General features: G+C 35.8%; 1 pseudogene; it reads left to right on the top strand.

Annotated features, from left to right (window-relative positions):
• Positions 1-38,428: 38,428 nt before the first annotated feature.
• LOC149197982 (BTB/POZ domain-containing protein At5g48130-like) lies at positions 38,429-65,909 on the top strand (annotated as a pseudogene).
• The last annotated feature ends 6,180 nt before the right edge of the window (positions 65,910-72,089 follow it).

Below are 72,089 nucleotides of genomic sequence, written 5' to 3'. Positions count from 1 at the left end.
TGTGCCTCGATGCTTACAAGTCCCAGATTGATAATTTAATTTTGGAATTATAACACATATAATTTCCCCAACACCTGCATAAGACATCATTCCTCCACAAGAATGATCCCTAACAACCTTGTCACATGACAACATACATACATACATTCAAACATTAGTATAAAACAATCATGATCCCTAATGACCTTAACAAATGACGACATATCTATATATATATATATATATATATATATATATATATATATATATATATATATATATATATATATATATATATATATATATATATATATATATATATATATATATATATCAACATAATCATGATCACAACATAATTACCAGATATCATAAGGTCAAAGTTAAGAGAACTCCCTTTATCCATGCACAACATGAAACATATTGAAAACAACAGTTCCCAACATAGCCATGGAATCTTACGCCTCAAGTGCATTTAATTTACCTTTCCTGTTACCTTTTTGATGACTACCACCATTTATTTATCCCAATGGACCCAATATAATACTATGTCCTTCAATTTCCATTTACTCATGCACAAATCTTCGTTCGGGTCTTACATTGCTTGTTAGGTTCCATTAAGCTCTCCCCAAGATCCATTAACTTTCCTCTGTCCCAAACCAGTTCCCATGACCCTCAAAACATAAAATGGAAGAACAAGAAACAAATAAGAAAAAAAATCTTGAAAACCAATAGTAATATGAAATCACAAACAAAGTGGCAAGGCCTTGCACCAGAGGCAATCAAAACCCATAATCATGCTAAAACAAATCACAAAATACGAAAGGCACAAAACTAGCAACAAAAACCATGATTCCATCCCCATGGGTTCCCAAATATTCCAAGGGAAAGTTAAACCTGAGCCTTCTTCAAGATTTCATGGCAGTCTCCTTTTCCATGCAATCCTTGCATCATAATGCCATAAACACATAATTGTTAGTGCATAAATAAATATACAGTATACCAGTTACCTTACCCTATTGTGTTAAGCATGTTGCCTTGTAACTAAACGCGTACATATATCATCTCTCAAGGGACTCCAATTCCCTTGACATATCTAGCTATAACTAGACACCAACTGTTATACCTATCAAATACATGTTCAAGAATATAGCACATATGCACACAATGTTAGACGATATCAAGGTTAAGAATACTTATTGTATTCATGCAAAGCACTCATTCATTTGAAATTGTGGTTTCCAAACATAGACAAAGGGATTCTCTCCCAATTCCTTTCTTTTATCTTCTTCCTTGCTGCAATTGAGTCTTACTATGTACTATCAAATCACCCAACGACTAGTTATATAAACAAATCATTGGTTACATTATCATGCTAATACCAAGCATGTGTCCCTCAAACTATTCACACATGTCAATCATATGTTCCAAAGATCAAGACATTGTGTCTATTAATTTTAAATCAATCTTTACCAAGACTAACAACAATGTCCTATTCAACAGTCAACTCACGGTCATTAATCACAATACTACAACTAGCACCCACTTACACTCAAGTACATATCAGTTGTGTCAACACATATTGTGTTAGTGAAACCATCTTAAAGCAAGATCATTCCTTCAAGAAGTTTCATAAACACATACTCATATCATGCAATAAAGAAAACATTCAAACAAGGTGTAAACATACCATGTCAGATAAGCCAAATAGATGACATAATCAAAATCATATCTCAATGTATTGCAAGGGAGGCTATCACATTTGCACAAGTCAATCCAGATTAGTATGACACAATATCACAAATATATTGATTCGTACCTAAATACCATAACCACAACCACCTACACAAGACAATCCATATTATCACGATACATATAACATCAATATATTAAATGCAATAACCATAATCATCAGGTGTATGACTACAATGCATACAACAATAAGTTACTAACCTTCATGATTATCTGACACATATGCACATGACCACACTAATCAACTAGGATCTATCGTTCATGTAACCACAACAAAAATAGATGATAGACATGCATATAGACACAAGGAATATAACAACCATCAACCATGAAACTTTTATACCCAACATAAGAACCTGCATGACGATTTGCTCTTACCCTGAAGTCCAATGCTGCAATCTTGTTTCGATAATATGCATTTCCTGCTCTATCTTGGGAAACCTATCAACCTCATAACATACCAACAACATCATGATGACACAAACTACATACAACGACCTCATGCACGACAACCTTCACCATGATAATGCATGCATAATAACATATAGACACTCACATGCATAACAAATGCATATAAAACTGACATGCATTCATGAAAAACACATCCCAACAACAACATCATCAACTTATACATGTCAACACCATTGCAAAACCTACATACATGCATGAAAAACAGATTCTTCCCATCTAGTCCAAGTGTTGAACCATGCTCTGATAACACTCTCTAACACCCTCCTCCCACACTTAACCAAGCTAATCGGTCCACCGGGGTAAATATTTGATGAAGAGTTACTATGACATGACTCAAAATCCTAGATAACTTTAAGGAAGTGGAATCGACAAAACCAAAACCTTACTAACCTTCTTCAGAAGCTACGTGTCCCACAGGAGCTAAACCACCCCTCTAGGTGCCCAAACCCTGAGTCAGATTGTTCTTTCTCTAAGAAAACTCCTATTTGAATGCACAAGCCTGCATCCATGCAACTGTAGGCCTCCATTTTCTCTCATAATCCTATAAGGGAGAGACTATAGTCTTTTTCAGCCAGTTTTGCGCATCCTACCACAATATTTTAGCCACTTTTCCAGGTCTAGACTATAGTTCAATGCCCAAAACTTGATGAAACTTTCCAAAACAATAAATGACACAAGCACAAAGCCTCTAACACAAAACTTGATCAAATAATTGACCTAAACAAGCCCAACCATGACAGAAATTTCATCGAACACATTGTGAACATGTAATCTATAGGCTATAAATACATATATGAAGATAAGGGTCTGATACTTATCTAAAAATCACCAAGAAATTGTAGTGCCTTCTCATAATAGTCATAATAACATCTATTAGATCATGCATTCAATTGTCATTCATTTACTAATTAAAATAGGTTAAGATCCATAACTAAAATATGTCATGAAACCATGCTTCTAACCAACATATAACTAGAATAATATCAGTGATAGATCAACCATTAAAGCCACATAATAACAAGTACATTTACTCATAAAATAAAAGACGAAAAAATGTCTTATTAACATGGGCAAAATCCAACCAAGTTAGGGACTTCCACATACCACCCAACCATGGATTAGGCTAAACCAAATCTTTGTTTCATCCAATCACCCTCGTGCCATATTCCAGGCATGAATGTGGGACTTACAACAAAACTGACCATGATTCTCAGGCTTTACTGCATATTCCGCCATAACCCATCAAGGATTTCTAGGCTTGAAGCAAGTAACAATACAACCAAGATTTATTGAATATCCCACCAAGGGATTCCTAGACCCAAACAAGAAGCATACACTACCAAGATTTACCACAATCCCACCACATATGAGTCTAGGAATCACTAGGCCTATACAAGCATGGATGCCTTCAAATTTATCCACCTAAATTGTGAGGAAGTTTTCCATCTCAACCCTCTAGGTTTTATCGTATATCCTGTCATTTACCAATTGAGGATTCTTAGGCCCAACGAGGGTAGACACAACCATGCTTTACCGCAATCCCACCTTTAGCGGTCCTATGATTCCTAGGCCTTGTAATTTTTCCTAAGACCACCACACTCAGTTTCGAAACCATCCAGTAATCCAACTCAACCAAGTAAGAGAATCTCATCACACCATGGATATCTAGAAATAGAGCGGCCAGGCTGAAAGCCACTATCACACCTGGCAAAGCCCATGCCAAGGGTAGCATGAGAACCAAATACACACATGCATGTACCATGCATGCAAAAACTAGCAAGGAAATTATACATGCAACTTGATACCTACAAGTAATCCCATTGTATCTGCTTGATCCAACTATTCCTTTCTTGATCTTTTCTTCCCTTTTGATTCCTTGTCCTTCCATTGCCTTTCTTTCCTCCAATACTAGAGTGATCCAAGAATGCTCTACGTGTGCAAAATTATGAGAGAGAAAGAATAGAGAGAGAGCTCCATGCAAAAAATGATAAAAGTCTCCACTAACCAAAGCCATGAATTGATCCTCAAAAGCCTTTTTATTAATGAGGCCTGTATTTTATTCAATTTCCATTATTTTTCCTTCATTTTACTCATCACATGCAACATGTAACCTTTCACCTTCCTTTTCTCCTAATATCCATTAGTTTCATAAATAAAATGTGAATTAACGTCTCTTTCTTGTTCAAATCCTTTTCCATTGGCTTTGCCAATTTCCCCTTAGCCATAATAACCAAATGATCACCACACTAGAATGTTTTGCCCAAAATTTAGCTTGGAATACATGTCCCATGACCTTGGTATTATTTATTTTTTTACATGGAAAATGAACCAAGGTTGTTACAATAGTGTTTGTTGATGACTGCAACACAGAAAACTAAGGAAAGATACCTACAACACCTAGAAATACAATTATTAATATTAGTTTAGAAGTATAATTAATAATAAACAAATAAAACTATATTAATAAAACATGATTATTAGTATTGATATTATTATTAATATTATAGTCTAAACAAGGGTGATATAAGGGATCAAATTCAAAAAGTGAAATAAAAATCATATTAAATTATAATGCTATATTGTTAACTTAATGTAACAATGTAGATATAAGTATAAGACTAATAAGATATTAATAGTGTTGGGATCAAAGATCAATGAGTTTAAAGAGAATGTGACAACGAGTAGGGTAAGGGAAGGAGAAGGAGAAGTGATAAGTCTAAATATAAGGAGAAAGGAAAGGGAACAAGTGATAATATGGGAGGGGCTAACGCGAGGAAAATAAAAAATGAAGGAATGGGATGCACAAGAGGGAGGAAAAGGAGAAGAGTATGAAAGGTTATATGAGTCAAGCATTGATCTCATGTGTCTGTAAGTAGATTGATAAAAGGAATTCAACTTCTACTCACTTCAAGAACATCATCCCTGCTTAGATTGTGAGGGTTATTGATAATCTCAATGGCTTCCTTGAAATGACTTTTGAAATAGTGATCTTTTTTGCAATAATCTTTGTGTTCTCAAGGAAGACATGGCGCTTGATCTTGATGGATTGTTCAACAAGGGATGTTATGAATATGTGTATGTGTTTGATGTCCATTTCATGTTCTTTCATTCTTACCTGGAATGTTATTGTAGTTTCTCAAATGCAACACTTTACACATGAGCACTTAAATCCATAGATTCCTTTGAGTCGATGTGGGTCAATGTCATCTTTTAAAAACTTCATTTTATGACCAATGGTTCCATAAGTTTGAATGCAATAATAATTTATTTCTTCTTAAGCACACTTACAATTCTATCAGTAACCCCCTAGATATAAATTAGATAAGTTCTCTTGCTCGGGGGCTGAGAGTCTAGTGAGTGGGATCCTCTTATTTTTGCATTTCTGATGGATTTCTTGAAGACCTTCTCCTTGTATCCAATATTCATAGATACCTTGATCAAATTTTTATTTACTTATAAATGTTTTCATTATCTAATATCCTTAGAGCTCTCATAGCTAATCTATTCAGGATCCTGGTTTTATGAGAGGGGTGGCGATGAGGGTTAGTGTAAAGGTACCTTTCAATGTGTATTTATTTCTAAAAACTTGGTGTCCTAAGGTTCCATCTTCTCTCTTGGTGATTAAAAAATCAAAGAAAGGAATGTTGTTGTTCTATTTGAGTTCCTCATAAATTTAGTAACATTCTAGATAGAACATATGGATAATATATCTCTCACTCTACCAACCCTAACCACAAATGTATTAAAAACATAAATATTTTGAATTATGGGAGTGTTTTGTGATGATATAATCATGTGTGTGGCCATGAATAGTGTTAATGATATGTTCTTTAATATGGTTTTTTGATAGAACTACTTGTTTAGCGAATGTAGAATTTCCCGCAAGAGTAGGGAATTTAATAAACCCCTTAACTTCAAATAGGGTTAGAATTAAATCCTTAGTGGATTTAAAAATATACTTGAGACTTTTATGAGGTTTAAAACTAATTTTTATATTATTTTTAGCTAATATTTTAGAAATATCATAGATCGATCTTAACCTTAGATCTACCAAGCATGGAGAAGGATCAAATGTCTCAAGATGCAAACCTATCTCTAAGTGAAAAAATTGATGAAATGTTTGCACCTCAAGATATTTAATCCTTCTTGACACTTGGTAGATACAAAGTTAAGATGGATCTATGTTGGTTCTTTTAATTTTATTTATAATGCATATAAATTTAATATATTTATATTAGTCATTATAGAAATTTAATAGATATTGATATTTTATCAATAAATTGTCGTTGGGTTGTAATTGTTCGTAATTTGTCTTTCCTCTCTATAGTATTTATTTGTATACCTAGATCATAATCTACAGCTCAGTCCACTACAAATTCCTATACTGGGTTGTAGAGTGCCTCTCGACACAAATTATTATTGATGATGATGGTTAGAGGAAGGGATACTTTTAGGTCCAAAGTGAATGGATGAGTGAAACAATTTGTTGATTTGGGAGGTAAAGAAACCATTATATTTAAGGGAGTTATTAAGTTGGGAATCTTATTTTGCAAGTAGATGAAGGGTAGAGATTTGTATGGCTCAAGTAATTAGATCCATTAGAATGATATATTTTTTAGTTATATAGTGGTAAAAATAACCGTGAAGGTATCAATCAACATGGATCTATTTTTAGTAGACTCGATCGATAAGGGGAAAATTAGGTTGATGATTGATGAGGAAATATAGAAAGGGAATACATTATTCCTTTTGGACTTCAATAATGAATTTAATGTGGTGAGAAAGCGGAAGGGTTTCACAGTGTAAAAATTTGGAAACAAGGTCAAGGGATTTCAGAATTAGAATTTTGGTGAATAAAGATGTGACATCAAAACTAACCATGATGTATTATTTATCAAGGTGATGAGTACTAGTTGATTGAATGAATATAGAAGAATCTTTGGTAAACAAGGGAGTTTTACCAATGAAAGCTTGAATTTTATTAGTTAGCAAATGAGCTAAGGCATAAATGGTGGCTCTAATAAAAATTACTATACATATAAAGGGATGTGTTTTTTATGAAGTTTTGATTGCCCATAAATCTTCAAAGTTTGAGGGTTATCATGAATAAGTTATTTTTTTTTTGTGAATGGGTCTAAATATGAAGTGTTAATGCCTTTGGTTAATAAGTTAGTGATGGCATTAATCATATTCTTAGATATATGTTTATATGAAGAACATAAAAGAAATATGAGAAGATGAAATTCATAATTATAAGTATCCATAACCACTGTAAAATAACAACATCAAGTTTATCATTAAGATGCTTGTTAATTTGAAAGTATTTTTTTTCAAAAGTTTGATTTAGGAAGATTTGCATGACAAGGAATTCTACCATACTCTTGCTAAATCTCTTCAACCTTATGTGTGGGCATATGGTTCATAATAAATAAAATAATGAAAATCTTATATAAAGTATATTCGAATACCATGGTAAATTCAACACCTTTCTCAAAATAAATAGTAAGAAGGTATAAACTTAGAAAAATCAAGTTTATTACAATTGAACAAGAGTAAAATTGGTACTAGAAGAAGGTGAGAGTAAGAAGAGGTTTTGTGAGGAAAGAAATGAATTAATGCAAGTAGGGATAGGAATTTAGTCAATAACAACAAAATTGATATTTAACCATTAAAATAATTTGAATTATTAATGAAATAATTCAATGAGGGATTGGGGTAAGAGAAAATGGAATGCATTTTACCCTAGAAAGAGGCGTGCGTTGAAGCTTGGAGCGAGACTTCAGACCCTCATATGTTAGAATATATTGAAGAAACAAAAGTTTATCACTCTTATAGCTTGAGCACATTGAAGAAATATAACTTCCTTAGAATTTCTTATCTTTACCATATTAATGACATATAAAACTTCATCTATTTTACACATTTATGTGTTTCAAATGAGACTTTTGGGCGGGTCAGAGGGTTAAGATGTTAAATGTTGATTATACATATTTTTAAATAAAGGAAATATTGAAAAACATAAATTTATATACATATTTATAGATAAAAAAATTAACACACCCCCTTACCACCCATAGCCCACACTAAGGGTGGAAGGAGAAATTTATTATGTTGAACCGACCTCTATAGTCTAGTCATAGAAACGGGGTCACAAAATTTTGACCTTTCTCAAACTTCTTAAAACACAAAGTAAACATCGCCTCAACATTCATCTTGTCGATATGTTTCCCGTGATATAAATTTCATCCCAATATGACTTACAAATTGAGAAATATGTCCATTTTAAGCTAAACCATTTAAAAGCATTACCACATCAATAATGAACCCCATGTGTCTCCCTCATGGCTCCCTGTAAGGCACTGATGTGGTTGTTCTGCCACCATGGACAAATCCATGTGGAATGATGCATTCCACCTTGTAGTTGGCCATGTGGAATGATGCATTCCACCTTTTAGTTGGAAGTCGAATACTCGGTGGAAAATACAAACATATGATTTATAATCACAGTTCCATCCCTGACTAGCCTGACTACTTGACTCACTCGCTAGGCCCAAATGGCCCGACCCCCGACTGGCAATCCCCTCTCGACTTCCTTGGTGGTGAGTGTAGGCCTAGTTGGGTGAAATCATAATTTTGTTCTGCAGTAAAACCTTTGACTAGGACTAATGTCTGCATGATGTCACCAAACCATGTGACCACCTCTAGGAGTGTTACGTGTCACCCGGAAAAGGCCCACTTTGGATTTCATAACAATTTTTTTTGTGTTCCTCATGGCACACCAGCATGGCACCATATTGCCACTTCACACACATTATGCGCCACGTGAAAATTATCCCCCTTTAATTTTGTCCCTTAGAAATGACAATTTCTCATTATAAACAATTTTGGGACTTGGCCAACTCACCCAACCTCGACTAGCTCACCAAGTTCCATCCAATGGCGAAGAGGATGCGGGAAATCAATTGTGTAAATTGAGATGTGCAACCTCCTCACTCCTCATGATTCCACAAGGTGTTACGGGTTCATGTAATACTATTCCACCATCATGGTTCCATGGCCCTCATCTAATTACCCTCACAAATTCCTCTGATCTAACAATAGCTATTAAATTGAGTGAGCCCCCCTTCCCTCATGACATCAAGAGGGGAGGGTGGTTGTGTAGCACATTTCTGCCATATCCTTCGTTCTTATACTTATATATATTCATATATGATTATGGTTATAATTGGTTGACCTTTGCTCTTGGTGCTCGATCTTAATGCTTAATCATATGGATTTAAGGGCTTATGCCCAATCCTCCAAAATTCAAGTTTCCATCCCCACACAAAATGTATATATGTATACATATAAACACCACTAGTTGTTCCCAAGCCTTTGTTTCTTCCTCCTATGCTTAAAAAATGGAAAACCCCTTCAAATCTATGAGTATATATAGACCTATGCATATGTCTGTGTGTGGCACTGAAGCTACCCCTCATGAAATTTGTAAAGGCTCAATTCTAACCCTTATCAACTGTGTGTGTGTATGTGTTCATATACATGCCTATGCATGTATATGAATAATAAAGTATCTCTTCTAAGCCTCAACCCACACTGGCTTTGATCTGAAGGATCAGTAAATTGCTCAAAATTCAAATTGTTCAAAATTTATTAAAACCTACACCAAAGCGTATATCCCGATGACTTGAATCCAACGTAACTTGAATCGCTCAAAACTAATATCATATGCTTGCGATATCACGTTTTGATTGTTTTCGCAGACATGAAAAAAATTGTAGGTTGGTTGCAGTATTGTTGATTGGGCATAATGATTCGACATCGTTGGCCAATGATAGGCTTCCAAGTAGCCTCATGTGATTGGTTCATTTTGGGTGCATTTGATTGGTGTTTGAGATTTTATTTGGGCCAATAGTGCGATGCCATGTGGCCTTGTCATGGGCTGTCACGTGGCACCTCGGGGGTCAAAATTTTTTTGTTATGGCCAAACGGGTCTCCGGGAGATTCGAATGTGAGATCTATGGAGTGGAAACACAACTCTCTACCATAACATCGCAAATGTTACTTATTAATACGTAGTCGCAAAACTCTATTTAAAGTTTATATAGTTCGATGTTGGGGGACGAGGTCGAGGCTAATCCTTGGCCCTCGATCACCTTACCACCATGGGACTGTAGGAAACAAGAGCCAAGGGATCAAGCTTAGCCCAGACCCAAGGTTCAGGGATCCATATGAAATACCCACTAGACAACAACAATATGTTGAAGCGGCAACAATCATGGCAGGCTAACAATTTAAGCCTAGCCCACGGTCACCACGGTGCCATGGAACCACATGTCGTCACATGAAAGTTTTTGGCAGATAGGCGGGAAGTTTGGGGGAACTTCCCTGCTTTTATGGAATCACATAGAACCGAAAGCAAAGAGGTGGGGGCTATGTTGAGAGGGGCGGGTGATTAGTCCCAGTGCCTAGGCGTATGGCCCCATGTGGCCAATATTTTCCACCTACAGGCCTTATTGGACATTTAAATGGTGCAACAAAATGCACCCAAACCAGTAGGAATATTTCCAGTGCTAGGAGAAATTGGCACTCAACGTGCCTTGGAAATGTGGAATTCATAGAACCATTAGCAATACAGTCCACTTTGTAAAGCAGTTAGCATAAAAACTTGTGGAGAGCAAAACTTCTTCTGTTTTTTGCCAAATTGAGCCCAACAAGAGCCCAGATGGGGGTTTTTGACTATTATGAAGCCATTGGAGACATAATTTTTACATTTTGAGCACTGTAAATCCATGTAAACACAAATTTGAGCACTTAATGAAAGAGGCCCAACATTGGAAGCTGGACCAGGAGATGTAGCCCAGGGGAGGAGTGAACTCCTTTATCATTTTTTTTGTTATGTGTTTCTGATATGGTATATTTGTCTCTGTTTATGTTGTTAACTAAGTTTTAAAACCTTTATTTTATGTGTTTTGAAAACTGATCCATTGCCAAAAATACATAAAAGTTTACTTGCAAATTTTTCCATCACCTTCAAGTTTACATAACAGATCAGGCTTAGATGTGTAAATTAAGTAAACATGCTTGTAGCTTGGCCTTAAGATATCCTTCCTAAGCTAAATAAGATGATACCAAGGGATGTACAATGATACCAAGGCTTGGTACACAAATTAATTTCATATAATATTTAGATAACATTTATTTAAAACAAGGATTTAGTCATTTTCGTCAACTCGGGCCATTAATTCCATCTACCATCACATATCAACTCAGTAGTTCATATGTCATTATGAACTTTAAATTAGCATAAATAATCTCAGTATCATATTCCAGAATTCACCCATTCATCCACAAAAACACAAAGGAAAACATAATTCCTTGATTGTGAGGTAAATAACTCATTACCACTATAGCTAGACTATGATATTCAAGTTCAAGGAGCGGAATTGAAATTTTCACCATTTAGGACTTGAACCTTATTTAGGAATTGCACAGGATTTGGAATTATCCATTCACACAAGAATTAGCATCAACAAGGCATTGCATCAGCACCTTAACCATATGCATAACATCGATATATATAAGAGATTTAGGAAATACTTATCTTATAAAATAAGCTTGGCAATTGAGATTGGGACAATGACTCTCCACCTAACCTTAGATTGGTTTGTATTGTGGCCTTTATTGTAGTCAATCATCCCTGCACTAGATTTCATATCTTGAGGAGGATTTCACAAGGGATATAACCAATGTTGTTAGTTGAAATAGGGATTCCATAGGCCCAAACACCTCCACCCACCAACTACTCAATATAATCAAATGAGAGAGGGAATCTAAAGATAAACCCCAACCACCCAGTAGTTATTCTTTCCATGGACTGAAACAAGGTATCCAAAGACCTCCCAGTGTCCACCCACCAGCCAAATAAGGGAATCCAAAGGTAAACCACCTCCGCCCACCAACTATTCTTTCCAAAAGTTGAAATAGGGAATCTAGAGACCTCCTAGTCTCCACCCACCAACCAAAATAGGGAATCCAGAGGTAAAGCACCTCCACCCTCAATAACTATACACAATGGTTCCACCCAAGCCTTGGAATCCAGAATACACTGTAAATAAACCATGAAACAAGCAAGGAAGCTTCAAAACTCTTCCTACTAAGAATCCAAGAGATAGGCCTCCACCCCAACTGTCAAGGGAATCCATAGATTAAACCATCTCCACCTTCCAGCCAATTAGGGAATCCAGAGACTACTACTCTCAACTAAGAGATGCTCTTCTAGTCTTCCAATGCTCAACCAATGGCTTAGTTTTCTCTTCAATTCCTGTTGCAACACTCGAGCTTGTAGTTTCCCTTCTCTGTTGCACTTGGATTTTTCCTTTTTCTTCTTCTATGGCAGAGTATATTGTCCATTTGCAGAGCTCTTCGCATTGCTCCCGTTCCCACTATTCCCTTAAGATTGAATTTTCTCTTTATTTTCACTCAATTGCAGTGGTTCTCCATTCTAGTGATCGTGTGAATGTCATTGTGCCAACTTCCTCATCCATTTTCATGTCAGTTAACTTGGCTTGTCAGTGCTACCAACACAACCGATCATTTTCTTTAATTTTTTTCCTCTTCTACTTTGTAATTTCACTTGAAGAGAGTGTGGACTCTCTGTCCTCTTCTTCTCCTGAATTAATTTGATTTAACTAACCCATTTAAGAGATGCCTACGAGCCTCCCTTTAGTTTTTATAAAACAAATCAACTTCCTTCTAATCCAAAGCATTCTCCTTTCTCAAACTCTGGAATCTATGTCCCAATTTTCAAGCTTGTTTTTCATTAAAAATAACATGATTACATTGATTTTCACTCAGGAATATTAACCAAAATTATCACAAAAATATAAAATAAATATTTAATTGTTCTAAAATATGGTGAAACCATCGTTTTCATACTTTTATTATAATTGAATATTGTAATATTATTAATATTTAATACTTCATCTATTTAAAATAATTATTAACTTAAATTTAAAAAAAATTAATTTTTAGTTATTCTAAGTAGATAAAAAAAATTATAATAGATTTAAATTACAATATACATAAGTAAAAACAACATCTTAACTAATGATAGGAACAAAAATGAAAATAAACTTTAAATAATAATAAAAAATGGTTTAAGTTTAATTTTTTCTTTAAATATGCATATTTTAACAAATAAAGAGAAAAGGTGCATCGCATATCTCTCATATAGATATTAATTTGGATGTTCTTCTTACATTACAATAAATATTTTTATGCTTAAATACTATTTTTTTATATATTTATTGAGAATTGTTATATGGTGTAAATATAAATTTTATATAAATTTTTATATATTTATTGAAAATATTTGATTATATATTTCAGTGATGGGCATATATATTAATTTTTTTTAGTTGAGGGCTTAAATTGATTATCAAGGAATTATGCTCATCATATGCTTCTTCTTAATGTTTATCAAAGATTGTAGTGTATTATAGAATTTGGTAGGTTGTATTGACTTTTAATAAATTTTAAAATTATATTCATGCAAGGTGGCTCCCCACCCAACAATTTCCTAGGGAATTGAGATTATTTCAATTCTAATAAGTTCCTCCATGTTGATATTATGCCAATTCTAATAAGTTCATCATTATTATTTATATTCGTGCCAAGTGGCTCCCCACCCACCAATTTCTTAGGGACCTGAGATTATTCCAATTCTAATAAGTTCCTCCATGCTGAGATTATTCCAATTTTAATAAGTTCCTCATTATTATTTATAACATTCATTAATAAGAAAATTTTATTTAGCAAAATGGTCCATTACGTTGTATTAAATTTAAAAAATTAAATTCGTGGACCCACCAAATTCCTAGGGATTTGAGACTATTCCAATTCTAATAAATTCCTCCTTGTTGAGATTATTCCAATTCTAATAAGTTCCTCGTTATTATTTATAACATTCATTTATATATAAGAATTTTTTTTTAGCAAAATGGTCCATTAATTTTAATAAATTTAAAAAATTATATTCGTGTCAGTGGCTCCCCACTCACCAATTTCCTAGGGATTTGAGATTATTCCAATTCCAATAGATTCCTTGTTATTATTTATAACATTCATTTATATATTAGCAAGTTTATTTATCAAAATGGTCAATTACTTTTAATAAATTAAAAAAATTAGATTTGTGCCACGTGGCTCCACACCCACCAATTTCCTAGGGATTTGAGATTATTCCAATTCTAATAAGTTCCTCCATGTTGAGATTATTCCAATTCTAACAAGTTCTTCAATATTATTTATAACATTCATTTATATATAAGAAAATTTTATTTATCAAAATGGTCCATTACTTTTAATAAATTTAAAAAATTAGATTCGTACCACGTGGCTCCCCACCCACCAATTTGAGATTATTCTAGTTCTAATAAGTTCCTCATTATTATTTATAACATTCATTTAGGCTTTGTACCAGAGAAAATTTCAAAACACTGCAGGCTAATCCGGGATTTCCAAAGAATCCAAAGTCACCTCCTTGGTTGATGCAGGAGCATCCGGCTCAGGCACCATGATCGGGTGTCGGTCTCTGCCAGGTTGAAGAGTTGAGTTAACTTTTTATTTGTCTTTATGTTAGTTAACAGAATAGGAGGTAGGATTTTTATTTTTATCTTAATTTCTAAATTAGTCAAGGGTAGTTTGATTAGTTAGGGTTATTTGTTTGTCTGTTGCTAATAAGTCATGGATTAATAATTGTCCTATTATTTTAAAAAGAAAAAGACAAATGTGTCTAAAAGGAAAATCTTGTCATAAGGATAGAACAAATGACTAATAACCATGTAACTGTAAAGTCTGTAACTGAAAAGCAACTATACAGTTTCATTAACTGGAACAAGAAACATATAAATGTAACAGGACAAATCATGTAAGGGGTTCAACACCTTTCGCACTTGAATAATAAAAATAATAAAGAAACTAAGTTCTGTCCATCTGTATGTTCTACTGTACTTTATTGTGTTTTCCAATTGAAAATATCTTAACATACAACCTACTGTATACAGATTATTGAGTTCAATTCCTTTTTCTTGTTTCCTGAGAGAAAGAACCAGTTCTCATAACGAGACAAAAGAACAGATACAATACGAGGGTTTATAATTCATTTGTAGCAAACAGTGAAGATAGACCAAGAGTGATACAAACAGTTTTGATACAGGCCAAGCACACACGGCTAGATGAAAACTTCCACCATACATATAAATTGACAGTCATACAAAATTACCAGTGTTCGTGCATGTTCATATAATCACAAGAAAACTGAAGAATCATAGCTATAGTTCAGGCCAGGCATTCAGAGTAAACCAAAAGAAAATGTCATTCAGGTCAATCAAAACCAAATCCCATTATATTTTCTTGAAGGATTTCTCTTTCAAAATTGCAAATTCCAGTGTATAATAGTTACATAGCGGTACTGTAAAAACAAAGCCGTAAATGTTCAAACCATGAACGACAAACCCTAGGTGAGGGTTTCAAACACCTACTCATACACAGCTATAGACATGTAGACCCTTGAATGACAAACTCTAGGTGAGGGTTTCGAGAGAAAATTGCATCCACATACAAAAAATGGCAGTCAACGAAACAGTGGAAGTCTAGACCTCAAAACGATAGAGCATCACTCACAGTGTGAGTCAAACAACAAGCATTGAGCCATACGACCAGAAATCCTAAATTGAAACCAGACTGAGGATTGAAGAAAATACAAAGAAGCAGAACCTACTGGACCAGACCGAGGCATACAGTGCCGAGACCTCCAACTGCAAACCCTCAACACCTGTACAACAAATGACACACAGGTTTTAGAAAATGTAATGTTGCCGAAGTGAAAGTACAAAACCTGGAGAGAACAACCAATGGAAATTTCATCCACTTTACCTGAGAATTTGTATTCAGAGCCGAAGATAGACATTCCACCCAAATTTCCAACTAACTGCAATGACGAAGGAGCAAGCCAGGTCAGAAGCTATGGAAAGAGAATCACAAATTGAAACAGAGAAGGAAGACTACCTGTGTTTTAAGTCGAGGACGAAAGAATGCCATCGAATTGAGCCTGGAGACAAGCCAATCGCTAAGTTGCCAACCAGAACGAGAAATACCAGCACAAAACTTGAAATACGACAGCCTGTTGAACCAACAGCAGAAGGAAAACAAACCACAATAGAAGTATCACTTACCCAGGCGGCTACAGGGCAAACCACAACTGCCAACGAACCAAGGTTTAAGAGCAACCATGCACACAACAAGGAGCTAGTACTAGAAACAACCAGAGGCACGCCCAAGACTCATAGCAAAGCTACCCACCAAAACTTGCAGAGCACAGCGGAGCAAACCCTCGACAAGCCAATAGAAAATGACCAAAATGAATGATGAACAAAGGGTTCAGGCATAGGAATGAGTGGGAATACAAAATCCGAGGCAAGTACCCATTCATTATTGTGTAATTGAATGCCACATAATACAAACCCAAAATATCCGATGGTGCATTCCTTCCACGTGTAATCACAACCGAATTATTCAATCAAACATATAAACATCACATAATCATTTTAATTACGACAGACTGTAAAGTGTTGGGCTGGTCCCATCAAAGTGGTATTAGAGCAGGTTAAATTGATTGAAGACATGGAAAGAGGAAGGCGAGGTCATGGCAGAGGTGTTTGAAGGATAGCAAAGGAAGGACTGAGAGAGGAGATCAGAATTCTTGCTGCCCGTTTGGAGGTAGTGGAGGCAGGGAGAAGAAGAGACCCGGAGGTAGGTGATGACAGCGAAGAGGAAACTGAAGCAGCAACAGATGGACCAGAAGGTGAGACCCCAGAAGTGAGATTGTTGAGGTCTGTTTTAGTGGCAAGCAGTAAACCCAAACCAAAACTTCCAACCTATGATGGCAGCCTATCCATAGAGGTTTTATTGGATTGGATCAGCGAGATGTATAAGTATTTCGAGTGTGAGGAAGTCAGCGAAGACTGCAAAGTTAGGTTCGTTGCAACGAAATTGAAGGGACACGCAACCCTGTGGTGGGATAGTGTCCAGACAAAGAGAAAGAGATTGAACAAGATGCTTATTAAAACCTGGTCAAGGATGGTGGCCAAGTTGAAGGGTAGATTTCTGCCGAAAGATTATCAGATTGCACTACACAGGAAAGTGCAAAATCTGAGACAGAAAGGAATGACGGTAAGGGAGTACATGAAGGAGTTCTATCGAGTGAACTTGCAAGCCGGATATATAGAGGATACCGCGGAAAGAACAACCAGGTATGTAAATGGGTTAAGATTAGAAATTTTAGATGAAATCAGTATTTTATCTCCAAAGAACACTAAAGAAGCGTATCAGAGTGTGATGAAAGCTGAAGAGAAAATTACTAGAAGGCAGAATGCCTGAAGAGGATGAGGAGCATGCAGGGGAAAAGGCCAATCATATGGCAGAGGGCGGACTACTAGTAGTAATGAGGAAGGTAGCAGTTGTAGAACTTCTGGATTAGCAGACAGAGGTGATAATGCGAGAGGCAGTAGGTCATCCCAGCGAGGCAGGGGAAATGGCCGAGGAAGAGGGGCTGGTTATCAATGTTACAGGTGTCATAAATGGGGACATAGATCGTTTGAATGTCCAGAGGAAGATCAAGTTGGACAGTGGGGCACATACGTTGCACAACCAGAGGAAGCAGCGGCACCTCCCCAAGAAGCAAAAAATGCTCCAGAGACAGGGGAAGCCCTGGTGCTGCACAAGGTGTTGTTAAAACCAGTCAAGGAGGTCACTGAACAGACACAGCGGAAGGCTTTGTTTAGAACAGTTTGTAAGTCATAAGGTAAGTGTTGTAAGTTAATTATTAACAGTGGTAGTACTAATAACTTAGTGTCCACAGAGATGGTAGAAAAGTTGGAATTGAAGCACTTGAAACATCCCAACCCTTAGAGAGTCTCATGGCTGCAAAAAGGCCATCAGTTGCTGGTGGATGAACAGTGCGAGGTGGAGTTTCAAATAGGCAGATATAAGGATAAAGTCATTTGTGACATCATGTCGATGGATGTATGTCACATACTACTAGGCAGAACTTGGCAGTACGACAGGAAAGTGGTACACGATGGATTGACGAACTGTTATAAGTTTTTCAAGGATGAAATCAAGCATATGCTTGTGCCCATCAAAGAAGAAGGGACAACAGGGACAAGTGAACCAAGATCATTGTTGGTTAGTGGAAAACAGTTTCTAAAACAAGTTGAGGATAGTGTTTTTGCATACAGAGGTATCAGATTTACCTACAGAAATCCAGCAGATGTTGCAGGAATTCACGGATATAGTGGTGGATGACTTGCCAGACAAATTACCCCCCAAAAGGAGTATAAGTCATCATATTGACTTCATACCCGGAGCCAGTTTTCCAAACAAAGTGGCATACCGAATGAGCCCTAAGGAAAATGAAGAGATTAGGAAGCAGGTACAAGAATTGCTAGACAAGGGATTGATAAGGGAAAGTTTGAGCCCTTGCGCAGTCCCAACGGTTCTCGCCCCCAAGAAGGGAGGAGAGTGGCAGATGTGCATAGACTCAAGGGCCATCAACAAAATCACCATTCGGTACAGGTTCCCACTGCCACAGATGGATGACATGATGGATTGTTTAAGCAGGGCAGCATATTTCTCTAAGATAGACTTGAAGAGTGAGTACCATCAGATTTGGATACGAGAGGGGGATGAATGGAAGACAGCCTTTAAGACGAATGAGGGACTGTACGAATGGCTGGTCATGCCATTTGGACTAAGCAATGCGCCCAGTACATTTATGAGGTTGATGAATGAGATGCTGAAGGAGTACATTGGGAAATTTGTGATAGTGTACCTGGATGACATACTAATTTTCAGCAGGACAAGGGAAGAACACCTTCAACATGTACAGAAGGTGCTGGAAAAATTACAGCAGAATAAACTGCTAATAAACTTGAAGATATGTACCTTTCTGTAGAAGGAATTGATTTATTTGGGCTTTGTAATAGCATAAAATGAACTGAAGATGGATCCGAAGAAGGTTGCGGCAATAGTTAATTGGCTATCTCCAAAAAATTTATTCGAGGTACGTAGCTTTCATGGACTAGCGAGTTTTTACCGGAAATTCATAAGGAACTTTAGTGAAATTTGTCCACCTATGTTGGACACCATTAAAAAGGTGAGTCAGCCTTTTCGATGGACAAATGCAGTGGAGAGAAGTTTCCAATTATTAAAGAGAAAGATCACTGAGAGGCCGATCCTGAGATTGCTAGATTTCAAGAAGCTTTTTTAGGTTCACAGTGATGCTAGCGGTATGGCTATTGGAGCTGTACTCAGCCAGGAGCGTAAGCCCATAGCATTTTTCAGCAAGAAGCTAAATGAAAGTTGACAGAAATATTCATCGTATGATAAGGAGTTCTGTGTTGTTATACAGGCATTAAAACACTGGAGGCATTATCTGTTGGGAAACGAATTTGTGTTGTTTTCAGATAATTTTGTATTACAGTATGTAATGCAATAGCACAAGTTGAACCACAAACACGCCAAATGGGTGGAGTATTTTCAGAGTTGCAACTTCGTATTGAAGCATATTAGCGAGTAGGCCAACAAGGTGGCGGATTCACTAAGTAGGAGAGCTCTACTTTTGTAGGAAAGCACTGTACAAGTGCTGGGTTTTGAGCACTTAAAAGACTTATACCAGACTGATACAGATTTTAAGGAGGCCTATGAGGCATGTCAGAATCCCTTGGTGAGAGATAACAGTCCATGGTTGGATTACAACCTACAGGAGAAACTACTGTTTAAGGGAGAACAGCTATGCATACCTGACTGCTCGATGAGGGAGAATATTATTCGGGAGAAGCATAGTGGAGGTCTGGCTGGACATTTTGGCATGGACAAGACACGCGAGTAGCTCATTCATTTCTACTTTTAGCCAAAGATGCAAAGGGATGTGCAATGATTTGTGGCCAGATGTAGAGTGTGCCAGTTGGCGAAGCGTCATAGTTAAAACACAGGACTGTACACACCGTTACCTGTTCCAGGCAGACCATGGGACTCGTTCAACTTGGACTTTGTCTTAGGTCTACCTAAGGCACAACGAGGTTACGACTCAGTGATGGTAGTAGTGGAAAGATTCTCAAAAATGGTGCATTTCATCCCTTGCAGAAAAACCAGTGATGCCACTCACGTGGCCCACTTGTTTTTCACAAAGATTGTCAGGTTACATGGGTTGCCTAAGTCTATTCTATCGGACAGGGATGTGAAGTTCACAGGACACTTTTGGCGTACCCTGTGGAAGAAAATGGATACATAGTTGAGTTACAGTTTTGCTTATCATCCGCAAACTGATGGATAAACAGAAGTTGTAAACAAGAGTCTAGGAAACCTGCTACGAAGCCTGGTTGGATAGAATTCACGGATGTGGGATCAAGTGCTGACATAGGCAAAGTTCGCTTATAACAACTCACCTAACCACAACACAGGCTTCAGTCCATTTCAAATCATGTACGACATGCATCCTCGCAGAGTGCATGAGTTGCGGGATCTTGGACTGCAAGAAAGGCGAAGCACAGATGGAGAAGATTTTGCTAACGCAATGAGAGATTTGCATGAGCAGGTAAAAATCAAATTACAGGACAACAGCCTAAAGTATAAACAACAAGCAGATTTGAAGAGAAGGGAAGTATAGTTTAATGTGGGAGATGAAGTCCTCGTACATTTGCGCAAGGAACGCTTCCCTAGGGGTACATACAATAAGTTAAAGTATAAAAAGATAGGACCCTGCAAAGTCCTTCGGAAATTTTCGGAAAATGCCTATGAGATACAATTGCCACCCGGAATAGGCATTTCACCTATCTTTAATGTAGCAGATCTGTTTCCCTACACGGCTGACCCAGAAGAGAAGGAAGAAGACGGAACCATGTGGCCTACATGGAATACCCAGGATGGAGGAGAAGCTTGGATGAGACAGATGCCTTACGTTCAGCCTCCCGAGATTGAGCACATTCTCGACACTCAGGTGGCCAAACGAACTCAGTGGAAGGAGTATCTGCAATACCTAGTCAAGTGGAAGAACCGTCCTATTGAGGACAGTTCGTGGCTTGATGCCAGGCAGATTGAGCAGACAGGTTCTTCAGTTGAGGAGCTCATGGACCGGAGTCATGATTTTCTTTTGCCCGGGAGCCTGATGCAGGAGCATCCAGCTCAGGCACCATGACCAGGTGTCGGTCTCTACCAGGTCGAAGAGTTGAGTTAACTTTTTATTTGTCTTTATGTTAGTTGACAGAATAGGAGGTAGGATTTTTATTTTTATCTTAATTTCTAAATTAGTCAAGGGTAGTTTGATCAGTTAGGGTTATTTGTTTGTCTGTTGCTAATAAGTCATGGATTAATAATTGTCCTATTATTTTAAAAAGAAAAATACAAATGTGTCTAAAAGGAAAATCTTGTCATAAGGATAGAACAAATGACTAATAACCATGTAACTGTAAAGTATATAACTGAAAAGCAACTGTACAGTTTCATTAACTGGAACAAGAAACATATAAATGTAACAGGACAAATCATGTAAGGGGTTCAGTACCTCTCACACTTGAATAATAACAATAACAGAGAAACTAAGTTTTGTCCATCTATATGTTCTACTGTACTTAATTGTGTTTTCCAATTGAAAAACATCTTAACAAAAAACCTACTGTATACAGATTATTGAGTTTAATTCCTTTTTTTTGTTTCCTGAGAGAAAGAACCAGTTCTCATAACGAGACAGAAGAACAGATACAATACGAGGGTTTATAATTCATTTGTAGCAAACAATGAAGATAGACCAAGAGTGATACAAACAGTTTCGGTACAGGCCAAGCACACAGGGCCGAACGAAAACTTCCACCATACATATAAATTGACAGTCATACAAAATTACCAGCGTATCTACAGCGTTCATGCACGTTCATATAATCACAAGCAAAACTGAAGAATCATAACTGTAGTTCAGGCCAAGCATTCGGAGTAAACCAAAAGAAAATGTCATTCAGATAAATCAAAACCAAATCCCATTATATTGTCCTGAAGGATTTTCTCTTTCAAAATTACAAACTCTAGTGTATAATAGTTACATAGTGGTACTATAAAAACAAAGCCGTAAATGTTCAAACCATGAACGACAAACCCTAAATGAGGGCTTCAAACACCTACTCATACACACCTATAGACACGCAGACCCTTGAATGAAAAACCCTAGGTGAGGGTTTCGAGAGAAAATTGCATCCACATACAGAAGATGGCAATCAACGAAACAGTGGACGTCCAAACCTCAAAACGATAGAGCATCACTCACAACGTGAGTCAAATGACAAGCATTGAGTCATACGACTAGACAGCCTAAATTGAAACCAGACCGAGGACTGAAGAAAATACAAAGAAGCAGAGCCTACTAGACCAGACCGAGGCATACAGTGTCGAGACCTCCAACCGCAAACCCTCAACACCTGTACAACAAATGACACACAGGTGTTAGCAAATGTAATGTTGCCGAAGTGAAAGTACAGAGCCTGGAGAGAACAACCAATGGAAATTGCATCCACTTTACCTGAGAATTTGCAGTGAGAGCCGAAGACAGACATTCCACCCAAAGTTCTGACTAACTGCAACGATGAAGGAGAAAACCAAGTCAGAAGCTGTGGAAAGAGAATCACAAATTGAAACAGAGAAGGAAGACTACCTGCGTTTTAAGCCGAGGACGAAAGAATGCCATCAAATTGAGCCTGGAGACAAGCCAATCACTAAGTTGCCAACCAGAACGAGAAATACCAGCACAAAACTTGAAATACGGTGGCCTGTTGAACCAACAGTAGAAGGAAAACAAACCACAATAGAAGTATCACTTACCCAGGCGGCTACAGGGCAAACCACAACTGCCAACGAACCAAGGTTTAAGAGCAACCACGCACACAACAAGGAGCCAGTACTGGAAACAACCAGAGGCATGCCTAAGACTCACAGCAAAGTTGCCCACCAAAACTTTCAGAGCACAATGGAGCAAACCCTCGACAAGCCAACAACAAATGACCAAAATGAACGACGAACAAAGGGTTCAGGCATAGGAATTAGCAGGAATACGAAATCCGAGGTAAGTGCCCATTCATTATTGTGTAATTGAATGCCACATAATACAAACCCAAAATATCCAATGGCGCATTCCTTCCACGTGTAATCACAACCGAATTTTTCAATCAAACATATAAACATCACATAAACATTTTAATTATGACAGGCTGTAAAGTGTTGGGCTGGTCCCATCATTGGTCTTCGCACAGTTAGTTTCAACCATGTTCGAAGAAATGCCAATAAGCTAGCGGATATTCTAGCTAATCAAGGAGTGTGCTGTACAGAAGGCAAGGTTTTGAGGAAGTGGCAGGAGTTGCCTCGGAGCAGACTAAAGGCTCTCTGTAATGAGCAAGCGAAAGAGGATATGGATGTATATCGTAACAAAGCCAAGGAGGCGAGTATGAAATGACTATATCGCAGAATGTTTTACCTTTGTTCTTCAGATTGTTCTTCAGAGGTTGGCCTCAGAAAACCATGGTATCTGTTAACGGGTTTTCTCAGTTTCCCGGGTGGGTGCATCGAAGTAAGGTTCACAACATTCCAGGGTTTCATGATAGGCATAGATGAGAGAATGCGAGAGACGGGAAGCTCGGCTTTTCCGGCAACCGCAAGTTCCACAATTTTCTTTTTCGTGACGGAAAACCGCTGCCCCTAAGCGGGAAATGGTTTTCAGGTGATCGCATAGCCCCTAAGTGGGAAATGGTTTTTGTGTTTTGGGAGCGATTCCATAGGGCTTCCTACACGTGGCAGGGGGGTGGAAAGAAATACCGCCCTCCCCGGGCACTATTGTTCGGACATCTTGTTTCGTGTGATATGTTTCCCTACCATTGGATTTCGCGGGGCAGATCGACGATCGAGAACGATTGTGTTGTTTGGTGGGTTGGACCGTTAAACTTTGTTCGACTTCGTCGGGCAATTTCTCTCTCTGCCGGTGGATTGATCGGAGTGTTTTGGATGGTCAAGATCAAAATGCAAGTTAGGGGAGTCAGTGTTCGGATGACTCCGTGGTTTTCCTTTGTTTTTCTGTCCACTTGGTGCAAACTTTGTTTATATTTTCATGGGTTCGGAGGCAACCTCTGTTAGGTTGATGGTCATGCCTTAGGCGGTTAGCTTTTTGCCGGGGTCCACGGTCTTGGTTGGACTTTTGTATACTATGTAAATTTTTGGTTGGCTTAATGATATAGAAGGTACTACTCTTGCTTCAGCAAAATATATATATAAAAATATGTAACAAGGTATTTTCCTATGTCTTCACTATGGTGCAAATAAATTTCATCCATTCTCGCGTGGCTCCCCAGCCACCAATTTCCTAGTGATTTGAGTTTATTCCAATTCTAATAAGTTCCTCCATGATAAGCTCCTCATTATTATTTATAACATTCATTTATATATATGAAATATATATAACAAGGCATTTTCCTATGTTTTCACTATGGTGCAAATAAATTCCATCCATTCTAGCGTTAAGATGTCCTTCAACGAGTTTGAAGATCATATTGTCTACTTCAAACTTGTGCTCACAGTAGAAAAATGTGGGCTACAAGTTGTGAATTCTACATCTTCTTCAATTAATAACAAATTTTTCCATACCATATATAACAAGGTATTTTCCTATAATCGTGGCAACAACTTACTTCCCTTTCTGCTTTACCAACATTTGAGCATACATATATTTGTACAATGCCACAGGTGTCTGATAGTGGCAAATTTAATGTGGACAACCTCTATGAAAAGTTTGGGCATTTGATATTGGATCACAAGGATAACTTACAGGACCTTGACTCTTGAGAGGAATGTGTGTCGCTGCGCAAATGAGGAGTACAACATTTGACCAACTTATGCCACGAATCTCCATGAGATTATGTGTCTGCTATAAATTTTGTAATTGAGTGTGGTTTAGATGTTAATGATTTGTATGAGTGTTCTATGAAAGATTTCTTTGTTTTTCAAATAAAAATCTATAAAAGTAGCCCAACTATGAATTTGGCGAATCTTAGGTTTTCAGTGTAGGATTAGTGTAGAATTAGGTAAAGTAACATGAATGAATTTGTGCTCTAAAGTTAATTAGCAACCATTTAATAACAAATTTTTAAATTGGAAGCTGATGTTATTATTATTTTTCTTTAAATATCAGTATTGATTTATTTTAATCACAAATATAATAAGTGTTTAGAGTGATATAATTTCTTATTGTGTAATTATTTTTTTAAATGCAAAATAAATAAATAAATCTTTACATCTCAAATATAAAATTGGAAAACAAATATAGCCCAAATATAAAATAATAACATTACTTGAAATACTTAAAAATGTTTTAACCTGAAATTTTATTTCTTTTCATTGTACATATTAGTTGGAATTGAAATATTTTACTTAATATGACATTGAAATATTTTACTTATAAAGTACATTGTTTATATTAATAAGTTCTATGATAATTTCCTCCATGATTAATAAATTATGGTTGATGTTTTGAAATGTTTTTAAAATTTGAAATGCATTATACTGTAAATTGATTATAAGTAAAATAGATGAAGTAAAAATATAAAATTGGTTTTTTTTTTTTTTAATTTAATTATCAATTTTTGAAATATATCACACATTAAAAAATTGTAAATTTATTAATTTAAAATTCCATCAATAATGTTTCACATGATATATTTTTTTTAAATTTAATATATTCAAATGAGATTATAGTAAATGAATTTATGAATTTACAAATGCTAATTTCATTTTATTTTATTTTGTATAAAATTATTTTTGAAAAAATCATTATCTATTATTCATTTGTTTTTAAGATTTTGCACTATATTTTGAATTTTTTTCATTAAAAAGTCTATAAAATAATAATTTATAAGGTTTATTAATCTAAGGCTTCATATTCCTAGGGTATAATATTATTCATAGGGTTTATAATATTAATCTTTAGGTTTAATATAAATCCATTGGGTTTATAATCATGGTCAACCATGGTCCAACATCACATTGCGATAAATATTTTCTCAATATGAAAATCAACAAATGTCACATTGTGACAAGCATTGTCTCAATATGAAAATCAACCATGGTCAACCATGTTCCAACGTCACATTGTGACAAAGGTTGTCTCAACCATGGTCAAACATGGTCAATCATGGTCAACCATGGTCACATTGTGACAAAGACTGTCTCTTGGTCCAATGTCACATTGTCACAACCATGGTCATCCATGGTCAACCATGGTCCAACATCGCATTGTGACACATATTGTCTCAATATGGAGATCAACCATGGTCAATGATGGTCATCCATTGTTCAACATCACATTGCGGCAAACGTTTCCTCAATATGAAAATCAATCATGGTCAACCATATTACAATATCGTGTTGTGACAAATATTTATCTTAGGGTTTATAATATTTATCTTAGCGTTTATATTCCTTGGGTTTATAATATTTATCCCTTGGGTTTAATATTATTCCCTTGGTTTTATGATATTTATCTTAGGGTTTATATACATTGAGTTTATAATATTAACCCCTAGGGCTTATAATATTATTCCCTTGGGTTTATATTATCAATCAATTGGGTTTTTAATCCCCTGGGTTTTTAGTATTAATCCCTTGGGTTTATTATTCCGTTGGGTTTATAATATCGATCCCTTTAAGGTTTATATACCTTGCATTTATAATATTAATCCCTTGGGTTTAATATTATTCTCTTGGGTTTATAATACCTTTGGGTTCAATCATGGTCAACCATGGTCACATTGTGACAAAGACTATCTCTTGGTCCAACATCACATTGTCACAACCATGGTCAACCATGGTCCAACATTGCATTATGACAAAAATTGTCTCAATATGGAGATCAACCATGGTCAACGATGGTCAGCCATTATCCAATGTTGCATTGCGACAAACATTGTCTCAATATTAAAATGAATCATGGTCAACCATATTCCAGCATCACATTGTGACAAATATTTATCTTAGGGTTTATATTCCTTGGGGTTGTAATATTTATCCCTTGGGTTTAATATTATTCCCTTGGGTTTATAATCCCTTGGGTTTATTATTACCTTTGGTGTATAATATCAGTCCCTTTAGGGTTTATATACATTGCATTTATAATATTAATTCCTTCGGTTTAATATTATTCCCCTAGGTTTATAATACCTTTCGGTTTGAGAATTAATTCCTTGGGTTTATTATTCCCTTCGGTTTATAATTTCAATCTCTTGGGCTTATTTGGTTCATACTCTTAGGGTGTAATATTATTCATAAGGTTTACAATACTAATCCTAGGGTTTAATATGCATCTCTTGGGTTTACAATCATGGTCATCCATGGTCAATGAAGTTCCAATGTCACAATGTGCCAAAGATTGTCTCAATATGAAAATCAACCATGGTCAACCATTAGGGGAATTTTGAGGTCTAAAATGGGCCTCCTAAAAAAATGTAAAACCAAAATAAAATTTATAAGAACCAATAGGATTGAAGATGATGATGTCAACCATGAGGGATGATTCACCTTTTTTGGAATAAAAAAGTAAAAAGATTAAAAAATAATAAAATAATAAAACTAATTTTTCAACTTATATCCCTAAGGTTTTACTCAAATTTTGAGAGGGAGTACTCCTTTGATATATAATTTAATTCCTCATCCAAGGAGTACCCATGTTGCATACTTTTGATGGATCCTGCTACACAAAAGATGACAAATAAAAGAAAACACATGATTGCAATCAATTTTTTCATGTATTTCTCATTTTTCATGTAGTAGGGTCCATCAAAAGTATGCAACATGGGTACTCCTTGGATGATGAGTCAAATTCTGCATCCAATGCGTATTTGTGCTAAAAAATTGAGTAAACCCATAAGGAGATAAATTGAAAATACGAGTTAAAAAATAGTTTTTTTTCTTTTTTCCCCTTTAAAATTTGATGATCTAATCTAATCTTATCTTATTATTTCCACTATTATTCTATAATTTCCTTAGGAGGCCAATTTTAACCTCAAAATTATCCTAATGCATGGTCCAATGTCAGATTGTGACAAACATTGTCTCAGTATGAAAATCAATGATGGTAAATCATGGTCAACCATGTTTATTTTAGGGTTTATTTGTCTTAATATGAAAATGAATCATGGTCAATCATATTCAAACACTGCATTGTGACAAATACTTATGTTAGGGTTTATAATATTTATCTTAGCGTTTATATTTCTTGGGTTTATAATATTTATCCCTTGGGTTTGATATTATTCCCTTGGGTTTATAATATGTATCTTAGGGTTTATATACCTTGTGTTTATTATATTATTCCCTTGGGTTTAATACTATTCTCTTGTTTTTATATTACCAATCCGTTGGGTTTTTAATCCTTTGGGTTTTTAGTATTAATCCCTTGGGTTTATTATTTGCTTGGTTTTATAATAGCAATCCCTTTAGGGTTTATATACCTTGCATTTATAAGATTAATCCATTGTGTTTAATATTATTCCCTTGGGTTTATAATACCTTTGGATTCAATAATGGTTAACCATGGTCACATTGTGACAAAGACTATCTCTTGGTCCAACGTCACATTATCACAACAATGGTCATCCATGGTCAACCATGGTCCAACATTGCATTATGACAAAGATTGTCTCAATATGGAGATCAACCATGGTCAACGATGGTCAACCATTGTCCAACGTCACATTGTGACAAACGTTGTCTCAATATGAAATTGAATCATGGTCAACCATATTCCAACGTCGCATTGTGACAAATTATAATCTTAGGGTTTCTAATATTTATCTCAGGGTTTGCATTCCTTAGGTTTATAATATTTATCCTTTGGTTTTAATATTATTCCATTGGCTTTATAATATTTATCTTAGGGTTTATATAACTTGGGTTTATAATATTAATGTCTTGGGTTTAATATTATTCCCTTGGGTTTATAATACCTTTGGGTTTTAGAATTAATCCCTTGAGTTTATTATTCCCTTCGGTTTATAATATTAATCCATTAGGTTTAGTTGGTTCATATTCATAGGGTATAATATTATTCATACCTTTATCATATTAATCTTAGGGTTTAATATAAATCGTTTGGGTTTACAATCATGGTCATCCATGGTCAACGATGTTCCAATGTCAAAATGTGCCCCAAAGATTGGCTCAATATTAAAATAAACCGTGGCCAACTATTGTCCAACGTCACATTGTGACAAACATCATCTCAGTATGCAAATCAATGACGGTAAATCATGGTCAAGCATGTTTATTTTAGAGTTTATAATATTTAGCTTAGGATTTTTATACCTTGGGTTTATAATATATATCCTTTGTGTTTAATATTATTCCTCTGACATTTACAACTATATCAAGAGTGAAATAAATACATAGTTGGAGATTTCACTGCCTTTTTCTTTTCAACATTATGCGAAAATGCAAGGCAATACGAGAAGGGATTGGTTGGAAAGTGTGAATGGTCTTGATCATTATCTTGATGATTTGAATTGGTGCAACTTTTGTCATCAGTCTCAGTGTGTTTTGGAAGAGGCTAGCATTTAATATTTGTGTTTTAGTGGAGTGTTTAAAGTTGGATTTCCTATCAACCACATTTAAATTGTTGTTTGATTTTTATTAAATGTTTATTTCATAATTACTTTATTATAAGTAATTATTATTTTTTAAGTGGTTATTAATATAATTTATTAAATGATTATTAATATAATAGTAATAATATAATATTAATTATTATTAATATGGTTCTTATATTTATATTAACATTATTAATAATAACATTAATTCTTAATATTATTAATAATTGATATATGTGCTTGATATGGGCCTATCGATGTTTATCAACCACCTTTATTAATGTGGTTGTGCTAGTAAATATATTGAAAAAAAATTATGTTGCAAAGATAAAAAAATTTACAGTATAAATGTTTTATGATATTATATTGGATCCAAGGATGGTATATTGCAAACTCGGGGGAAAAACGCGGGAACGGGAGGGTGTGGAGGAAAAACCAGGGTATCAGTCAATCATAGAGGCAGTCCGCCATGAAAGGATGCACAGGAGGGTGATCCACTCCCTCCTTCAAACAAGTGGTGGTTAGCAGGGAGAAAAAACCCATGGAAAATGATAGAACGTCTTCAGAAGGAAAAGAGAGAAGCAAAGAAGAAGAGTAAGAGGGAAACAAGGCAAGGGAGCATAATGAAGTATTGGAAACTGTGGAAGATATCAGGGAGCAAAGCACTAAAGACAAAGCACACATGGGACCATGCAAACCCAAAACAGCGGTAATTCCCAGAATCATTTTAAATGACCCAGTGTTGTAGGCGCATAGGGATCACATGCAAACATATGCAATCATTTGTAAATTCATGGGGTTATGGCCCACTGAAAAAGCTTTACAAACGTGGATTAAATACCACTGGAAACCAAAAGGCAGCATTGACCTACATCTTGGATCCAAGGGTTTTTTCACTGTAGTTTTTGCTAATATTGAAGACAAAGACAGAGTGTTTGAAGGAGGGCCTTACTTCTTTGCTGCTGCAGGCCTATATATGAGGTCATGGATCATGAACTTTGTTCCGGAACGCGAAACTTTCACCTCAGTCCCAGTCTAGGTAAGACTCTACTCTCTACCCCTTGATTACTGGCAACTGAATCTTTATCAGCCATAGGAAACAAGCTAGGGTGGCTTGTCAAAGTTTCTGAGGCCACTAGAAGGGGAAAGTATACTTCCTTCGCTAGAATATGTGTGGAGATGGATCTCTCTAGAGCGTTACCGGATGAGGTTATTCTAGAAGTGTTTGATGAGGAATGGACACAAACAGTAGATTATGAACACATTCCTTTCAGATGTCGCAAATGTCACAAGCATGGACATCTAGTCAGAGACTGCCCTCTCAATAAGATAGAGGATAAAAGTAAAGCTGATATAATGAAGGATCCAAAAAGGTTCTTCAAGGTATTACACAAAGGAAAAGGGAGCAAAAGAGGACTAAGGACAAGCAAAGCCAAAGAGTAGCATGTTAACCAGAACAGGTTCCAAACCCTCGAAGCAGACGCAAATCCTACAGATACTGATAAAGGAGAAGGAGGAAACACAGGCGAGGAGGAGAAAGAAGAAGAAAAGGAGAAAAGACAAGAGAATGACAATATGAAAGAATTTATGATGAGTAATGTTGAACAGGCAATGGATCTTGACATGACCCAAAGTGAGACAGACATGGAGGACCATGAACTCCAGGAAATTCTTGAGAAAGAAAACCTAGATTTAGAAGGTTTTTTGAATCAAGGAACCAAAGAAGGGCTAGACTCATTACCTGCAGAGGAATTCAATAGGGTTTAGCAACTGTTCTTATGGAGGACCCAAACGAAAGGATTGGGAAGATTCAATCACAAAGAAAGACAAGGCAACGAAGGAGTGAAGACAATGAAAAATATGGTAGGATTAGCACCCAGAATCCCAGGAAAGAAGAGGGGTAGAAGAAAGCAGAATGAGTTGTTGATGGAGTGTGGAAAGCTAATGATAGATTCATGTAAGATGAAAGACCTATCCAGTTACTCCTTTACTAATCTTTAATTATGAATCTCACTTCTTGGAATATCACAGGTCTAGGCAGTAAAAGAAAACAAAGATTACTGAGTAATAGAATGAAACAAGCATCTCTGGATGTGATTTTCATACAGGAGACCAAGTGCTCCATTAAAAAGATAAGAGATATTCATAGTAATTGGCTCAATAGATTTGAGTTTCTAGAAGTCAAAGCAGAGAACATAGTAGGAGGTATTCTCACTCTGTGGAATCCGCAAAAGATTGACTTAATAGATGCGGAGGTGTCTAGAGATTATTTATCTACAGTTTTTCAACCAGTAGGAGATAAGGAAACCTATCTGGTTACAAATGTCTATGGCCCAAAAATAATAGAGGCTAAACTTAGGCTTCTAAATTCGCTGGAGACACTCAGAAACAGATATGCAGGAATATCGTGGATCTTAGGAGGTGATTTCAACATGATTAAGTCACTAACGGAAAAAAAAGGGGGAACCAGAGTTCTAGGCAAAGACTTTGTGGCTTTTCAAACCTTTATTGAGGAAATGAAGCTGGTGGACATTGAAATGCACAACGGCAACTTCACATGGAACAATAAAAGAGGAGGAGAGTCTCAAGTAGCTTCCAAATTAGACAGGTTCATAATCTCATAGGATCTTATGCTCAATTACAAGGAAATGGTAGTAGGAGTACTACCCTTTGGGGGTTCTGATCACTGGCCGATACAACTGGAGGTGCAGGGCATTGGTAAACCCAGGAACAAACCTTTTAGATTTGAAAATATCTGGCTATCCCACCCAGATTTCATCAGCAATGTAACCAAGTGGTGGGCAGAGGATTTAAATATTCAAGGTTCCAAAATGTTTATCCTTTAGAAAAGATTAAAACATATCAAGCTACGGCTCAAGGACTGGAACAAGACTGAATTTGGCAATATCTTTGAAGAGAAAAAGATGATTGAAAGAAAACTGTAGGAACTTAACCAAGGCCTCATTAAAGAACGCCATGACAAATATCGTCATGATCAAGCCACCAGATATCAACAGCAATGGGAGAATTTATGCAGTTAAGAGGAAATTTTTTGGAAACAAAAATCTAGAATCCAATGGCTAAAAGAAGGTGAACGCAATACCAGATTTTTTCACAAATCCACCATGGCAAATAGAACACATAATAGAATTGCTCTGATTAAGGATGAAAGAGGAAATAATCTCAATTCTCATGAAGAAATAGAGACAGTGCTAGTCAAGCACTTTAGAAACATAGCTCAGGAAACTTGTTATGACAGAGATTATTACATCCAAGAAATCACCAAGAACATCCCCATGATAGTCTCTAGAGAGGACAATGTTAACCTTTACAGGCCTGTGACGGAAGAGGAGGTTAGTGGGGTTCTCAAAGAAATGCAGAATGGTAAGGCGCCAAGCCCAGATGGTTTCAATGTGGATTTCTTTAAAGCGTGCTGGAATATAGTCAAACATAACATTCTGTAGGTAGTGGAAGATTCCAAGAAACACATAACCATTTTGAAAGCTCTTAATTTGTCCTTCATAGCCCTGATCCCTAAACAGGAGTAGGCTCAAGCCCCAGATAGATTCAGACCTATAGCTCTATGCAATGTGGTTTTCAAGATAATATCAAAGGTGGTTGCAAATAGGCTCAAACCCCTCTTACCTTCTTTAGTTTCGGGGGAACAGTCAGGATATGTGGAAGGAAGGCAAATTCTTAATAATATCATCCAGGCACATGAAGTGGTGCATTCTCTGACTAGTACGAAAAAAGCTGGTATGATCATGCAACTTGATATAGCCAAAGCTTATGATAAACTGAATTGGAACTATATCAGGAAGGTTCTTATTGCTTTTGGGTTTGATCACAATTGGGTTAGATGGATCCTGGCTTTGATCACTTCTTCTAGTTTTTCAATTCTTGTCAATGGCTCTCCCTCGGAGACCTTTACCTCGACCAGGGGCCTCAGGCAGGGTGATCCTCTTTCTCCCTTTCTTTTCATTCTCATGATGGAAGGTCTAGGCAGAGCTATTAAGTATGCAAATGCTGCTGGTAAGGTTAGGGGCTTACAACTCACTGACAATGGTCACACCTTAACCCATCAACAATTTGTTGATGATACCATGTTGCAAGGAACACCCATAGTCAAAGAAGCTCTTGCCTACAAACAAATCCTTAAGGACTTTGCCAAGGCCTCTGGCTTGGAAGCTAATCCTTCCAAATCTAAGATCTTTTTCTTTAATACTCATATTGCTATTCAGAGGAAAATATCCAGAATTATGGGATTCCAAAGAGACTCTCTCCCCTCGAAATACCTGGGGGTGCCTTTAACTGAAAAACCACTTCACAAAATTATTTGGGAGCTGATTATCAGTAAGCTGCAAGACAAAACTAGGAAATGGACTATAAGATCTTTAAATTTGGCTGGTAGGTTGGTTGTTAGGCCCCTATACTACTAGTGTAACCCCTTATTGTTATTAGTATAACCCACTTATTATATTGATGTACCCATGTAGTGCCCATATTGTTACTATTGTGCCCCATAGAAGCCCACTGTTGTTATTTTTGTGGCTTTATATTATTATTGTTAGGTCGGCTGGATTATATTGTGACTCCTTAGACTCCTATATATAGAAAGGAGGTTTTGTCATTTGTATCATCGAAGAATTGTTCATTTATGTAATGTAAAGGAGGTTGCCCCCTCGAAGAGGCTAAATTCTAAGGTGTTGATCTATCTTTTCTATCTTTTCTTGAGCTGGTTTCATAACATTTGGTATCAGAGCTTTGGATTCTAGGGTTTCGCTTCTCCAAACAGGTCATTGTGGCATTTTCGCTATAACTTTTTTTCTGTGACGTTTCCAAAGTCGCAAAAAAAACCCATTTGAGAAGCAATCGTGCTAAACCTTGGGTCAGAATTTCAGAGCTTTTCGCACGATATTTGCGGAGATATGATCTGAGGAATTTGGTCTTTTGCAGACTCCTGAATTACATTCAAAACAGGTGACCTGGGGAAAATCGTCATAACTTTCTCTCTGGGGATCAGATTGAAATTTCGTAAGAAGTTACAGAAAGAGGACGAACTGTAGTTTTTTTTATATCGTTTTCAGATCCAAAGGTTAAAACAGTGACACGTGGCACTTCATACAAGTTCGCTCTTCTAGAAAGGTCTATAATCAGGTCATCTTGGGAGATTGTGCATAACTCTTTCTTAGAGAATCCAATTTGGATCAGACTGGTGGAATTGGAAAGAGGACACAGAGGGCTGCTACAAGTCTCATTTCCAGAACTTGAAGATCTGAAAGCACATAGTTACAGTCTTTTCAAGGTCGAGCTCCTAAAATCAAGAAAAAGCAAGATGAGGAAGTTTGATGGCAAGGATCCGGTAAATTGGATACTTCAGATGGAGCAATATTTTGATCTACATGGTGTACAACTGTTACAAAAGGTATGTATTGCATCTTCATATTTAGAACCAGATCAATTTTTATGGTACGAAGGGCTTTGTTCTCGTAAACAACTTGTTACGTGGTCAATTTTCACGGAGGAAATGATAGCACATTATGAAGATACAAAGAGCAACACCTTCTTTAGAGAAACACCACAACAATTGGAAAGAGTAAAAGGGCTTTGTGACATAGTGGAAAGAAAAATTATGGAAACCAGGAAGTGTACCCCTCACAACTATAAAGATGGAAGTGTTGTTTCTCCTAGCCTTCCACAACCTACAAGGGTTACACCACAACAATTGGAAGAAAAAAGAGAAAAAGGGCTTTGTTACAATTGTGATAGCAAATGCACTAAAGGTCATAAGTGTGCTGAGAAGAAATTTTTTTACATAGAATATGAAGAGGAGGAAGAAAAAGATCAAGAAACATCAAAAGAAGAAGATATATGCCAGGACCCCACCCCAGAGAAAGAAGAAATGAATCAAACCATATCTTGTAAAGCATTGGCAAGAATTACCACTCCTCAAACTCTCAAGATAGAAGGACATATCAAGAAGAAAAATGTGCAAGAAGTGAAAGATCACATTGAGAAAGAAGAAATGAATCCAACCATATCTTGTAATTCATTGTTCGAAATTACCACTCCTCAAACTATCAAGATAGAAGGACATATCAAGAAGAAAAATGTTCAAAAAGTGAAAGATCACATCGAGCATCAAGAAATGAATCCGACCATATCTTGTAAAGGATTGGAAGAAATTGCCACTCCTCAAACTCTAGAGATAGAAGGACATATCAAGAAGAAAAAGGTTCAAGCAGTGAAAGATCACATCGAGCATCAACAACAAGTTCTCCAACTTTTAAAGGATAACGCCACTTCGGTGCAAAATCAAACGAAACAACAGGTAGATAAACGTCATAGTGAAAAATGTTTTGATGTAGGTGATTGGGTATTTTTACTGCTACATCTCAAGCAATCTATTTATGAGAAGGAAATGTTGGCAATTCTACATGCACTTAAAAAATGGTGACCTTACCGAATGGGAAGACTCTTCAAGGATGAGGATGTGGAAGCATTGTTTTGTGCTATTTATATTATCCAACCAGATTGGATAAACGAAGCAAGGGATGAATGGAAGAAGGATGAAGAAGTATGGCCACTTATTCAAAAGTTGCAAAAGATCCCAATTCAAACAATATTGCCAGAAATTGAAGAGGAAGGAAAAATCATATTGGAACCTAGAGCAGTCACAGAAACAAGAACCCGACAGCTATGAAATCAATCAATTGAGTATCTCATCAAGTGGAAGAACTTACCCGCTGAAGATTCCACATGGGAGGACAAGAATTTTGTACAGAAGCATCAAGAACTACTCAAGTGTTGAGGACAACGCTTTTTGAAGGAGAGGGGCATGTTAGGCCCCTATACTACTAGTGTAACCCCTTATTGTTATTAGTATAACCCACTTATTATATTGATGTACCCATGTAGTGCCCATATTGTTACTATTGTGCCCCATAGAAGCTCACTATTGTTATTTTTGTGGCTTTATATTATTATTGTTAGCTGGATTATATTGTGACTCCTTAGACTCCTATATATAGAAAGGAGGTTTTGTCATTTGTATCATCGAAGAATTGTTCATTTATGTAATGTAAAGGAGGTTGCCCCCTCGAAGAGGCTAAATTCTAAGGCGTTGATCTATCTTTTCTAGCTTTTCTTGAACTGGTTTCATAACATTGGTCCTCACAAAGGTTGTGCTTCAATCAATCCCAATCTTTATGCTTTCTACCATCCCTGCTCCCAAAGGTATTCTGCATCAAATGAGAAACATACAAAGAGACTTCCTTTGGGGCAAGGGGGAAGAAAAGAAGAAATGGGCCTTAGTTGCCTAGGATAAAATTTGCAAACCCAAAAACCATGGGGGTCTTGGACTAGATGATCCTGAGATTCTTTGTAAGGTTCTAGGGGCTAAACTTTGGTGGCTTTGGATAAAGGAACCAGAAGTACAATGGGCCATTACTTGGAAAGAAAAATATGCAAGTACTTGGACTGTTAATGAACGCATACGGATGGATGGAAACATAAGAGGATCTCATATCTGGAACAAAGCCTGGGATAACAGAATATTGGTTCAAGACCATAGCTTCTGGGAAATTAGAGAGGGAGGCTTGGCCTTATTTTGGGAGGATAGATGTCAATAAGAACCGATTCTCTTACATGAGGACTTGAAGGACCTCAAAGGAGACACTGATACTAAGGAGCTCACCCATGTAAGGGATTTTTGGGATCAAACCAATAGTGCAGGGAAGTGGAGAAACTCGTGAAAATTAGACCTCTGAGAGGACAGTCATCTTGTAGCCAAAGTTGAAAGAATGATGAAAATGTTGGAACAAAGGAAAATTCTGGTCCCTAGGGGGCATGACCAACTGAGATGGGGTAGCAACAATTAAGGGAACTTCAATCTTAAAGAGGCTAAACTTATTCTCCCTCATCTCGATCCCCAAACTCCTAATAGGCTCTGGCAAAACCTTTGGGAGCATCTAGGTTGGATGAAAATTAAACTCTTTATGTGGTTGTTTCTTCAAAGGAAAATCCTGACCTGGGATAATATAAGGAAAAGGGGATTCCTAGGGCCTTCTAGATGCCAACTCTGTGAAGCCTAAGAGGAGACCATTGAGCATCTGCTCAACAACTGCTCTTTTACCTCCAGATTATGGGATTCTTTTGCAGTTATCTTTCAACAATCTGACAGAGATAGGGGAAGCCTTTTCAACACTATCATCAAATGGAGAAAGTAATTTTTGGATAATGAAGTTCTTGGCTTCGCTTGGGCTCTCACACCAAGTTTCATAATTTGGAATGCTTGGAAAGAAAGAAACAACAAGATTTTCAAGAAAGTTAAGAACTCTTCCCATAATATCTTTGATAGAATCCTAAAACAGATTAAGGAAATGGTTAGTACCACCATCAAAAATCCTCCCTCGAACCCACCTTCGGCCACAGACTAGAGGATTCTCTGTAGGCTAGATTTGCAGGGACTAGTTCCTCAGGGCTCTGTCAAGAATGGGACAATGGGGCAACCGGAAATTGACTTCTGGCATCCTCCCCCCAAGGGATTTCTCAAATTCAACATCGATGGGGCTTCTAAAGGTAATCCGGGCAAGGTAGGCCATGGAGGGGTGTTAAGAGACGACAGGGGAGATATTCTTTTCATATTTTATGGCAATTTAGGAAAAACCACCAACAACATGGCAGAGTTAGTGGCCATGGAGCAAAGTCTTGAGTTCCTGGTTCAAGAAAATCGGCAAAATACAATCATTGAAGTAGACTCTGAGATCATCATCAACTCTGTCAGAAGATTAAGCTGGGGAATAAGGCCGGAAAAAGCCTCTTCAAATTGGAGGCTTATTCAAGTCCTCCAATGGATTCATAATCACCTACAGAGCCTGAGAACAGTCAGGTTTGCACATGTAAGAAGAAAGGCTAACAAGCTAGCAGATTTGCTAACCAATCAAGGAGTTGTCTGCTCAGATAATAGGGCAGTAATGAATTGGTGGGATTCCCCTAACAAAAGACTAAAAATGAACTGCCAAAACCAAGCTATTGAAGACAACACAACGTTCCTTAAGAGAGCAATGGAGATGGGTATGGTTAACCAACCGAGGTCGGCTCAAAGGCATACTCACAATGGGGTTTTATGATAATGGTTCAGAAATGATAGCTAATGTTTCCCAGATCAAGGGGGGCACGAAGATGTACAGTGGTCTTGACAAGGATCCAGAAGCTCTAGGGGTAGCAGAAAGGAAGGAGCTGAAAGCTCAGCGCTTTGGGTCAAGAAGGGTCATCGTTGTGAATGTAGGGGAGCAGATGAAACTTGAAGACCATGAAACCAGAGTTTCCCTTTCCTAGTCTTTGTTTCCGTATCATGGGTGGTTTTCTGGTGATCGCGGCCTGCTCAAGCGGGAAGCGGTTTCGGCTTTTTGGGAGTGATCCCACTCAGGAAGCGCCACGTGGCAGTGGGGTCAGGAGGATTACCACCTTTATCGCACGCTAAATTCCGAGCTAGATGGTAGGTGCGATATCCTTCTCCACCGTCAGATCTATTAAGGTGTTTCTATGGTGCAGATTGTTCGGTTTTCGGCGGGCGGTTTTCTTCTGCGGATGGGGTCTTTACCGTCCGATCATTTGGACAAATCCTACGATCATGATTAAAAGTGGTAGGGCTTGTTTCTCGATGGCGGTGTTCGTCGAGGAACTAGAGGTTCTCCTCCCGAGCTTTAGTACCCATTTCTTAGCTTTCGAGCGGGTTTGAGGCTGCTTCTAGTATTTTTTTTAGGGGTTTCTCTCAGTCCAACTCCATATTCTTTTTCTCTACTTTGGAGGACTTTTGATTGTAAATTTAGGGGTAGAGTGAAGCTGTTTGGCAGTTTCCCTTTTTTCTTAGACTCTGAGAATTCTATACTTCTCTCTGTAATTTATTTTGTGATTAATGAATAGAAGGTTCGACTCTTGCATTAGCAAAAAAAGATATTATATTGGATCCAAGGAGTTACTACTTAGTGAAAAAAGAACTATAATGTTTTGTCATGTCATGAAGGCCCAAACGTAGTCCATGGACAACCCCATTGGGAGAAGACATTAGATTGATCATTAGTTCAATAGGTAAATGGAGAGGCAAAAACCAGAGCCAATGTAGACAAAACAATATCAAGATGTTGATTTTGATGAAGTGAGAGAATGATGGCATAGAGCCAATGTAGACAAAACAATATCAAGATGTTGATTTTGATGAAGTGAGAGAATGATGGCATAAGAGCTGACACAACAATAAGGAAAAGTATAAAAAGTTACTTTTGAGATGGAAATTTGTAAACTATATTGTAAATGGGCATAAAAATAAAAAGTTATTTTTGAGATGGAAATTTGTAAACTATATTGTAAATGGGCATACAATTGGGAGACCTCGTTAAGTATGTGTGCTTGGCCCTGGTGATAAGAGAGAGGAGCATGAAGGTTACTCTATTAGATTTGAAAAATTTCCCACCTAAAGTTTAAAAAGGGGGTTGTTAGGTAAATTTGACCCAATAAAAAAGTCATATTTGTTAAATCAACAATGACAGTTTTAAGCACTAAGTATTGGTGGCCCTTGGTATTATATGAAGTTAAAATCTTGAAAGGCCTAAAAATTTTCCATGATAATATATTAGAGTTGAGCTAAAATTCACTTGACTAAAACCATAATATTAGTTAACTTTTTTGCATTTAAATCATTAACATTATAAGTTTTTAATCACAAAATAATAAATATATTGTTAACTATTTTTTCTCCCATTAAAATTTCCCAAAATAAATCATATACTTTATAATTTGTATAATTGTTTTTTAATGATTTTCTTTTCATAAACTTGCCATAACCAAATAGCACTAACTCTTTTCATAAGATATAGTAATCAGAATGTGATAAAAAATCCATTAAAAATATATAAATATAGAAGTATCCAGCTAGTTAAATTCATAGATATTGCCCAATCCAGCGTACTGCGCATATATTTTTTCATGAAATGGATCAAATGGTCCTGATCATCCCTCACAAGAACAAATTTTCAGAAAATCGCGGTCTTCGTCTCCCATCAGACATCCCCATGAAAACGTAGCACAACCTGAAGGTCTCGTGTTGAAACCATGCCAGCGAAGTCATTTCAAACCCATACGATATTCCTCAAAATGAATGCATCCAGGCTGTTCCCTGACACCTCTTTTTGGAAAGAAACTTATAAGATCAGATTGTGTCAACTACTCAATGAAAAGACCAATCACAATTATTTTTATAATAAATATACTCACATAAAAGAAAACAACAACAGTGGCGAAAGAATCTCCGGGAACCAGCTTTATCTGCTCACTGAAGTACCCAGACAAATATGTCACCTTGGACTCAAACGCTGCACCTACCAACTCCGTATTTCATCTTTGTTATCCCCATGACTACTAATAAAGATAGAACAGCCTAGAGGAGAAAAGTGACTGTATTAGTGTGCTGGGTTATAGAGTGCACAACCCATCGGCTGAGAATCAACATAACGCTTCCTAAACTAAGATTTTATGTTCCCATTCAGCTGTTATATTTCAGACATGACGATCCCCGGCCCGTGCTCAACTTCAACGGGAAAGGATGGCCGTCCATGGGATTTTAACCAGTGAACTATTTCAGATATGACGATCCCTGTGCCCGTGCTCAACTTCAACGGAAAGGATGGCCGTCCTTAGGAATTGAACCAGTGATCTCCGGAGGAAAACCTAAGAAATAACGGAAAAGGATGAGAAAAATAAGTCAAAAATAAGGCTCTCGAGGGCGTTCATAGGGTCGCAAACATTGCGGAAGAGATGCACAACTCCTCGGTTTTCTTTGACCCTAGGGTTTCCTAACGAAAAATCTGACGATCTTGGTTGGGTCTCGGACATCCGAAACTTCATCGGCATCCTCTTGGCCACTCGTGTTGAGATCTTTGAAGATCTCTTCTACAACGTAAAGGGAACACGTCTTATGACCGACAGTCGAGAGTTGTACATTGAAGCAGATTCCACACATATATAGGTCAAGGCAATTCTCAAGGGTTATGTATTAAGCCAATTATTGCTTTGGTGTATTACCACGAACAGTTATATAAGACGATTTATTTTTTTTTAACACGTTTTATTGTTTCACCTGCAGAGCATATATATAGAAGCTTCCCTATATGCACAATTTTTCTATATATGCATAGTTGTGTAATTTTGTGCATAGTTGTGTAGCTTTGTATATGTTTATATGTATAAGTTGGCTTCTCCATATGTTTACATATATTGTAGCGGTGCATAAATGGAAGCACAAGTGCATGTTAAATATTCTTAACATTGTGTATCAGTGTTTGGGAATTAACATTGTGTACCAGTGTTTGGGAATTGATCCGAGAAAGTTACTTGGAGATTTTTTATTTTTTATTTTTTTATTTTTTTATTTTTATTTTTTTAATTTATTGAATGAGTAAAGGATTTCTCTCATGTGGTTGATATATTGGGATGTTATTCTCTCCATCTTGTTTCAAATTCCACAAAGGTTTCAAATTCTATAAGGGATATCTTTGACTCTTTGTGATAAAATTTAAGGGGTAGACTCCCATAAGGGATATCTTTGACTCTTTGTGATAAAATTCAAGAGGTAGACTCTGCATCCTTGTAGAGTCTTTACTCTTCCTAAGTCATAAAATTTACTCCAATAAATTATCACTACACCATGATTAAAAAGAAAGAAAGAATTATTTTTTTTAATTATTATTTTAAATATTAAATAACAATAAAATTACAAACATCATTGATATCCATGGTATGACAAAGATTGTAAAAATGTGAGGAGAGAAATTAAGGAAGCTGTTGATGTATCTCTTAAAATTGGCAAGATAAAAATATAGAAAGCCCTAACTAAAAGGGAAAAAAGGCAGTATATTCGTAAAAGACAAGAGAATATCTTACACCCCTCTAAGGTAGCTCCTAATAAATTTTGGAGGCTGATTCTAACTAGGAAATCTAAAAATAGTAATAAAATTGCTTTACACGACTGGAATTCCTATCTTAAAAAGCTTTATGAATCTCCAAATGTCATGGATAACTTGAAACCCTCCTCACAACGAAAGAAGTTTTCTCATTAGAAGACATTGATTTTGGGCTTAAACACATGGAAAATAGGAAAGATAAGGGTATTGAAGATTACCAGGCTGAAATCTTAAAAATTGGAGGTCCTGTCCTCATCCCCCACATCCACAAGATTTTCAATCAAGTGGTCAAGCAAGGGTTCCCTAAACCATGGACTGAGAGCCTCATTATCCCTATTTTTAAAAGTGGGGATACAAATAATCCCTCTAATTATCGAACAATTATGATCAACCCTCTCTTAGCCAAGTTATATGGTATTATTTTGGAAAAAAAGTTGAGCATATGACTTGAAAGTGAAGGTAAGCGAGCTAAAGGCCAAGCGGGTTTTAGAAGGTAGCACTCAACAATGGACAACTTCGTTATGGTTAGGATCATTGTGGAGGAATGTCGCAATGATAAATCCAATCTCTTTTGTTTCTTTGTGGATTTTAGAAAGGCTTTCGATACGGTTCCTAGAAACAACCTATGGAATAGATTAGAAGAGCTAAAGGTTCCTTTTGAGTTAAGAGTTGTTGCTATAAGGTTATACGAGAATGTAATTGCCAAGTTAAAGAGAAATGTGGGGTGGTCGAAAGATATTAAATGTAATATTGGAGTTAAACAAGGTTTCCCCCTCTCCCCTACCCTATTTGGCATTTACATCGACAAGCTAGTAGGTTGTTTAGAGGAAGCAGGTTTTGCTGGCACGATCTTAGCTAGGATAGTCATCATCCTTCTTCTCTATGCTCATGATATTATTCTTCTCGCAAGGTGCCCATTTGATCTTGATAAGCAACTTAGATTTCTTAAGGATTTCTGCTCTACCATGGGTATGATTGTTAACACTGACAAAACAAAAGTTATAATTATCAAATCCAAGAAGGACACTTACTCTAATTTTATGTATGACAATAGTAACTTGGAGGAAGTGTCTTCTTACAAGTGCCTAGGAATTGATATTCATCACAAGCTCAACTGGAACTATAGCATTGAGAAAATGATTAATGGGGGGTGGAAAGCTTATTTTGGTCTCGAAAATAATTGTAAAATGACAAACCTTGTAATGTGGGACAGAAAGAAGTTCATCTTTGAAAATTTAGTCACTCCTGTTATCTTATATGGATGTGAGGTTTGGGGTTGTAGCATCTCTAGAGAATCTTGGAGAAGGATTGAGCAAATCCAGAAGCGTTTTATAACATACAACCTCAAAATTAAAAGCAATACACCCTATCATATTCTCCTTATAGAAGTGGGTATTTCCCCTATCGAGAGCCTAACAAGTGGGTATTTCCCCTATCGAGAGCCTAACTATGACTAGGCTTCTGTTGTACAAGCACAAACTCAATAACATAGGAGACCATAGACTTTCTAAGCTCACTTTAAATTCCAGCCAAAACCACCTAAGGCTCAAACGAGGTTGGTATAAAGACACCAAGGCCTGTTGGTTAAACCACTGGGAGATCGACAAGAATGTTGCATTGCAAAACATTAATAACATTAAAAATATTGTTACTTCTAAGTTCAAAGAAAAATGTGGTGTGAGAAAGATTTAGTAGCTAAAAGAAAATTAAGATATTATAAGGAGGTCATCAAACCCACCCTGGAAGATCAAAAGTATCTCTCTGTTTTAACTAGGTCAAAGAAGAAAATTAATATAGCCAAGATTACAACGAACTCTCATGAGCTCCATAGTGAAACGGGTAGTTGGGCATTTCCTTAAACACCATGGATGCAAAGGATCTTCTATCTCTGTGAGAATATGAACATCAAGGATGAAAATCACTTCCTCTTAGAATGCCCGCATACAACCACATTAGACCTCAGTTTCATAATCTTTGTTGCAATACTGACCTTTTTAGACTTTTACGATGTCAAAATTATATTGAGCTCGGGGGGCTTCTCTCCAAGCTTTCTGAGCATAGGAATAAAATCTTAAATCAAACTAAATAATTCATTTCTTTAGGTCTGATAGACCAAAATTTGGTCTCAATAAACATTAACCACCAACATCATCATCATATAAAAAAAAAAAAATTAACATTAATGTATAATATATCAAAATTAATAATTTTTTTAAATAAAATTAAAATATTATTGTAGAAAATTTTTCATATTTTTCTATTTTATTTAAATAAATAGAGAAATATGATAGTTTATAATAATTAACATATCCGTAAAGGTTTATCATTGAGTTATTGTGGATAATTGTATAGTCTCTCACGATTTATTTTGCATTCTCCATATATTGAGTTATTGTGGATAATTGTAGTGTCTCTCTGGATTTATTTTGCATTCTCCACATCATATATGATAGGAAGGTTGAAATTTAAGATTTAATTTAATCTTTAAATTTAATAATTAAAATAAATATAATTTATATTAAATAATTTAATAATAAATTAAAAAAATTGTTATTTTATTTAATAATTAAATTATTTATATAATCATTTTAGGGGCAGTTTAATTGGTGATGGAGAGAAAGATAAACATAGACTTCTAAATAGTTATGTTTAAAGAGGCTAACAATATAATTTTAAAAGTATAATATATAAAATAAATGAAATCCAATCAATTTTATATATGTTAAGAGATGTATCACAAACATCTTGAATTTTATATATGTTAGGAGATATATCAGAAACACCTTGAATGTATTTTAAATTCTAAACATACTTATAATTGATGCTTTGTTATAGATTACATATTATAACCCATATACATTATTAATTTTATATTATAAATGAATTAATAATTAGTTATAAAATACATTTTTTAACAAATTTACATTATCTACATTAAAGTTTAGAAATTGATATTGTATTATAAAGTATATTGGGTAGATTTAAAGTTAAGAAATTGGTTTAATTATTAATTAGAATTAGAATTAGAATTATGATTTTTATTTTTATTTTTATTTTATTTTTTAATGTGATTTTATGAAGTCAAAATATTTTAATTGATAAATATAATTTTTTATTTTATTTTTTATTTTATCAAGTTAAATTGTTTATCTAACATAATAGAATAGGACAACATCTCTTCCATATTAAATTGAGAAGGCTTCTAAGAACAAATATATAAAATATTTATAGAATTTTTAAATAAAATTCTCTTTATATATATTATATAAATAGTTTATAATTCAAAATATAATATATAATATGTAATTTATGATTTAATATAATATTGAATTATAAGGGTGAATTAATGTTATTAGCTTAGGAAAGAAACAACAAAATTGGTTTTATATATTATTATTTTTTAATTAAATTATTATCCTTATAAAAATGATAATATAAATATTTTATAAATGGGATTTAATTGTTAAAAGTTAGATGTAGATATTTTATAGAAAAAACTTTTCTCAAATTTATATAATGATAAAATAAGTAGTTTTGTGATTTACTCAAGTGGATCAACGTCCAAGTTCATATAATTTTTTTTGAAAAGCCAAAAAATCTTAACTTGAGACAATCAATTTCCCCAACTATGTGACGTAATAATGAAAACAAATATTTCAAAGTCATGGATTCTCCAAAAATTCTCATTCCACAAAAAATTATGATAAAATAATCATATCAATAGATTACGTACTTAGTTAAATAAAATTAAATGTAAGATGGAGAACTTGACAAAAAAGATTATTATGTAAATATTTTATTGAGTGTGATGTCTAATGATGTATGTCAGTGATCAAAATTGAAATTTTACTCATATAAATCAAAATAAAAATTAAAAAATTTGAACGTGAAAAAATTGAATCTCTTTAAACTCATATTAAATCTGTATTTAAAATAAATCTACACTGATATATTTAAAAATATGATATTTTTTTAAAAATAATATAAAATAAATTTTAATACAATCCATTTTGATCTGTACAATAATCTCATTTGTTTCCAAAAACAATGAATTTATTAAAGTAATATATATTGTGAATTCATTTGTTTTTGGAAACAAATGAATTCCCAATATATATTTGACATTTTTCTGGTTAACGTATTTTATTTTGTCTAATAATTTTTAAAATATAAATATTTAAATGTTTAGAGTTTTATATAGATTATAACAGTGATTGAGAAAAGAAAAAAATTGGGAATTTTATCCACGGTTAGAGTGGCGATTCTTAGAAACTAAATTCAATCTCAATGTAAATTACATCTGGACACATTTGTCTTCTGGATTAGCCATTTCTATATCATAGCATAGCATGCGTTGTTCTTAAAGATTTTTTAAGATTATTTATATACCATAATCAGACTTAAGATATATTAAAAACGGTAAAAATTCAAATAATTTGCAAATTGTTTTACTTTTATGTTTATAAACATGACCTTTATTACTCTTTAAAAACTCTGAACCTCACCTCATGTCGGAGACAGGATATCAGTGTTCAAATTCAGTTGCACATTAACCCTCCATGCCTGCCATCATACAAGAAAGCAGATTCCACTTAGCATTGTGATAAGATGGGTATTGAGACCAGCAGGGCGTGTGTCGAACAGAAGACCCATTCGCATAACAAAATAGAGACCGATCAATTGTATGAAGAGAATACTCCCCATGATTAGAATACTCTCCACTAATTGCTTTAGTCAAGGTTGGAGTTGTAAATTGAAGCAATGGGGGTGGAGTTGATCTAATGAATTAGTATAGAATTATTTTAAATAAGGATTTAATATGAGTTTAGAGGGATTTAATTTTTTTTATGTGAATTTTTTTTTTATTAGTGGATAGTATTTAAATGTTTTGTATAAATTTTTTAGATTTAAACAAAAAAAAAAAATTGGTCGAGCTGAGCAAAAGTTCAACTTTGATGATGGACAGATAGCGTTACACATCATACTGGGCTGCAGAATGTGGGCTGTAGAATGAGCCTCTCTGCTCAATAAATTCGTCAATCCATATATTTGAAATTTATACATTTATAGATTGCCGTAGATTTCTATGAAAAGCTATTTTTCATATATATTTTTAAAAATTATTACTCACAATATAACAATATTGTTAATCATAGATAATCACTTCCACTTTACCATACATATTATTAACTTGTAGATAGACTTTGTTACGATACTATGGGCCAATACCATGGATTTTCCATACCATATGCCCAAAAACCATAATTCATTTCACAATCAAAATATTTTATAAATATTTTATTTTATTTTAATTTTATAATAATTTTTAATTGAATCTAAAAGAACAAAAAATGTTGCAATTACTTTTGAGATATATCTAAACCCTGGATCCTCACTACTAAAGATTAAATCAAAGTTTTAATAAAATTAAAGATGAGAATATAGAGAGATTTGAAATTTATATCGTACCATCCTAGATCCATCTTAACTCTCGATCTACCAAGCTCGAGAGGGATCAAATCTAATGCCGAGAGATTTGATCCCTCAATGTGTTTGGTAGATCCAATGTTCTATTATAATTAAGATGGTATTATTTTATTTTTAATTTAATTTGAAATATATTGATGTAACATAAGCATTTGTCTATATTGTAGTGTAAAATTCCTCTTTGCATAATATGTGTGTGTGTGCGCGCACGTGCGACTTTATATTGTCATGGAAATTATTTACATAGTCAATAATTGATAGTCTTCAATTTGTCCAGTAGGAAACCAGAGAGATGTAAATTTAAAATCTTAAGGTTGTAGAGATCTCTTCTGACCATTGCATTTGTTAAATAGAAAAAAAAGCCTGGTGGTTAGTTATATAGAAAATTGCAAAAAGATGATTGTGCATAGGATATAGAAATCAACGTTGTCTTGCTTGGGGGTGTTTTCCTACTGAGCTTGGTTGTTGCCGAGAAGGATGTGCAAAAGCATAAATTTTGTGTGCCAATATAAGTTGACAACTTTCATGTATCCCAAATATCTGGAGCAAGTTTAGGTGCCCAAATTAGGAATGTGTTCCATGGTTTGGATTTGGATGTGGTGATTGAGCGTGTAATGACATTCTTGGTGGCATACTATTTAAATTTTCTTGATTTCCTGTCTGACCAGCACATATATACTATTCATACCATGTCATGGAATCTATGGCATGAATTTTGTCTCTTAATTGTTAACCAAAGGCTAATTAACTAATGGTAGATGAAGAAGTAGAGGGGTGTTTCTTCGTCTTCCTTTGCGAGGGGTAGCAATTCGTCCTTAGGTAATGTTGTTGTTGGTGCTAAAGTGATCAGGGTTGTGAAAGATGATAGACAAGGAGGAGGATATTGACAATTGACAAATAGAGATAGAGGAGAAGAGCCCGTGGGATGAATTTTGATATAGGGACTAGGTTAGATTGTCGTAGTCGAGTTGACAGTAGAAAATCAAACGATGGTTTCAGACAAAGGTTAAACATAGGGGATTATAGACAATTTGGGACAACTAGAATTTCAAATAAGATCAGGGTTTGACCTTAAGAAACAAATTACCAAAAAAACCAAAGAACACACCAACAAAAAATAAGAGGAGACAATAACCACCAAATTGAAATGAGAAGACTCTTAGCCACCACTCTTAGGAGATGGTGACCAAGTTGACCGTGACCACAATATAGTGAATCAATAATGGTTCTCCATCTAGACAAGAGATAACTCTCAAGAGGCTCTACATGGTCCTGATAAAGGGGTCGATAGATATTGGGAGACACAAATGTTTTAATTCCAAGGGTGTCGATCATTCTTGTAGTATGAAATTGTTGGAATTTAAATAGGGTTAACGTGTTGTAATTGGAGATGGCTACACAATGTTGCATCGATCTGTCAAACTCTTGAGTAAGAGTTCTCATAGATATTTATTCCCATGAGGAGTGAGCGATATTGCTCAAGACATCATTGGGTTTCATAATTTTGGCATTAAAATTTAACTCTACAATTATCTAACATGAATTTGATATGTGCATCTAGGTATAGGATTTGTTCTTAGCATATTGTCTAAGGTGTGATTGCATATCTCACCACACCAATGAGGTGAGTTTCCAATCGGCCCATTCCTAGATGTCTGAAATGTTGATGCTAATGAGACGGTGATCGATCATGTTAATAAGGTGAGGGATAGATTTGCATCTAGAAACCCGCTATGAGGAAAGAAACCTTCTTCGACCTATTTTTGGCATTGTGAATGGAGAGATTCAAAGATGATTTGTTCCTAGCCTAGATCTATTGGAGAAGCTCTTAAGTTGAGGTCATGGTTGGCCAATTGGTCATCCAACTTGTTAGCTTCTATACAGACATGACAAAAGGTGGGGGGGATAGAATTTGAGCTAGAAGTCTTGCTATTTTTTTTTTTTTTTTTTTTTTTTTTTTTTTACTTTAGCTTCTAGTAACTAATTGTTGGAGGCTTTAGATTGATTGAAACTGCATTGGATTCTTTGAAATATATTTATTATTGCTTCAGAGCACCCCTTTATTATGTGTTTTGAATAATAGTTGTAGATGGCAATGAGGATACCTTTTTCGAGAGACCAAATCTCTGCAATATTATTAGTGGTGTGGCCTCTAGCTCTAGCATATATATGAATGTTTTTACCATTTTCATTGCAGAAAACTCCTCTAAAGCTAGTAGGCCTCAGATTCTCTTTGGAGGCACCAACAAAGTTGACTTTGATGAAGTCTGAGGGAGGGGGAGACCATGAGGTGGGGCTAGAAGGAGAATATGGGGGAGGCATGGGGGTGTAATAAGTGATATTAGACAAGATCCCCATGGAGGAGAGGATGAGATTTTCAGTAGGGTTGCAATCCTATTCCTTTTCATTCTAGGAAAGTGAGAGAATTGATTCTCTAAGGTTGTTAAGAATAAGTTTCAATATATTATTGGAAGAAATAGAATTTATTTTAAAGCTTTTCTTGTTTTTCTCTCTCCTAGTGTTCCATAGAAGGAAACCAGGGAGCATGTCCTAGGAGATTTTAGTAATGGTGTTGATTAAGGGAGAAGCCTTCCATTAGTAGAGAGTGGTGGTGATGCTAGTAGGGTTGCAATTGGATTAGTGGAACAAAATAGAAATATTTTCCTAGAGGGTGGTGGTGTAAATATAGTCATTAAAGGGATGGTTGGAGGATTTATAATTAGAGAGGAAAAGGGGCACATATTGAAGATCCCAGGTATCCATGACGCTGTAGCTTGTCCTAGGTACTTGGGTCTTTTTGCAAAGCAAGAGCCATAGAAAGATGGTGATTTTGGGTCAATATATGAGTTGACATAGCTTTTCACATTTACTACAGTCCTCATCTAGGATTTGAAGGGAAAGGAGGCTAAAATATTTTGAGAGATTGAAATTACCTTGAGGTTAGTACCCCTAACAAAGGATATATGCTCCTTCAATTGGAATTTTTTTATCAACCAAATTTTTTCATAATAAAATTCTCTTAGTTATCCAATTAAATTCTATTCCATTGGCCAAATCAGTCTAGTTTCATCATTGATATGCAAAAGAGGAGTTGGAACTCCAATATTGGGAAACATAGTTGAATCCTTGGGCAAGAATGGAAATTTTAATGGAGTTTAGTTGAATTTGTCATGATAGTTTTGGTAATTGATGCCAAGAATCATCCCATAATAGCACACTTTGGCCATTTCTTTCTTCCCAAAAGAAACATTCCTTGATGAGATTTTTCTACTCCTAGGCAACATTCCATATATGTGATCCTTTTATATTTCCCATCACACAAACAAGCTTCTATTATTGAAGATTTGGGGTGTATTTGAATATTCAAATTTTGCACCATACATCTTCTATATTTTTTATTGATTTGAAAATGGGTCTCTTAGGCTTCTTTTATAACTTACAAGAACCTCTCCCACTTCCAAAGCTTAAATATTCCCAAGTCTCCTTGATTAACCAATGTGGAATTAAGAAATGCTTGAAAATATAGGTGTATGCTGATATTTGTTTTTAACTGGTTATATGCCTTAAATTCTGTTGTTGTGCTATAAGTTGATGTGCTCAAACTGATATATAAATACATATAATAGTAAATAAAACAACAGAGACAATGCATTAATAAAACACACACAGAGCAACAATATTAATTAGGAGTTCACCCAAAACTCTTGGGCTATGTCTCCGTGAGCTCTAGTCAACTCAACTAGGTTCTCTGGGATTATGGCAAAGTCCTTTCTCAAGCTCTTGGCTCAACTCCACTGTTTTACATAGAAACAATGGATTTATACACCATTTTATCCTCGGCTCTTGAAGCTCTTGACTCTCTGGCTCTCAGCTCTTGGCTCTGGCTCTGGCTCTTTGGCTCTAACTTCTTTGGCTCTATACAATGTACAACTCTCTGGATTTCCACTTGAATTCCAAGTGACTCCCTTGGCTACTCTGCACTTCAGCTTTTTCTTTTTGTGCTCTCTTTTTGCTGTTGCCTTTTTGCGCTGCTCTCTTTCGCCTTAGCCTCCTGCTTTGGCTTCGCTTTCTGATTATGCTTGGTTTTAGCAACAACTCCCAACAACAACCCCCTTCTGTCTCTGACATTCATGGCTTTTAAACCAATTGGTGATTGTTTGTTCATCTTCCCCTTCGGGCTCTTCAGCTCCCGGCCTCTGTCTGCTCAACCACCCCTTCTGAGCGTTAGAAATCATTGCCAAACTCTTTCAGGGATGGTCGCCACCTGTTCTATAACAGAATGGATCATTAGGCCTTTGAGATTCCTGAAATGTCTGTTCTCGGCTTACACAAGAAAATACATAGAAAGCTTGTAAAAATCTACCCAAACGCATCTATCGGATTTCAAAAACTATGAACTCTGCCTTATATTCCATTGGGTCGGTCTTTTAAATTGTATATTGCATCCCCACCATTGATCTGGGAGATCTAGATCCAACGGCGGTGGTTCATTTCGGGTGACCCTTTTGTATGGGGGTTAACTACCCAATAAGGGTGGTTTTCTCTCTCCTCAGCTTGGACACGTGGCAGCCATTGTATGGGATCAGGTAGAGCCCGGCCAAAACCATTTACCACCCATGGCCCGCCCGAAATCCTGCCTGTTTCGTGATTTCCTTTGTATTTTAAAAATACATTAAAACATTGAAATATCACAAAACAACTTTATATCGGACTTGAAATATTATATATTTTCATTCACAAACCCTTTCGGGTCCGGTTTTCATTGCATCGGTGTTGTCCTTCACTTTTCGTTTATTAAACGAAATATGTGAAATTACATAGCAAAACACCTTTTTACGGATCTCAAAATATATCGAATATCGTTTATAGCCCCGTCGGGTCCGGCCATCGCATATATATATATATATATATATATATATATATATATATATATATGTATGTATGTATGTATGTATATATATATATATATGTATGTATGTATATATATATATATGTATGTATGTATGTATATATATATATATATATATATATATATATGTATGTATATGTATATATATATGTATGTATATGTATGTATATATATATATATGTATATATATATGTATATATATATATATATATATATATATATATATATATATATATATATATATATATATATATATATATATATCCTTGTTCCCCTGGGTGGCTCTGATGCGATATCGTGATGTGACTTGTCGCAATCACATATCGCATAAGCCTTAGCCATTTGGTAAGCGCTCTGTTGTAATCGTCGATTGCGATATCGCGATCACAATAATCATATAACATGTTCTGGTATCCTCCGCTTGCCACTACTGATTGCGATTTGCCGATAGGATCTGGACCGTTGATCGACTAGATCTGATGGCTCCTGTTCATTGTTGGTTTAGGCCTCCGATAAGCCTTATTTTCACTATTTCTTTATATTTTTGGGTCGCGATAGTGTTTTCTGCGATTCATGAAGGTTCTCCTTTCGCGCTAGTTTTGAATATTTTTGAAGATTTTGAAGACTTAGAGGGTTTTTAGGACCCATTCTTAGGGGATTTTGCCTCTTTTTCCAAAGGAAAAAGGGCAGCTTCATTTTGTGATAACTTCTGCATCCTAAGTCAGGTTTTTCTCATTCAAGTTGCAGCAGATTCAGAATGAGATGATCTCTGCAATAGGGCTAGTTCCAGGAACTTCCTTGGACCTTCATTTTCCTTAGTGAGGAACACTTCGACTTAGGAGTCTATCCAAAATCCATTTTGGATCATTTATTCATCTCCACCATGTTTAGACACTGAGTGCTTTACTGATGGTTTCTAGATCTCTAAGTCCCAACACAATGTTGAGCTTTGGTTGACAAAGTTTGTCCCAAGCAATTAGAACCCACTTTTTTTTTTGCACCTCCCCATACGAAAATTCATTGTATACTCCCAATTTTATTGAGAATGGCTTTGGGGATAAAAAAACAAAAAGAAGAATAATAAGATAGATAGGAAGGGATTGGAGAGCTGATTTTAGGAGGGTAAAGTGGCCTACCAAATTTAATATATGAAAGGTCCAGTAGGAAAGTTGGACTTTACATTCTTATAGAAGAATCTCCCAATGGATTGCCTCAAACGGTTGCTAATGGGAAGGGAACCCAAATTAAGAGGCCTGGAGATGTGAGTTTGAATGAGCAAAGGAGTGTTAAAGAAAAATATTTTATATTTGGTCAGGTTTATGGAAATACTAGGTGTATCAGAGAAAGTGCTTAGGATGAGCTTGAGAGTTGTAGCTTCATTAGAAGTGGGGATACTCATGAGCAAGGTGTTTCCCACAAATTGTTGGTGAGGGGAGGAATGATTTGAGGATCCTAAAGGGAGACCTTTCAAGAGACCTTCATGGAGGGATATAAATATTTAGTGCCCAAGACCTTCTGCCATTAAGAGAAAGACATAGGGGTAAATGGCCTCCCCTTGTTGTATACCTCTAGAAGGGACAAAAGGAGAGGAGGGAGAACCATTGACTAAGATGGAGAATAAGGTTTTGGTGATGACAAAAATAATCCAATAAACCCATATTTCATTGAAATTGAAGGTTGTGAGTGTATGAAAGATGTATTTCCAATTGATTTTTTCAAAGGTTTTAAACATATAAAGTTTTATGAGCATGCCTTGAGTTTTGATAGTTTTGATAGAGTGGATGTGATCATGAGCAAGGATGATACTATGGCTACATGGAGTTATTTAATATTCATTATTGTAAACATAGATCCATTTATGGTTGCGTCTATATTGCATTTTCTATTGACATGGATCTTCAACTGTATTTTCATATTGTGGTTTGAGACATTTATGTTCAGAGTATGGGAATGTCTGCCTCAGCGATGATATGATATATTGCATTGTAACATTTTTTTTATTGTTTTAGGTCTCCAACCGCAATCTCTAATCCAAACCTTAGCATGATAAAGCACTTCAGTCATCAAAATATTTCTTCTGACTTTGCACTTTAGGGGGGAATATGTTACACATCATTTTGTCGCATTAGGGAAATGACCATCAGTTTAGATCTCCCGCTATCAACAAATGTGTTTTGGAACATTACCCTACAAATTTTGAAACTAAATCATCCCAAAGAAAGTGGAATTTCTGGATCCCATGGTACAAAAACCCTATTTTGGCCATTTACTAGTTAGTTTCTACACATACACAAAGAATACCATTAATGTCTACGCATAAGTACGCAGTGTCTTCCACTATGACCTGTGAACATTACTTGAAGTATGTCAAAATAAAAATTAAAGTATAGAAGCATTGTTTGTAGCATCTATCCCAACCAACAAGCTTCAAATGAGTACCTATTCAATATTGATCCCTCCCATCGTGGAGTAACTCCCCTTCCTTTGTGGAACCTCTATCCCACTAATAGTGTATCTCTTCCCTTGGAGAATGGATCCAAAACTTCCCATTCCTGGCCTATAAAACTACTACAGGTCTGAGGATTGAGTAGGTTTATGCTATTGAGATTAGGTTGGAAGGATTTTCTTGCAAGGGAGAGGGTTAGATATTGTAGAAGGTACTTGCAACATCAAGGCTACATGGTTGTAAGGATTTTCTCCAGTTTTATGAATATAAAATAATTTTTTATTTCTCAATTACATCTTCATTGGTTTAATTTGTAGGATTCCTTGATCACCTACATGGATTTTGGTTGCATATTAATCAATTTATGATATATAATTGGTTAATTAGTCCATTTATCTCTTTGGTTATATCTTGTATGCTTTCATATCTTGTTTGTCTTTGCCTTTTGTAGATCTCTTTCAAGATAATCTAGAGAATCTGCTAGGTGCAATGAGAGGACATCTAGAGCATTAGGGAGAGAATGGTTGAAAGCTTTGAGGGAATTAATCAATCATTTCATTAAATAAGTAAGAGGCCTCTATCATTATATTTCCTTTCAGTCAATCAAATTATAGAGAAAGGTATCAGTTCATGTTTGTTTATTACTAGGGTTCTTAGAAGTCTATGGAGATTTCTCTTGTCTGCAAGATGGATTTGTCCACATAGTACAATATGGCTAGGCATTCCGACAGTGTGTCACTGAAGTTACCTTTAAATATGATCATCCACGGTCTCATCAATACTGTATGTCAATCCCTCCATGTGGCGCTCTACCTTTGATAGGATCTCAGCGACCTCAAATTCCTGTAGCACATCTCACCCCACCGCAATGACGTGTATTGGTTCTGCTGCCTCCTCATGTGGTTGTCTCTCTGCTCGATGGAGATATGAAGCACCCACTAGTCAAACTGATCCAATATCTGCATGAAAACATCAATAATTTAGTCTCAAAAAACATCAAAAAACACAAAAAAATTGTAAAACTTTCAAAAACTTAAATGGTTGAAATATTTACCTGAAGTATCCCATTGCTCACCCTTAGGAAGCACAAGATCAAGATCATCACATAAATCCATCCCTGCATAAGGATAGTCATTAATCATGATGAACTGTCTACGCAGCCACCTAAAGAAGGTAGGTGAAAATTTGATCGTCGATGAACCTGCATGTCGGACCATATGATCCATCCACCTCCTCATCGATGGGGCCTCAGATCGATATGCTCAAGTATGATCTGCTGAGGCTGAAGTAGTGGCACCCATTCTAGAGAAAAATAGACTAAGATCGCACCATAGTTGAAGTTCTTTAACTTCCCCTCTCTTTCTTTAGTCAGTTGTTCTTTCATATTGACCAAAACTCCCTCACTCCAGTTGAAGACTGTTGGCTCTAGACACTCCACCACATATTACATGTACGATCTACTTGCCATGTGAAGTGTTGAGCTACCTTCCAATCTTGCGATAATGAACAGGATCATTCTCAAAGGTAATTCGGTTACATCTTTCATGTTTATCTTTCCATCCCTATTAGGTTGGGCTCGAGGTCTACAATAGGTAGCGATATAATCTTTTACTATCTCCCCACCTCTTCTCCCACCTACGAGAGACACAGGGGCACCCCTTTTGGATAAAAATGTGAGAAAGTAGATATCATTTACCTTTATCTCAATCATATGTTCCCCAAACTTGAATGCTTGTGCCTGAACATCCCATGAACGAACAAGATATTTCAACAATTCCATTTGTTGCCTCATACATGGAAGTCAGAAGAATTTAAGCAATCCACAATCTTTCAGTGCCTAAATGCTAGCACGATCATTTGCTACATTGAAATCATGTTCCTTTTGTTCTCTTTCTCTACAAATGAATGTCATTTTGTGCTAATGAACACTTGAAACATCAACCAGAGATTCATTAGGCTCCTTTTCATGCAAAAAACTTGACAAAAATTGAGGGAAAATTGATAAATAACTTAGCATTTTGCACCCAATGCACCCTAGTAGTGCATGGCAAGTCTTGCACCTCTTCCAACAATGTTAGTTTGCCTAGGTACGATGTAGATTTCTATACTAGGGTGGTGCATTGGTCCTAGGGTGTATTCTTAAAACCCCATGGCTTTCAAATAGTCAAAAAATTTGCATGCAATCACAAAAATAAACCATGAAAAGAAAGAGAAGGGTTTCAGCTCCTACCTGGAAGTGAAAGTACTCAGAATGATCCACCAGACTAGCCACAATCAACTACAGAATATTGAGGGGAAAAGAGCTCAAAGTTCTCACTGTTGAAAGTAAATGTGAAATAGTTAAATGAATAGTTATTTTGAGTATTTATGGTCATTTATCACATTATTTTATTCATATTTAATATCATAAACTAGATATAACAATGTAAACTTTGAAACGAGAACTATAAACTCAAAACGGGAACTCTGGCCCAAAAACCCCAAAAAAACCACAAAAACAGTGCTCAAAACGAAAAGTGTGTATACTGGAACGATGTTTTTTTTTTTTAGGTGTCAATTTTGCGGTTGTTTTAAAAATGGCAGTGACTACGAAATTTTCTACGAAATTTTCCTGCAAAATATAGCTTCAGAACGAAAGTGTTGATACTGGAATAATGATTTATTTTTTTAGGTGTCAATTTTGTGGCTGTTTTAAAAATGGCAGTGACTACGAAATTTTCTACGAAATTTTCCTGCAAAATATAGCTTCAGAACGAAAGTGTTGATACTGGAATCGACCCGCCGCCGGTCCGGCGGGGCGGGGCGGCCTGGGGGTGCCGCTGCGTGGAATTGGTAATGTGGATCGTCATTTGATGCGTGGAATTGGTAAAACCCAAGCTGCCCGTCAATGGAGAATGTCTGCGTCTTTTCACTTTGCCGAGTCTCTCTGTCGCGTACTGTCTCTCTGTCCGTTGTATCGCACATACAAGCTGACGTCCACCCTCGAAACCTGTAGTCGGGGATGCGAAGGCAACCTAACATCACCTTAAATAACCATTATGGATTCCTGAAGAGGATGACAATGATTATTTTGATGAAAACTCCACAACAATTCTTACTATATACCAAACATTAATTTTGAAAGAAAAAATAGAGGATTGAATAATTTCTAATTATATGTAGAATATTTTTTCTTCTAATATTGTAATTAAATAATTTTACAGCAAAGAATAAGAGACTTGAATAAATCCTAATTACGAATAAATTTCATTCCAAAATCCATTTGTGGATCATCCTAAATATTTTTCAAAAGAAGGAATTGAAAATCAATATTTAGAAGAATACTTTACTAAAGAATCTACAAACTCTATAGAGTAAATAAAATTGAAACTTCTCTTGATAAGACACTAAATACTTGGAATCAACTACAATCATTTTAGCAACAACAATCGTGGGAACTATTGCAAGAATATTCAATAGAATGTGTGTGTGATTACAAGGACATGATATGGAATGATTTGTCAGTTTGTATGTATCATATTTATATTCTTGATGTATTTCTTCTTTTTATACAACCCCAACACTAAATGAAACAAGTTCTAGTATATTGTGAAATAAGAATTGAAAAAGCATCTAATAGTCGGATTCATCTACCCTATATATCATACCAAGTGATTTTTGTCACTTGTTATAGTTCTATTAAAAGGGGGTAAATAGAGATTCTATGTGGATTATAGGGAACTCTATAATTCTACAAGAAAATATCACTTTTCATTGCCATTTATTGACAAGGTGTTGCATTCTTTAGAAGGGAAAATGTATTTTTCTTTTCTCATTGGTTTTTGTGAGTACAATCAGGTACATATTTCTCCCATGGATGAATTTTAAAATATGTTTACTTATCTATAAATAACCTCTTCTTAGAGAGTTTTACCATTTAGATTATGCATTTCATGAGAAACTTCACAAAAGGATTCTTTGAGTATATTTTCTAATCTTATATCGAAAACTACCAAAGTTTTTATGGATGATTGTACTAATTTTGGGAATGAATTTGAAGGAGCCTTGTCCAAATTAGAAAAGGTGCTATAGAAATGTATAGAAAATCGTCTCTCACTAAGTAAGGAAATGTGTTTCTTGATGATGAATAAAGGAATTTTCTTGGGACATCATGTTTCAACACAAGGAATTAAGGAGGATCCAACAAAAAATGTTCTCATTAAAATATGCATGTTCCTACAAAGAAGAGAGTTGTGAGAATTTTTTTGGGCCACACTACTATTATCAAAGGTTTGTAGAAAATTTCATCAAAATAGCTTCACCATTGTTTATATTACTTACTAAAGATAGTGAATTTATATGGGAATCAAAAAACATTTGAAACATTGAAAAAAAATTAACTATTGCTCTTGTTTTGCAAGGACCAGATTGGAATTTACCATTTCATATATTTTTTGATGCCTTTTTTTATATGTTTTATTGTTGTTTTAGGAAAAAAAATACAATGCAACAACATAAGAAATTTATTATAATAGCAAAAATATTGCACATGTAAAGTCAAATATGCCATCAATAGATATAAACATTACATTACAAGATAACCTAATTTTTTTACATATGTGTCATTCAACCATTAAATATTTAATGAATAAACCAAATATTAATGGTAGAATAATTCATTGGATTTTTCTTCTTCAAAAAAGATATTACTATTTTTGATAAACCTAGTCATGAGAATGTGGCTGTATATTTCTTATCTAAGGTTACTAGCAATAAAGCAAATAAACCATTATATGGTTCCTTTCTAGATAAGCATCTATTCTGAGTTTTAGTGATGACACCAAAATTTGTAGATCTTACAAACTATTGAGTGGCCCACAAGCTAGTGAAACGTTTTTCACTGAGGGAAAATAAATATTTAATAAGAAAATATGCATCATATAGGCAGAGAAAACAACATTTATTCAAGCTAGGGCTAGATCAAATTTTAGAAGAAGAATTGAAGAAGATTAGTTATATGATATTATAAATGCTTGTAATGATGAGCTATGTGGTGGACATTTTATAGCCATTAGAACTACTAAGAAAATACTATCCATAGGGTATTATTGCTCAAAATTGCATAAGGATGCAAAAGAATATGCGATACATTATGATGTGTGCCAAAGTATGGGTTAGTTCGTTAAGTCATAAGAAATTTCTATGTAACCATCATTTTTTTTAACCATTTAAAAAATGAGAGATTAATTTTGTTTGGCTAATTAATCCACTTTTTAATAAATTTAAATACATATTAATGTGTTATAGTTATCTTACGAAATAGGTGGAAGTGCGAGCATTAAAGAATATTCAAAATAAAAGAGTAGATGAATTCCTTTATGACACTATATTCACAAGATCTAGAGTACCTAGAGAAATTATTTTAGATAGTGAAGAATTTACATCAAAGTTAGTGGAGAAACTCACGTGAATTTGTATAAGATAAAGCACAAAAAGGCAACACCATAGCATAGGCTAAGCTAATAAAAAGGTAGAAGTAAGCAACAAAGAATTAAAAAGCACACTTGCAAATATTTTTTTAGTTCCACCGAAGATATTGGGTAATCAAATTAGTATTTAGTGTGTGCTTACTAGACAACATGGAGAGCTTTAACAAGATTCACAGCTTATGAGATAGTATCAACATTTGAGTTTGAAATTAAAACTCTAAGTACAATAAATGAATTGGAGATGAATTTTTCAACAACATAGAAGGAAAGAATAAGTCAGCTCAATCAGTTAGATGAGTTTCGACAACAATCTTTGCGTTTGATGAGTTTAGGCAACAATCTTTGCGACATATGGAAGCAATTCAGAAGGAAATGCCATTCTAGCATGATTAGTATATAAAGAATATATCATTTCACCCCGGTGGTTGGGACGTTAGGAAGTTGACGTATACGAAAATGGAGATTTAAAATTCAAAACAATATCATTTCTAGTTAATGGAAATTGGTTGAAGTTGTACCATAAATCTTAATTTTGGGGAAAATTTCCCAAAAATTATGCCATTTAATGGAAAACCTATGCATCTCTTAGAACTTTTATATAATTGTTCCTAAAAATAAATAAACTTATAACCAAAACCAACAATGTTGTTATAGGCTATAATAGATTTTGAAACCAGGAATGGGAATTACTACTCTGGGAAATTCGGAAAACTAAAAAAATCTCATAGCCAAAACTAGAGATGGCACTGTGAGCTACAATAATTCTTGAAAACTAGATATGGCATGCCTTACTGTATATATTAAAAAAATGCTTCATAATTTTTTTGGCGGCAACTACTACCAATTCTAGTGGAGTTATTTTGAAGAATACAAGTTGTAAATTTTTGAATTCATTAATGCACATGCCTATTTTATAAACTCTTATCTTTAAACTTAATCAAGTCTAGTAGTTGGAATTTGATCAATGCCAAAAATTCAATTTTTCCTTTTAGATATAAAATTATCTTCCTACAAAAGAAATCAACAACTCCTCCAAGAGTACATATATTACAGCAAGACATGATAGCCGCAATTTTAAAAAGTTAACAAATAGACATGATAGTGTAGAGAAATTTGTAACATAATATGTAAATCATTTGTCTCTGCTCTAACGAACACTCTGACATGATTGCAACTCATTAATTTACCACTGATTGCAACTCATTAATTTACCAATGATCAATTCAATTCAATTTCTTTCCACTTGTCACTTTCAACCCATCCACTTGATCATGTTACATGACTAAAGCCATAAATCATTAACTGTTGCCACCACATATTGAAGTGGTAAAACAACGTAATATTATTGTTAGCATAGTGGAATTTACGAAGGTTATACATGTACAAAATGACATCTTTGCACAAACTGATAAGAATTAAAACACGGTTTCTTTTAAAAATCGTAACTTCTTGTCTATATGCCTATGAAGAGTTATTATGTTGCTAAGAGATCTGGCCACTTAAAATAGTTTTCTCAAAGGTAATTTGTTTGGACAAGAACCTATTACAACTGAGATGGTTATGAGTGATCCTAAAGTCATAGAAATATTGTGTAGCGTAGGTTGGCTATTATTCTTTTAATGACCAGAAAAGTTGTTTGCTAAACCAACCAAAAACCGAGACAATCAGGCACAAAATCATGACAATTTGTAATAAAACAATAACTAATATACTGTATACAATATTGAGGAAAGCTTGATATACAATATTGAGGAAAGCTTGATGATGGTAATAAAGCAAGGAGAAAAAACTAAAATATTCAGTACCGTAGCAAATAATCCGTCTGAATATATAAACTAGAGCTCACAAGCCGGTACGGGTTGATTCTCGGAATCGACCCGCCTCCGCGCTGGGGTGCGCAGCGGCACGCCCCGCCCCGCCCGACCGGCGGGTCGATTCCCGGAATCGACCCGTACCCGCTTCGGAGCTTGTGAGCTTCGTACCGGCTTCTAGGTTGAACAGTTTGGCAATTGAGTAATGGGTGTTATGGTTTCCTTCTTTTCAGGTGTGAAGCTACTGGCCTGCCTATGACTGTTACAGTTCACATTGAGGATCGCTGTTACAAGCTCCATAAGGTGAAGTACATAATAGATCATTTTTATTATGTGATTTCACACTGTGCAGGATGTGTCTGTCACAATGTATCAGCTGCCATTTACCTCAACATATTTTATTATTTATATTTATGTTTTCTTAAATACCCTTTAATATAAAGAATAAGAATAAATTTTCATCTTTAACGTCATAGCATTTGTTGTTTTATGACTATGATCCATGTCGAATACTTGCATTTAGCACATTAAGAACTTAAATTTCCATGACTGTAAATAGCATGGCTTGCTACTAGCCTACCCAGGCCCCAACAATGTTTATTCTTACCCATATAACTACCTACGTGTTCTGGGAAAACTAAGGTATTTGAATCTTATGCTTTATTTATTACTAAGCGTTGTTCTACTGTCTATATCTAACATTACCTCATCCACATCTTATCTTGCTCGCAAAGTGAGTACAGACACTCTTCTTGATTTTTATTTTTCCATTTGATTCAAGTTTTATAAAGGGTCGTGTCCTGAAATTTTCCTTGTGAATACAGTATCCTCTGGTGTCTAGAAGCGGATTCATGAAAAAGAAGTTGTCAGAATCACTGGAAGTCAGATTACCTGATTCATTTCCTGGGGGAGTGGAAATCTTTGAAATTATTCTGAAGTTTGTTTATGGCTCGTCCATACATATAGACCCATTAAACGTTGCTGCCTTAAGATGTGCAGCAGAGTTTCTTGAGATGGCCAATGATGTTGGGAGAAGGAATCTGTGTGAAAGAAGTGATCTTTATCTTACTTAGGTTGTGTTGCAGAGATGGGAAGACACTAATTGTGCTTCAAAAATGTCAGTGTTTGCTCCCTTTGGCAGAAGAGCTGCTAATTTTTAGTAGATGTATTGAATCTCTGGCTTTTCTGGCTTGTATGGAAGTTTTTGATCCAGAGCATGGAAGAACCAAGCCTGGAACACGATTAGTGAGTGATATAGGTTCAAAGTTAAGGGATGCTACAGCGAAGGATTGGTGGGTTAAGGACTTGTTGGCTCTGCCTTTCAATCTATTTAAGAGGATTATAGCTTCGATCAGAAAGAAGGGAATGAAGGAAAAGTTTGTCAGTCCAGTTCTAATTATGTATGCAAATAAATGGATACTTTCTAATAATACCCACGTCAATAAAAGTGGGTATAATTCAGCCAAAGGCACATTGTTAGAAGGAATTATCAAGTTGCTGCCATTGGGTAGAAGATCTAATGCAGTACCTGTTCATTTTCTATTTTCGCTGCTCTCCCTTGTCTTAAAATTTGGTTCTAGCAATGAAAGCAAAGAGCAATTGCAATCAAGGATTGCTTCTCAGCTGGATCTGGCCACAATTGAAGACTTTGCATTGCTCGTGCCAGCCGAAAACAGTAATGGCATTCATGCAGTGAGCCCTGAAGTGGAAACCATGGAGAGCATTGTTTCATTGTTCATATCACATGAATCTGTCAATACCAGAAGCGACGATTCTGAACTCAATATGGGATTCGAGGAAGCTGAAGAGAAAAGCACAACCAGTGCTAGTTGTGTCTTAAACAGAAACAAAGTGTCAGTTGTTGCCAATCTCTGGGATGAATATCTTGCTCAGATAGCATTGGATGTAAAGTTAAGTCCCAGCAAATTTTCGGATCTGATAGAGATTATTCCAGCTTCTGCTAGGTGTACCCATGACATTCTTTATAAAGCAGTCGACACATATTTGACGGTAAGAACTGTACTAATTTATTACTCTGATATTAACAGGAAATCTTAATAGCTAGAATATGCATGTCCTTATTTGGATTTTTTCTTTTCTGGTTTATATATCACACAAATGTCGTAATGAATGACCATTTTAGAATATTTTAGAATTATTCTTGTTCACAGGAGAAGGAAAAGTGATTTTTGAAGTAATATGATTATGGTGAATGTCTGCATTCACCAATTAGGGTTATATTTCGTTTCTGGTTTGTTGAGCACTAAAATATGCTTATGCATGCACCAAGTAGGGTTTTATTGCCTTTCTTGTTTGTAATTCACAAAAATGTGCTTATGAATGACCAATTTTAGACTTGTTCAAGGGAAAAAGGCGTAGTGATATTTGAACCAATTTCTCCATGTATTTGAGATGACAAAGTTTGAAGACATAAGGTGCTTAATAGTTGTTAGCTATGCTTGTAACCTAATAAGTGAGATGCTTAATCAATCTCAGACTCAATAGATCTGGTAAGGATCATTGCTTTGATATATTGGAACTATGTATTCATGCCATGAAAATGCATGCTTGAATTCTCCATAAGCTAATGCATTTTAAACTGTATTTGCTTGGTTGGTTGAGGTTAGCCTTTGATAATGAGTATTTGGTTGGTATTCTATAGGCACATCCTCAAATATCTCAGCAAGAGCGCCTATCCCTGTGCAAATCTCTGAGCTGCCAAAAACTCTCACAGGGAACTTGCATTCATGCTGTTCAGAACGAGCTAATGCCATTACGATTGATAGTCCAAGCCATGTTCGTTCAACAGCTGCATACACGTCAGGTCTTTCGACAAACAACAACACTAGTAGCAGATTCGATTGCACATTCGACAACCCTTCAATTCGCCATGATTTTATGATTAATATAAAATGTGGGATGAACTAGAGCTCACAAGCTCCAAAGCCGGTACGGGTCGATTCCCGGAATCGACCCGCCGCCGGTCGGGCGGCGCGGGGGTGGCGCAGCGCCACCCGCGCCACCCCCGCGCCGCCCCGCCCCGCCCGACCGGCGGCGGGTCGATTCCGGGAATCGACCCGTACCGGCTTCGGAGCTTGTGAGCTCTAGTTTATATATTCAGACGGATTATTTGCTACGGTACTAAATATTTTAGTTTTTTCTCCTTGTTGTATTACCATCATCAAGCTTTACTCAATATTGTATACAGTGTATTAGTTATTGTTTTATTACAAATTGTCATGACTTTGTGCTTGATTGTCTCGGTTTTTGGTTGGTTTAGCAAACAAGTTCTTAGTTAGGAATTCTTAAAAACATAGAATACAGAGAATCACTTGAGAAATAACATATTAAGTACAACGCTCGAGTTTTCTCGCAAGATATCGGACTTTTAGTTTCCAGTTGGTGTTTGATTATTCAACTTGGTTGTCTTATACGACTCTAGAATAATGGAAAAGTAATTTGGAGCTTTAAAATATGCGAATTTCAAAGTATAAAAATGTATAATAAAAAAATATACGATATATATAATTTTTTATATTTGATATTCATAAACACTTTTATATTTGAATTTCGTATTCTTTATAACACAAGAGTTGCATGGTAATGATGTCACTGCCTTGGTAATGATGTCATTGCCTTTTTCTTTTTTTGTAAAGATGTATAACGATTTAAAAAAGTAAGTAATATATTTAATGTGGACCTTGTACTAACAAAAACACTATTTATAAAATTAAATCTTATTTGGAATGTATTTTCTGCATGTAGCGTATGGAAGGCAGACCATTTGAAACCCTTCCCAGATGATTTGGAAGAAGTAAATAATATATTTAATGTGGACCCTGTGCTAATAAAACACTATTTATAAGGTTAAATGTTGTATGCTATATTGGATAATGATTTAATGATGTCTTAAATTAAATTTCTAAACTTATAACATGTAATTTGATCTCATAACTGTGATATTAACAAAACCAAAATTGTACATATCTTACTATTTCTGCTAATCAGTAATTTATTCTTCTAACCATTGAAAAATTTAAGGAAGTCAAAGCATAATATTGGCTATGGCTGATACAGAAATGAGTTCAAAAGGTTGAAAAAAGATCAGGTTCTCCAAATTACAACCAATTTAAAAGTGTCTGCATCTTATTGAATATTTGTTGTTGCAAGTATTATTGTGTCAAGCACACACATGCTCGTGGCAAAAGGTTCTCCATTTTTTGTATTTCATGATCCTTTTATATAGATAGGCCTTGCACAATGTATCAAACGTTGGAAAATATGATATCATTGATAGCAGAATAAAAGAGAATATTAGATGTGCTAAGAATCTAGCTATTCAATTTCACATCATGATTATAATAATAGGTTTAAACTGCTTCTAAGATTGTATTATTGATTTTTAATTTATAAAATTATTTTTTCAATTTGGTTTGGTGAAACAAAGAAACAAATAGTTCTATCTAATAGCATGTTTGTTACCTAATTGACTTTTCAAGTGTTAGTCTTGGAAAGGGATTTAGAGAATTAGTTATCAAATTTTGCAAATTATTTTTCCTATATCAAATAATAAAAGAAATAGCAAAACCAATCCATGGTATGACAAAGAGTGTAAAAGTGTGAGGAGAGCAATTAAGGAAGCTGTTGATGAATCTCTTAAAATGGACAAGATAAAAATATATAAAGCCCTAACTAAAAGGAAAAAGAGGCAATACATTCGTCAAAGACAAGGGAATCTCTTACACCTCTCTAAGCTAGCTCCTAAGAAATTTTGGAGGCAAATTCTGACTAGGAAGACTAAAGAGGTGTCTCACCTCCATTCTTGGAATAAGAAGAAGGATTCAGGGGAAGTTGCTAGGGGGATGCATGAGAGAATTCAAATAGGAGGAAACAAACTAGAAAAAAAGGAATGAAAAGAGAAGTTTAAGAGAAGAGAATGGGATAAAATGAAGTGCGACGAGTATATAGACTAGATCAACTCTTAAAAAAGGTGGATCCATTTTCAACATTGTCCCTCCTAACGTGCGTCTAGAAATAAAACAATTGCATGTGAAGGTGGGAGAATAAAGTATTCATTGTTTGATTCGAAATTACTTGAAGATTTGGGTAGATGTGTTCTAGATCCGCGCAGCGCCACCCCCGGGCCGCCCCGCCCCGCCCGACCGGCAGCGGGTCGATTCTCGGAATCGACCCGCCACCGGTCGGGCGGGGCGAGGCAGCCCGGGGGTGCTGCTGCCGCGGAGGGGGCGGGGGAGGGGGAGAGGGAGGGGTGGCCGGGGAGGGGGTGGTGGCGGTGGAGGGGTGGGCAGGGGGGCCGGGAGGGGGCGGTGGTGGGGGATGGGTGGGCGGGGAGGGGTGGCCGGGGGGGCCGGGGGGGGGCGGTGGCGGGGGATGGGTGGGCGGGCAGGGGGCGGTGGCGGTGGGCGGGGAGGGGGCAGTGTGGGTGGAGGGGTGGGCAGGGGGACCGGGGAGGGGTGGGCGGTGGCGGTGGAGGGGGGGGGCGGGGAGGGTGTGGGCAGGGTGGGCGGGGGGGCAGTGGCGGTGGCGGTGGCGGGGGATGGGTGGGCGGGGAGGGGGCGGTGGCGGTGGAGGGGTGGGCGGGGGAGAGCACAACTGTGATTTTCGCATTGATTTTTTAGTTAATTATTATTTTTTGAAAAGAAAAAGTTGTTATTATTATTTTTTGGACATGAAATTCATAAATAAAACTATTATTTGACCATTTTTAGTTAATATTTTTGTATAAAAATTGTGATTTTGACATGTTAATTCTAGCAAAAAATTATCAAAACGTTTAGTTTTTTTGTTATATTTATGTTAAAAAAGGTTATTTTTATGTCCATTGTTAAAAAATGTTGTTTTTTAGAAACAATTATTTCATGTGGATTGAAAAATTAATTAAGGATGTATAAATTTGTAGATTATCTAAAATTCAAACTATCGACTTTCTAATTTAAAAACGCAAAACAATAAAAACCCCACTAAAAAAAAAAAAATTAAGATAGAGAACAAGAAAATATGAATAAAATGACCACTTCAAAAACTATCAAATTTAGAAAATAATTTTTTACATTTCACACACTAGAAAATTTAAAGTCAAAAAATAGGTCTTTTAAAAAAAGGGTGTGATGCAGAATACTCACTTTTTAAAATCAGGATGAAAATCACTACCATTCATTACCATTCTAAAACTTAATGCACATGAAAAAATTAAAGTTCCAAAAACCATGTTCTAAAAAAAACATGTGTATTCTGCATCACCACTTTTGAAAATCAGGTCATTTTTTTGCCACCTCTACAAAACGGGTAACAGTATCAGTTCCCGTTTCAAAGTTTACATTGTTATATGCTTTATTTTTACTATGAAATAGGTATGTTTAATCCTCCTTGTGGTGTTTTGAGCAGGTTGACAATTGTTAACAGGTTATTATCATTCCTTAAACAGGTTATTTTGACCAAGGAGTATAATTTTATCTCTTTTTCGGGCTCTTTAAACCTACGAAAAAGGAATCCCATGGAGTCCCCTTTTATCTCTTTTCAGACTCCTAAAATATGAAAAGATCATCGAGCACTTGTCTTGTTGAACTCATAAAAGTAAATGAAAAGACATATAATCAGTATAAGTTTATGTAGGTTTTTAACCCCGTACAGAAATTACCTACATACGAATTATAAAACACAAAAAATAAATAATGCAAGACCAGAACACATAAAACACATATACACAAAGATTTTCCCCTGGATCCCAAAATCAGGACTACCAGCTTGATTTTGCATTATGTTCCTTTCAATGTTACAATACATATTTATACATGCCGAAGCATCCAATACCATGGACCGAAAACCATCTCGTCCAATACAATGGACTGAAAACCATCGCGTCCAAAAGACATGTGCGAAAAATCATGCACAAAACCATAGGTGGGTCCGCCCAACCTAACATAGGGTCCAAAATCCCATAAAGTGGGGTTACAGGTATGCCTCAAACCCCATGTCACCCCCCTCTCTCTCACTACACAATTGGCGCAACGAAGAGGGGGCTCTGCCCCCCTCCTAAACCCCTGTTTAACTACGTGGGCTAGTCATGGAAAGAATATAACACAACCCAACATTCTCCCACTTGTTGTTTTCTTTCCACAGGGGGCCATAAGAGAGCTTAGTCATTTTTCTAGCCCTGAAATGCACATTGTCTCTCTACACCAAGAGAACTTCTCAGAGCTGAAATATTTTGTCAATTCATCTGCAGTATTCTCCAAAGTGTCCACCTATACCAGCAACACCTTTTTGTCTTCTATCATATCCATCACAAAGTGATACTGAACATCAATGTGCTTTGTCTTTGAATGATATTTGGGGTTCTTTTCCAAGAATATTGCACTTTGGCTGTCATAGTCTATCCTTATAGCGTCCTGTACTAACCCAAACTTGAACACAATCTCTGCAACCAAACTGCTTCCTTGCTTGCATGAGTGGCTACCATGTATTCTGCCTTTATAGTTGATAGTGCCACTATAGATTGTTTCTTACTCATCCAACTGACTGCACCTCCAAATAGGTTCAACACATACCCACTTGTAGATCCTCTCTGATCCAGATCTCCAAAGCAGTCTGCATCAACAAAGCCACAAATATCCAACACTATATCCAATCTTGGTCTTCCTTGGTAGCACAAACCATAATCACTGGTGCCACGCAAATACCTAAAAACCCGCTTCACTGTTGTCCAATGGTCCTTCCCTAGTTTTGACATAAACTTGCTCAATACTCCCACTACATGTGCAATACCTGGTCTAGTACAGACCACTGCATACATCAGGCTACTGAATTCACTTGCATATGGAACACAGGACATATCCTCTTCCTCTTCTTGTGTCTTGGGAAATTGTTCAACAAATAACCTCACACCTATAGGAATAGGAACCTTCACTAGTTTACTATCCTGCATATTAAACCTCTGCAGTATTGTCTCGACATACTTCCTCTGGTTTAACTAGAGCTTCCTCTTTTCTTGATCTCTTTTAATTTCCATGCCCAAAATATTGTTTGTAGCACCAAGATCTTTCATGTCGAATTTGGAGGACAATTGGGTCTTCAAATCCTGGATAATTTCTTTGTCATTTCCAACTAGCAGCATATCATCCACATACAAGAGTAGATAAATAACATGGTCACCAATTAATTTAAAATAGACATAGTGATCTGCTTTGCTTCTATTGAAGCCAAGTACGCGTATAAATGTATCAAATTTCTGATACCACATCCTTGGTGACTGTTTTAACCCATACAGAGACTTATTTAACTTGCATACCAGTTCTTTCTTACCCTTCACTGCAAAGCCTTCAGGTTGTTTCATGTAGATTTCCTCTTCTAGATCCTCGTGAAGAAATGATGTCTTCGCATCCATCTGTTCTATCTCAAAATAAAAAGCAGCAACAATAGATAAAAGTAACCTAATAGAAGTTACCTTGGCAACAAGAGAAAAAATATCACCAAAATCAATTCCCGACACCTAGGAATAACCTTTTGCTACCAACTGAGCTTTGTATTTCTCCACTTTTCCTTCTGCATTTGTCTTCTTTTTGATCACCCATTTGCTGCCAATGGGTTTCCTTCTAGCCAGCAACTCTACCAGATCCCAAGCCTCATTTTTATGCAAAGATTCCATTTCATCAACCATGGCCTCTTTCCAGAGTTTTCCATCCTCTAAATCCACTACTTCCTTCACAGTTCTGGGATCATCATCAGTAGCAGACAAAGAAAAATTTGAACAGAAAGCAAATGGACTATACCTTTCTGGCTGCCTTCTTTCTCAAACTGATCTTCCCACAGTCGGAGTTTGTGGCTCTTCATCTTCTGATTCCTCCTCTACTGTAGAGTCTGATTCTTCCTCCTTTAGCTCAAACTCTATCTTCTCAGGTTCCATTGGTTGGACTTCATGTTTAATAACATCTTTCACCTCTCTAAACACCACATCTCGACTGTACACAACCTTCCTTGTTACTGGGTTCCAAAGATTATAACCCTTTAAACCATCCTTATACCCAGTAAAGATGCACTTTTCAGATCTACTATCCAACTTGGT

The sequence above is a fragment of the Pinus tabuliformis genome, chromosome 2_2, assembly GCF_031772625.1.
Source record: "Pinus tabuliformis cultivar Carrire ecotype Pingquan chromosome 2_2, CPIR1, whole genome shotgun sequence".
Lineage (NCBI taxonomy): Eukaryota > Viridiplantae > Streptophyta > Pinopsida > Pinales > Pinaceae > Pinus > Pinus tabuliformis.
This window is presented reverse-complemented; position numbering and strand designations above follow the sequence as displayed.